Source organism: Salvia miltiorrhiza, chromosome 1, assembly GCF_028751815.1.
Source record: "Salvia miltiorrhiza cultivar Shanhuang (shh) chromosome 1, IMPLAD_Smil_shh, whole genome shotgun sequence".
NCBI classification, from domain to species: domain Eukaryota; kingdom Viridiplantae; phylum Streptophyta; class Magnoliopsida; order Lamiales; family Lamiaceae; genus Salvia; species Salvia miltiorrhiza.
The window spans coordinates 48,158,007-48,230,095 of record NC_080387.1 but is presented as its reverse complement, the minus strand read 5'-3'; the positions used below and the strand labels follow the sequence as shown (position 1 = coordinate 48,230,095).

The 72,089-nt window shown below is 34.2% G+C and overlaps 6 protein-coding genes and 1 long non-coding RNA gene across 7 annotated transcripts; 3 read left to right on the top strand and 4 right to left on the bottom strand.

The window, feature by feature from the left end:
* The first annotated feature begins 9,479 nt into the window (after nt 1-9,479).
* On the top strand, nt 9,480-11,157 carry LOC130988372 (beta-amyrin 28-monooxygenase-like). The gene has a single exon (XM_057912194.1). It carries the CDS (start codon nt 9,503-9,505, stop codon nt 10,925-10,927), a length of 1,425 nt encoding a protein of 474 aa, XP_057768177.1. The 5' UTR covers nt 9,480-9,502; the 3' UTR covers nt 10,928-11,157.
* A 571-nt stretch (nt 11,158-11,728) lies between these two features.
* LOC130988365 (uncharacterized) lies at nt 11,729-12,887 on the bottom strand. Its single transcript, XR_009090071.1, has 2 exons — nt 12,526-12,887; nt 11,729-11,956 (listed from the first exon to the last, which is right to left on the bottom strand). It is a non-coding gene; the product is annotated as an uncharacterized LOC130988365 (long non-coding RNA).
* Nucleotides 12,888-27,870: 14,983 nt separating this feature from the next.
* Nucleotides 27,871-30,388, top strand: LOC130988356 (beta-amyrin 28-monooxygenase-like). The gene is made up of 3 exons (XM_057912184.1): nt 27,871-29,017; nt 29,666-29,853; nt 29,940-30,388. Exons 1-3 carry the CDS (start codon nt 28,066-28,068, stop codon nt 30,237-30,239), a joined length of 1,440 nt encoding a protein of 479 aa, XP_057768167.1. The 5' UTR covers nt 27,871-28,065; the 3' UTR covers nt 30,240-30,388.
* Nucleotides 30,389-36,239: 5,851 nt separating this feature from the next.
* Nucleotides 36,240-40,260, bottom strand: LOC130988353 (serine/threonine-protein kinase STY13-like). The gene is made up of 3 exons (XM_057912169.1): nt 39,775-40,260; nt 38,210-39,199; nt 36,240-36,800 (listed from the first exon to the last, which is right to left on the bottom strand). The coding sequence occupies exons 2-3, from the start codon at nt 39,097-39,099 to the stop codon at nt 36,461-36,463; spliced, it is 1,230 nt and encodes a 409-aa protein (XP_057768152.1). The 5' UTR covers nt 39,100-39,199; nt 39,775-40,260; the 3' UTR covers nt 36,240-36,460.
* Nucleotides 40,261-44,172: 3,912 nt separating this feature from the next.
* On the bottom strand, nt 44,173-48,344 carry LOC130988342 (serine/threonine-protein kinase STY13-like). The gene is made up of 3 exons (XM_057912159.1): nt 48,023-48,344; nt 46,417-47,403; nt 44,173-44,788 (listed from the first exon to the last, which is right to left on the bottom strand). Exons 2-3 carry the CDS (start codon nt 47,307-47,309, stop codon nt 44,449-44,451), a joined length of 1,233 nt encoding a protein of 410 aa, XP_057768142.1. The 5' UTR covers nt 47,310-47,403; nt 48,023-48,344; the 3' UTR covers nt 44,173-44,448.
* Nucleotides 48,345-57,095: 8,751 nt separating this feature from the next.
* LOC130988333 (uncharacterized) lies at nt 57,096-64,668 on the top strand. Its single transcript, XM_057912151.1, has 15 exons — nt 57,096-57,489; nt 58,103-58,627; nt 58,767-58,865; nt 58,971-59,023; nt 60,192-60,249; nt 60,431-60,513; nt 60,748-60,825; nt 61,130-61,209; nt 61,671-61,843; nt 62,734-62,808; nt 63,541-63,581; nt 63,681-63,786; nt 63,917-63,999; nt 64,154-64,227; nt 64,466-64,668. The coding sequence occupies exons 1-15, from the start codon at nt 57,292-57,294 to the stop codon at nt 64,579-64,581; spliced, it is 1,842 nt and encodes a 613-aa protein (XP_057768134.1). The 5' UTR covers nt 57,096-57,291; the 3' UTR covers nt 64,582-64,668.
* A 645-nt stretch (nt 64,669-65,313) lies between these two features.
* Nucleotides 65,314-71,726, bottom strand: LOC130988321 (YTH domain-containing protein ECT1). Its single transcript, XM_057912141.1, has 8 exons — nt 71,336-71,726; nt 70,346-70,383; nt 70,051-70,228; nt 69,303-69,379; nt 68,710-69,219; nt 67,558-68,055; nt 66,786-66,998; nt 65,314-66,126 (listed from the first exon to the last, which is right to left on the bottom strand). Exons 1-8 carry the CDS (start codon nt 71,388-71,390, stop codon nt 65,869-65,871), a joined length of 1,827 nt encoding a protein of 608 aa, XP_057768124.1. The 5' UTR covers nt 71,391-71,726; the 3' UTR covers nt 65,314-65,868.
* Between the last annotated feature and the right edge of the window lie 363 nt (nt 71,727-72,089).

Sequence of the window (72,089 nt, the reverse complement as noted above, 5' to 3'; positions counted from 1 at the left end):
TCGTATTGTGTCAACACGATTCAAATCGTGTTGTTATCGTTTCGTGTCGTGTTCGGGTTTGAAATCGTGTCGGGTTCGTGTTCGTGTCGAACACTTCCTTAACAAATCGTGTCGATATCAGATCGACCCGATAACGATCCAACACGCACGATTTGCCCCCCTAAAAAAAGTTGCCAATTCTGGCAATTCAGCCAAACTCACCCAATTAACTGTTCAATCCTTAAATGACATGTACCTTAAGCGAAAGTCAGAAAATGGAGGACGTTTGACTTAACCGAGATATAAATTCGGTGACTTGCAAAATTTGTAACTTCGTAAGAGTGTTTGCTTTGAGATATAAGTATAACTTATAAAATAGGTATAAGTTTTATTTATCACCTTAATTATATCTTATTTATTTTAACATAATAAAAAATTTAGATAGTTGGTATAAATTTTCAGACATCTTTTTTTCTTGAAAATTGAATAATTTTATATTTAAAGGAGGATGATATAATTTTATACCTAAAAGAGGGTGATACTCTCTCAGCCCACAAAAAATAGTTCATTTTTGTTATTTTGGGATGTCCACAAAAATTAGTCATTTTTCATTTTTGAAAACTTTCTATCACATGGTGGATCCTATTATTCACTTGGTAAAGCATAAATGAACGATGATCGTTTGTTTGGTGAATTATCGGTGAATTATGGATTTTACCTAGAGATTGATCGAAAAAAGTGAAAGGAGATTGCTAAATTGCTGAGAGCACGAGAGAATATTGTTGCAGTAGTGAAAGTATTGAAAGCGTAAGTTTACAAGGTGCGTACATGCAGCTATTTATAGATTACATGCTAGGGGTAAAATAATAATTTCACCTTCGAAGCATGCTTCCCGCGTGGTCAAGGGCATAGTGGTAATTTTGCCCCCCAGGCGGGCGGTTCCTCTGCTCTTCAATGACTTCTCTGGCATATGTGACTTCTATGGCATATGTGACTTCTCTGGTGTAAATGACTTCTTTGACAAGGGCCATTTCTCTGATCGGGAGTGATTTCCCTAACATATCCGCTTCTCTGGTGAGGTCCGTTCCTCTGACAAAGACGGTTCTTCTACTCTGTATATAGTACTCCTCATCATCACTCATAATACAATTAATTATCATTATAAGCAATACTTTTAAGTGAGCCCTTTTCTTCACAAACAATACAATAACTATTTTTATTAAAACTCATGCCGTCCACCTTCAGAATTATTTTTGGTGGACGGAGGGAGTATAATTTTATAACACGTTATGAGGAATGAATGAATGAATATATATATATATATATATATATATATATATATATATATATATATGGGCGCGCTCCAGTGAGACCCCCTATTTTTCGTGTAACATGAGTACAATGAATAAGACATATAATACTAATGAACAAAACGTATATCTAATGAACAAGATGTATATACTGATGAAAAATAAAATTTAAAAAATTTGTAATGAATAAGATATATATACTGATGAACAGGGCCGTATATACTGATGAACAATGCAGTATATACTGATGAATAACAAAATTTAAAATATTCTGCTCCCTCCAGGATTCGAACCCTGCGAAAAAAAATCACCCTCCAGATACAATCTCAGTCATAGGATTGATAAAATAAACACACCAGATCGTGCCCTAGATCTCACTAAAATTAGAGGGTCTCATTGGAGCGGCCCCCTATATATATATATATATATATGAAAATGTTCAATGGAGAAATGTAATGTTGTTAGAATGGAGAAACAATCTCATCCACTCAATTAACATAATATAACGGTATATGATCAATCCTAAATTTAGTGTTCAAATTTTGATGAACAGACATACACTACAAGAAAACACGCGTTTAACGACCGAAATTAACGACCGAAAATTTCGGTCGTTAATTTTGCGGCCCTTACCGACCGATTTACGACTGTTTAACAACCGATTTTATTTTTTATTTATTTTTATTTTTTAACGACCGTAACTTCGGTCGCTAATAATTTTTTTAATATTTTAATATTTAATTTTTTTTAACGACCGAATTTTCGATCGTAAAAATTATTTTTTTAATTTTAACGACCGAAAATTCGGTCGTTAATATATATTTTTTTATTTTTTTATTAAAAATTATTTTTTTTAAAAAAATATTTTTTTAAAAAAAAATTAATTTTTTTAACGACCGAATTATTCGGTCGTTAATATTATTTTTTAATTTTTTTTAATTTTTTTTAATTTTTTTAATATTTTTTAAATAAAAAAAATATTTTTTTAATTATTTTTTTTAAAGACCGAATTTTTCGGTCGTTAAAATTATTTTTATTTATTTTTTATTTTTTTATTTTTATTTATTTATTTATTTATTTTTTTATTAACGACCGAATAATCGGTCGTTAATTTTATTTTTTCAATTTTAAAAATTTAAATTTCGTTTTTATTTTTATTTTTTGATTATATATAAATATATATATATAAATATTTAATTATTATTTATTAATTTTCTATTTAATTATTTTTTTCAAATTATAGAGAATATTTTGAAAATGATTGTTATTTTCATAATATTATTCTATAAAAATAGATAATACTCCCTCCGTCCGCCAAAAGTATTCCACTTTGGCCGGGCACGGAGTTTAATAAAATGTGTGATGATGTTGATGTAGTGGAGAAAGGGCCCCACCACTTTATGAGATGTGTGGTTGAGATTGAATTTGGGGTGGGTTTTTTGTAAATAAAGAGTGTTTGTAAGGATAAAATATAAAGGTAGATGGTGGGACCATGGCTTAAAAAGGAAAGTGGAATATTTTTTGCGGACGCCAAATATAGTAATTGTGGAATACTTTTGGCGGACGGAGGGAGTATTGATTATTAATAAAAATGTGATATTATTTGCAAATAATAATAAATTATTAGATTTATTATAATAAATTATTAGACTTATTATAATAAATTATTAGACTTATTAGATTTTCTAAATTATTAGATTCATTATTTTCACAATATTAATAATTTTATTATTTTAAAATAATAAAATTATTTTTCAAATAATAATTTTATTAATATTGATTATTTGATTTAATATTGATTTTGTTGTATATTTGATTGTTATTTTTCGTACTCATATTTTCTTTTCTTTTTTTAATTACGATAATATTATTTTTTTATTATTTTAAATTCGATCGTATATTTATCGTCAATGTTTCGCCGACACCACAAATCTTAGTTATTATCTCGACATATTATAAGGTTATGAATGATTAATGATATTTTATATTGAATTAGAGTTTAAATGAATTAATAGGTACTATATATATCAATAATACGAGTGTTCTTTATTGGTGACTACTCGAAAGGAACTTCAAGGTTAAGCTTGCTTGACTAAGAGCACAAGTAAGATGGGTGACCTACTGGGAAGTTCGTCAAATGGTATGCAATTAAGGTCAAAATACATTAGAAATACACTAAAAATACTTGTGGGATACAAAGATTAAAAAAAAAAATCGCAAAAAAAATATTTTTTTTATTAATTTTTAACGACCGAATTTTCGGTCGTTAAAAATAAAATTTCGGTCGTTATTTAAAAAAAATAAAAAAAATAATTTTTTTATTTATATTTTTTATTTTTTTTTCTCTTTTTAACGACCGAAATTTCGGTCGTTAAAAATAAAAAATCGGTCGTTAAATTTAACGACCGAAAAAACGGTCGTTAAAACTCGGGCGACGATGCAAACAACGACCGAAAAAAACGGTCGTTAAAACTCGGGCGACGATGCAAACAACGACCGAAAAAAACGGTCGTTAAATCGGTCGTTAAAAATATTAACGACCGATTTTTGGGTTTTAACGACCGAAATTTCGGCCGTTAGAGCCGCATTTTCTTGTAGTGATATTTGTTGAAAATCTCGCACTTCAGGATTCGAACCCCAAGCATTTTGGTATGTTCAATAATTTTAAATTTCGCAAAATATTTAATTTCTCTACGAAACCTAACCCTGTATATATTCTCTCTCTCTATATATATATATATGTATATATGATGAGGAGTAATATGTGCAGAGCAGAGAAATGATATAAGCCAGAAGAGCGGGCTTCATCAGAGAAATGGGCTTCCGCAGAGAAGTCAGAGGGATGGGCCTTAACAGAGGAACGGTCTGCACCAAAGAAGTCATTCTCGCCAGAGAAGTGGCTTTCGCCAGAGAAATCACCGAAAGAGCGGGAAAATCTCCCGTTTGATGGCAAAGTTACTATGATGCCCCCGACCACGCAAGGCGCATGTTCCGGCAATGAAATTACATTTTCACCCTTAACGTGTAATCTATAAATAGCCATGAGCACGTACCTTGTAAACTTACGCTATCTTCACTTGCAATACAATAGCAATCGGATTTTTGTGCTTTCAACCTAACTTTTCTCTCTCGTTTCCCAAGCAACACTAGGTATAATTCGAAATCCAATGATAATATACCGATTAAATCTATACCCGTTCAATCATACTTCACCAATATATATTATCATTCAAATTAAATATAATATAAAAAATATGATCCTGTTTTAAAAGATAAATTTATGGAGTATTTTATTATGTTATTCTTCTATTTAGGGGATAAAAGTCAAACACAGTTAATAGTACTATGTTATTTACGATTATTTGTATATCTAATTTCTGCATATGTATTTGATTGTCCCTTTTGGTCTTCTGGTTTTTTGTCTGTCTTTTGGGAGGATTCAAATACTTATTTCACGAGCATAATAGACTAATAGTAATAGAAAGAGAGAGACTGCAAAACCATCGATATTACATAACTGGAAATATTGAGCCTCGGTTTTTGAAAAAAAAATTACCCATCATAACTGTAAGTTTCGAATAATGGAGGAGTACACCACGACAAAATAAAATAAAATAAAATAAAATAAAATAAAATAAAATAAAATAAAATAAAAACCTTGAAACAAGTGGCTTGACTTGAAGTCAACTTGTCATCTAATATCCACATATGGCAGTGGCACATAGTATAATCATGAAAGAGTGATGCTAATTAGTATAATCATGAAAGGATGATGCTAATTGGATTAATATGATTTGGATAAAATGAAATAAATATTTAATTTTTAACATAAAAAATATTTGTATCTTTTATATATTTTTATTTCATAATTTTAATATATATATATATATATATATATATATATATATATATATTGGAAACAAAAAAATTAATTAAATGTTTGTATTTTCAATAAGAATTTTGACTAGTGTTATTTATATTTATATATTTTTATTAATTAAATAATATTCATAATTAAATTTGCTTTAAAAATCATCATTAAGTGGAGTATTTTATTTTTTTAAATGGTAATTTGTTTTAATTAAAATATATATTTTCATTGCATTTTTAAAAATATGTTAAAATATTTAAATAACATAATTCAAATTTTGAATTTAATTTAATATATATACCAAAAATTTGTAAACTTTTACTAGTGGTGTTTAAGGTAAAAAATAGTTTCATTTTAAATATTGTGACTATTTTGTTCTCATTGGTCTGTATCAATGTGATCCAAATAAATTTACCCATCATGAAATATATACAATACATGTATTGATAATTAATGTTATGATGTTGAAAATATAGTAATTATAGAGTATTACTTCTCCCATCTACCAAAAGAATGACATTGTTGGTAGGCACATGTTTTAATAAAATAGATGGTGATTTTTATGTAATGGAGAAATTAAGGGTCCAATCATTATATGATATGAGTTGTTGAAATGAAATTAAGGAGGGTTTTCTTGTAAATAAGGTATATTTGTAAGAATAAAAGATAAGAAAAAGATGTGCGAACATGTTATAAAAAGGAAATTAAGTGTCATATTTTTTGTGGACACAAAAAATGGCAAAAGTGTCATATTTTTTGTTGGGAAAATATTCTAATCCTAATTTTGATTATACCAAAATCAATAGATTTCATTTGTAATAGACTAGAATTGCTCGAACTCAAGTGTCAGAGTTCTTTTTCTAGTTTAGTTGTTGTTCTGAAGACTGAAGCCGGAGGACTGAAGACTGATGTGACGATTAAGGCAAAGTCAAATACTGATATTTGACTAACCGGTCCAAGAATCAGTTACGACTGATTATTTAATGCGAGCCACGTAGATTCAGTGGACTGATACTAAAGTCAAGTATCAATTAAACATTCCTCCTCGGACTGAACCTCTAAAGTTTAAAGGATGTCACGCACTCCAGAAGTACAACCGCATTAAATGCAGATATCTCAGGATCGTCCTTTCTCTGCAGAGGCCATTCCTTTTGGTGATTACCATTTCAGAGATGTCCTATCTTCTGCTCCTCAAAGTAGCCGTTCTCACCAAACAAGGAACCTCGAAGATTGAAGCCTCAGCCCAAGTTCAAATTACTCTCTAACGGAAGAAATCTTGAAGACCAACTCCGCCAACGGATATTCAAGACGTCTCCTATAAATTGCGCTTGAGGATCACTTCAATCTTCACCGACTCAACAACATAAGCTGAAACGCTGCCGAATTCGTTACTCAGCAAACCAAGCCTCCCCAAAGCTTGAATCGAAGAAGAAAATCACAAAGCCAAAAATCAGTCACTGCTGATTACATATATTCTCTTAGAACTTAGGCAGATATTGTATATCCAAAGCCTATGTAAAACTGACTACAGAGAACTTGTTCTTTGTAGTTTAGTTGGCAAGTGTTCAAACCTCCTTTCAACTGACCGAATTGAGAGTTTGTGTCGAAAAGGAGTTCAGGCCAATGTTTTGTCTCCGTGAGATCTTAGTGTCCAGTGTACGCTAGGAGTGAGAAATCCAACCCAGTGTGTTGGTACTGAAGATAGGCTCTTCAGTTGTTTCGGTTTGCTGTGCACCCGTAAGCACATGCCCAGTGAAGTTTGTCAGTCTGATCAACTAACCGTGGATGTAGGAAGTGTTTCCGAACCACATAAAAATCTCTGTGTTGTTTACAGCTTTCAGTATTTACCTTCTTACTTGCTCAATCCTATGTAAACTGAAATTTGATTAACTGCGAAGAGAAAAATTAACTTTGACAAACGTGATTAATCACACAGGCTATTTCTCAAAGAAAAGTTTTCCGCTGCATATGATATTGGTCTGACTGATAAATCTTAGGATAGTCAGCTAGACTGCTAACATCACTCTATTCATACAAACTTGACTGAAGCCTTTCGTGTATCAGTTAAAATCTCAAGACTTAATTGATAACTCCTTACAGAAGAGTTTTCAGTATTAGTCAACAACTGCTGCCTTAACAAAGTCTTTTAATCTAAAAGGTTGTGTTAGTTTGTGTAAAAGTTATTTTCAACAAAAATAGCCTATAGGTGTATTCCCCTCCCCATACACCTATTCGAGACCCTACGGACCCATCATTTTTTATAGATGGAGTGAGTATGATTTAAAATGTTAACTAATATTCCTTTAATCTACGAAAAAAATTGACACAATTTCTTTTTCTATTCGTCATAAAAAATTTATCACTTTCATTTATAATAATAGGGTCCACACAAATTCATTCACATTTTATTAAATATTTACTTCATCCGCCTCATTATTGTTGATCTATTTCTTTTGAGCATGATTATTCAAGAAAATAAAATTGTAGTGTAAAAGTGTTGTGACACTCAAATCTAATTAAAGTTTAAATGTATACTTGTGCAAAAAAATCATGAATATAAATAAATATTTAATGAGAAAATCATGAAATAAATTTTTATATAAAATACTTCGTACAAAATAACATCTTTAAGTAAAGTTAAATTCAAAATATTTGATTCGTCATTCGACCTTCCACGCGCTTCTGACCTTGTTAAAAAACCTGAAAATGTTAAATGTGGGATGAGCATACAAAGTACACTCAGTGTGAGAACATGCAATAATTGTCCACATTAATAAAATGGTCAACACATTACACATACGTACTGCACTGTAACTGAAATTCGCACGGTGGCATACCAAGGACTTTAATGTCATGGGCCCATTAAGCAGGCTCCTGGCGAATAGGTTGCAACCTTAACTGTAAGGTGAAATCGCATTGTGGCATACCAAGAACGGTGAAATCCTGGACCCATTGAGCGGGCCTCTAGCGATATAATTTAATTCACATATGATATACACATAATATTAAAATTGACAATAATTAACCATGTATTTAAATAAATCATACACCTGAAACTTAAACTTGAAAAGTAACTCAAATTAAAATCAAGATCTTAATTGCACCGCACCTAATTAATTTCATAAAATTGAGGAATAATTTACAAAGATTCAAATTTAAATATAATTATTATACATAATATATAATTATATAAATCTATATATATATATATATTTTGCATGTAATTCGTGTGTGCATGTGCTGCCTCTATATGTATAAATGTAATTTATTGGTTTACCTTCACAGTGCTCGAAAACATTCTTGAAAAATTGAATTGGTATGATACGGTTTATTTCATATCCTATCTTATTTATACATGAAAATCCATATATAGCTTTGATTAGTCATTGAATAGGCTTACTTTTATATATTTATAGGTCTGCTTATAACTTTTAAATGTTTACACGTGTCATCCTATGTATTTTCATGCTATAAAATAGTAATATGTATTTATTTTATTACTATATATATACACGTGTATTACGTACATATTGCATGTAAATTTTTATTACATGCTAAAGTAATATTTTAAGTGTTTATTAGTTTTAGTTTGTGTTTTATGCGCGTATGTGTATATATATATATATATATATTATTCAAATTAAGTTATTTATTATTTTTCTTCCATAGATAAATATTTATAATTGTAAATATTATATTTAAAGGTTTATATATATATTTAAAAAAAATTAAAGTCATTTTATCAATTAGGAGTGCCACTAAACAAATCACATGTCCAATAAATAATTACGTAATAATATTTTTTTCCAGAACTAAAAGTGTAATAATTTTCAAATAAAATTGTAAAGATAATAAATGGTTTTGGGTTGTGAAATGTGTAAAGACATGTGTGATCATATATTCATAGTGTAAAATTATTATCATAAATAAAAATAAGTTAATGTTAATTAAGCACTTTAATAAAAAAAAAAATAGGTGAAGAATAATAGAACGGAGTGGTATTTTGAAGACATTTGAGCTGTGCAAATGCGACCTATACCTCGTGCGGGATGAAGTTTATTTAAGAGGCACGGCACCGAAACCAGCTAAAAGATGGCATCATTTGATTTCAGCGCACCACATATACTCCCAACAAATTTAATACGCTAAATGGAAAAGGGCAAAATATGAGCAGACTCTTTGGACTAAAATAAATGCTTCTATTCCAAAATTCCCATTCCTAACTCCTTCCTTCCATCATTGCCATCGAAAACCACTACTATACCCTTTTTTGACTCTTCCTACCTCACTCCCCCTATATAACATTGATCAATCAAACAAGCAAAGTACTACTACGCACAACATGGAAGTCTTGTACATGTCTCTCTTCTGCCTCTTTGTGCTCTCATCCCTCTACTTCCTCTTCTACAAGACGAAAGCGGGGGCCCGGCTGCCCCCGGGCAGGACGGGCTGGCCCGTGATCGGGGAGAGCCTCGAGTTCCTCTCCACCGGCTGGAAGGGCCACCCGGAGAAGTTCATCTTCGACCGGATGGCCAAGTACTCCCCCACCGTGTTCCGCACCCACCTCCTGGGCGAGCGCGCCGCCGTCTTCTGCGGCGCCGCCGGCAACAAGTTCCTCTTCTCCAATGAAAACAAGCTCGTGCAGGCGTGGTGGCCGGCCTCCGTGGACAAGATCTTCCCCTCCTCCACCCAAACCTCCTCCAAAGAAGAGGCCATCAAGATGAGGAAAATGCTCCCCAACATCCTCAAACCCGAAGCCCTCCACCGCTACGTCGAGATCATGGACCACATCGCGCGCCGCCACTTCGCCGACGGCTGGGATAACAAGAAGGAGGTGGTCGTCTTCCCCCTCGCCAAGAACTACACCTTCTGGCTTGCCTGCCGCCTCTTCGTCAGCATTGAGGATCCGGCTCAAGTCCAAAAATTTGCCGAGCCATTCAATCTGTTAGCGTCTGGTTTGATCTCCATCCCCATCGATCTGCCCGGCACTCCCTTCAACAAGGGCATCAAGGCCTCCAACTTCGTGAGGAAGGAGCTCGTCGCCATCATCAAGCAGCGCAAACTCGACCTCGCCGACGGCAAGGCCTCCCCCACGCAGGATATCCTCTCCCACATGCTGCTCGCCACCGACGACAGCGGCAAGTCCATGCACGAGCTCGACATCGCCGACAAGATTCTAGGGCTGCTCATCGGGGGCCACGACACCGCTAGCTCCGCCTGTGCCTTCATCGTCAAGTACCTCGCGGAGCTCCCGCATATCTACGACCGCGTCTACCACGAGCAAATGGAGATCGCGAGATGTAAAGCGGCGGGGGAGTTGCTCAAGTGGGAGGATGTGCAGAAGATGAAGTACTCGTGGAACGTGGCGTGCGAGGTGATGCGAATGGCGCCGCCGCTGCAGGGGGCGTTCAGGGAAGCCCTGACGGACTTCACGTACAACGGGTTCTCCATCCCGAAAGGGTGGAAGCTGTACTGGAGCGCCAACTCGACGCACAAGAATCCTGAGTACTTCGCGGAGCCGATGAAGTTCGAGCCGGCGCGGTTCGAGGGGTCGGGGCCGGCGCCGTACACGTTCGTGCCGTTCGGAGGGGGGCCGAGGATGTGCCCCGGGAAGGAATACGCGAGGCTGGAGATACTGGTGTTCATGCACCATCTGGTCACCAGATTTAAATGGGAGATGCTGATTCCCAACGAGACCATTGTGGTGGACCCCATGCCTATTCCTGCTAAGGGTCTCCCTGTTCGTCTCTTCCCTCACCGATCTTGAATCCAATTGGCAATTGCTAATATTCTTGTAGATAACATGCATGCTTAATGCCATCACACTCCATAATCGACTTTCTACGTCTTTTGCTTTTCTTACGTTTTTGTATTCTTCTATTAATGCTTTAATTAGAGGTAAGTACTCCCTCCTCCGTCCACGAAATGAGTACCCATATATAGACGATACGAATTTTAAGAAATGTATGAAGTGTAGTGTGAATAGTTTAAGGGTCTCATTTTTTTATTAAAGAGATTGTGGGGTATACTTGCCAAAAAAGGAAATTAGTACTCATTTCGTGAACGAACCAAAAAGAAAATATGAGTACTCATTTTGTGGACGGAGGGAGTATTAAACATAAGAGTTAATGGGCTCAATTACCCCTTCTTGGATAAGAAAAGGAAAAAATGACCACCCAAATAAAAATATGGAAAAACTAGCATTTTTTAATGTAAATGTACAATTATACCCTTAATACTGTTACACACTTTTTTGCAAAAGTGTGTAATGACGTAAAAGTGTGTATAGGGATGTCAATCGGGCCAGCCCATCGGGTTTTCGGGTTAGCCCTATCGGGTTCCGGGTTAATCGGGTGCGGGCTAATCGGGTTGGAGGTTTTTTCGGGTTGTAAATCTTCAACCCTAACCCTAAACATTCGGGTTTCGGGCTAGCCCATCGGGTTGGAGGTTTTAAAGGTGTAAAAATAAAATTATCATTTGTATTTTATTATTTTTAATGATCTAATGTATAATGTATAAAATATAGTACATAGATATAAATTATATAACAAAGCATGAAATACAAAAATATAAAATATTCAAGATCGCATAACATATAAAACAAGTTAATAACAATAAATGTTCAACTTGTTAAAAAAATAAAAACAAAATATTCAACAATAATTTGAAATTAAGGAAACAAAGCATCTCAAAAATTAATATAAAGTCTAAACATTTGAGTAACACTCTTCTTCAACATTGATAATATTTGGTGCTTCAACTTGATCTATGTCTTCTTGCTCATCATCTTCACCATCTATTAAAAGAAAATAATATAATTAAAGCATAATATAGTTCGATAATTTGAAACACAATAACAAAAAGGGAATCTTACATAAGTGTGTCCACAATGTTTATTTGAAACAATGAAGCAATGAAACAAGCCATTAATCAACAGCAAGCTAAATCCTTATATGCAGAACATAGTTTAACCATACGAAAAAACTACCTTGTTTCACAGTAGAGCCTACCTCAAAATTTTCAACATTAACTAAACTTGCGAATTGAAACTTTTGCAAAGGGTAATTACAACAGAACATCCGAACTTCATGAGACTATATGATCTTTTCCAAATATCAGTAGGCTAGTTATCTTAACTTTACAAAACTCGCACTTTGCCACTTTGAGGTCTATATTTTTCAAGATTTCAAACAGCATTCGCTCAAAAACTATATGAACAAAAACTTAAAAATTTAAATTTAAAATAAATAAAATGAAGCAACCAACATTCAACAAGTTCAGGTGAGCGGCAGACGGCAGTTGCAGAAAAAAATTAGTAAATTACTATATTAAAATGAAACTAAAAATGCTTGAAAAATTACTCACCGGAGTAGATGGAGTGAGCGGAAATTGCGGCGGACTAGAAGCAGCAGACGACGACGATAGCTGCTCAGTTCAGGTGGGAAGAGGCGCGGCGGTGGGAGATGGAGAGGAGTCGAGGCGCGATGGCGCTGGCCCGCTGGGCTCAGGTGGGAAGCGGCGTGGTTCGGTGGTTGCCTGGTGGGAGACAGATTGGGTTGGATGCGCCGGAGAGGGGAGGCGCGGCGCGGCGAGGCGGCGTGGCTAGAGGTGGTGAGTCTGGTGACTGGTGCGGGGTCGGAGGTAGAAGAATGGAAGAGTGGAGGCGCGGCTGAACTGATGTATGAAGCAATTCAATTTCAACCCCTAAAATTTTAGTATTTTTAATTTTTTTTTTAAATCGAGTAACCCGACGGGCTGGCCCGACAACCCGACGGGCTGGCCCGCTTCAACCCGCCAGCCCGAACGGGCTAGCCCGATTTGTTATCGGGTTGTGATTTTTCAGCCCTAACCCTCTAATTTTGTCGGGTTATTCGGGTCGGCCCACAGGTTTCGGGTTGGATTGACATCCCTAAGTGTGTAACTGTGAAAAAATGTGTAACAATGTAAAATACATTGTTACACACTTTTTCAAAAATCGTGTAATAGTGTATTTTACACTGTTACACAATTTTTTACAAAGTGTGTAGTAACGTAAAAATGTGTGATTGCGAAAAGTGTGTAACAATGTAAAATACACTGTTACACACTTTTTCGCTTCTAAAATGTGTGTAATAGAGTATTTTACACTGTTACACACTAAAAGGGTATTTTAGTCAAAAATATTATTATTTCCATATTTTTATTTATATGGCTAGAATTTCCTATGACTAAAAAGTTTTGGCTATGCATCATTTTATTCCCCTTGTTTTACTTTCACCCCAACAATATCTTTCAAATTTAAATTTTTTTGCTGATAGCATTATTATGGCTTCACTTTCCATCCACTTTCAATTCACTCAATATTTATTTATATTTAATTTAAGTTTCACATTTATTCTTTATAACTTAATATAAATTATTTTAATAATTATATTTAAGTAAAATAAAAATAAATTAATTATTTTGTAAAAGATAATATAACAAAAAGTAAATCAAAAAAATGAAAAGGAACGAAAACTGTTGGCAAAAAAATATCATTATTAAAATGCATTTTATAGATAAAAAAGAAAAGGAACCTAAAAAACCCTTGAAGGCACAAGAAAAGCAGACTAAGGGCCGAGCCTCATTAAAACCTTTTTACGGAAAACTCAGTGGGAAAAACCGTAAAAAGGAAAAAGAGTACCCGTCTAACAGAGAAAAGAACAGAGAGAGAAGAGCGGAAGAGAAAGTTTCGGGAACTCCGGCCTAACCATCGTCCCCAAACAAACTCGGCTCTATCCCCACCAAAAAACGAGACAAAAGAATGGTAGGCCGAGGGCCGGTGAGACGCCGTCGCCAACAGCCAACCAAGAAAAGAAAACGCAAAGAAAAAGGAAAAGCAACACGGCCGGTTAGACGCCGTCGCCGTAAGCATGCAAAAAGAAAAGAAAAGTAGAATGAAAATGTAAAATAAATAACAAAAAGAAAAGAAAAAAAAAAATCTATTTCGCCCAATGTCAGATGAGGTAAAATCACATCCCCTCGCAACTCTCTCTTTAAGTACCTCTCCATTGTTGCACCACGGGTTACTGATACATCTCTAATGCATTAGTACTTTAAACAAAATAAAAAATAATAACAACACTACAATAAAATGTTCGAGTAGCAAATATTGTGTGATAATAACAACCTAATGTGTAATAAAAATATTGTGTGATAACTTTAATTAGATGTAGCAAATTTAGTTACATGTCACAAAAAAAAAATTATTACTACATTTTTAAATGTAAAAAAAATTATTTTGTAGCAAAAGTAAATAGAAATATGTGTGGGTGTAGCTAAACTTTTATACATATATACAATATAAATATTTTGAATTTATGGATACTAAAAATATATAGAATAATTAAACTTTACATTTGCATAAGATTTTTTTTTTAATTTTTTTTCTTTTTTTAAAAAAAATTATGAATATAAAATGATTCTCGTGCATTGCACGGGAGAGACAATTTTTTATTACTTGAAATAGGTTTGTCGAAATTACGGAAAAATCTTAAAAAATCTTTTTTATTAAAGTTTATTTTTTTAATTAAAGGTTATAGCTCCCACACATAAAATAATTCCGAACCTATTGCTTAGAGCTTGAAGGGGGAGTGTCTTACCAACTAAGTTGATTCCATCATCTTTTAGCTCAAGTTTTAAAGACCAAATGTATTGTACGGTTTGTACCTCATTTTCTTTTTTGTCCATTTTAAACAATTATGAGAGTAACATCAATTTAATTACCGATAAAAACCAGCTCGTAGTCTCGTACTGTGCAAACTTGTACATCAATCCTCAAAATTGTATTGTAGGACAAAAGTAATTGTTTATAGAAGAAACTCTCAAACAATTGGGTGAAAACTAATTAATTAAGTACTAATTACAAAATTCGGTATCGGAATTATCACTGTACATGTTGTGCTTGTAGATGCTACTTTGTGTATGCATTAGATAATTATAGTCAATCTTTTATCTATTGTGACTTGTGAGTGTGACTATGGCTTTTTACGATGGATAAAATTCTCTAGAAAGGATACAAAATTATTATACGAATATAGAAATATTAGTGCATATAGATGTCCAATTCTGTAGTATGTATGGGTTTTCTTTGGGTAGTATGTAGACAAACAGGGACGGAGCCAGGAATTAAGTTGGGGGGAGGGGGGGTGAACTTGTGCGGGGATTCGGGGGCGGCAACCCCCGAGAATTTTTTTTTGGGCATTCTGTATATTTAAGGTATTTTTTTTATTAAAATACGAGCATAATACTAATAATAACGAACAATATTTTCATAGATTATATAGTTTCAGTATATCACAAAACTTTTTTTGGACATTCCGTATATTTAAGACATTTTTTATTAAAAGACAAGCATAATAATAATAATAACAAACAACATGTTCATAGATTATATATTTTCTATATATTACAAATTAGTTTCAATACATTATAATTTTTTTTAGCATTTCATACATATTAGGCCTTTTTTTTATTAAAAGACAAGTATAATAGTAATAATAACAAACAATATTTCATAGATTATATAGTTTTAAATAACAGAATTATTCTTAAATTAAGTATATATGAGAGAATATAATAACCAAATACTCTTTTACAAAACAAAATTATTTTATAATAGGTATAAACATATATTTATATATATTAAAAAAAAAAAAAAACCTCAGAATTTGGGATGGGGCTCTAGCCCCCCTGCCTCCGTCCCTATAGGCAAATGACTTTCATAATTCTGATTAGTTGAGTATTTTTTTTCAGAGCCAATGTGCAACGCTTGTGATGGATAATCATAATACTCTCTTCGTTTCCATCTTCATAGAATCATAGTCCTCTACTCCTTTTCGGAATGTCTCAATATATTGTTCACTTTTTAAGGGGGGTGTATTCGTTGTGGATTTCCACAGACTTTAAAAAGTCCATGGAATTTAAATTCCATGGAATTCACATAGATTCCAGACGACTTTCAAAGAATTCGTGGTTGGATTTCACCCCGATTTTCACTGATTTTCGAAGAATTTAGGGGATAATTCTGGAATTGAAATCCATGATGCCAACGCCCGCTGAGTCCCAGCACCGCTGGAAACCCAGCGACCGCTGGGAATCCAGCGAGCGCTGGAAACCAAAAAGGCATCATGGAAACCCAGTGTTGAGCAATGCATTGGGCACCAAAACGGCACAGCAGCGGAGAAGTGAGGGGTGTGCCGGGGCGGTCCCGGAGGAGTCGGGGAGAGGAGAGATGGTGCGGCGCTCACACTGCGCTGGGGGACTGTGGGCCTGCGGCAACGGCGTGGCGAGAGACACGGAGCGCGTAGAGAGAGAGAGGCAGAGAATTCAGACTCGCTCGAATCCAGCATATGCTGGAATCCAGCATATGCTGGACTCTCTCAACGGTGGCTGAGTTCCAGCGCTCACTGGCTTCTTGGCCGCGGGCGCTGGAACTCAGCGCTCGCTTAAAATTTCATGGATTTCAATTCTCGTGGTTCTTGGCCGGATTTCGTCGTGTGTATTTTTTGGATGAAATCCATGAAAGTCATTCCAGATTTTAAGTCAATGGAATAACGAATACACCTAGATTTGTATGGATTTTAAAAAGTCTGAAACGAATACACCCAGATTTATATGGACTTTTAAAAGTCTTAAACGAATACACCCAGATTTCTGCAGACTTTTAAAAGTCTGGAACGAATACACCCAGACTTTTGAAATCCATAGAAATCTATTAAAATTCACAACGAATACACCCCCCTAAATTAAATTTGCATTAATTTCTTCTTTTACAAAATTTACATTTTTTGTCTTTCAATTAATATAGTCAATCATAAAATAAATAAGGGTAAAATTAAATAATTGCACATATAATTTATATTTTTCAAACAATATTAATTGCACTTTTTTTAATATGTGCAAAAAGTAAAATGGACTATGAAGGTGAGATGGATGGAGTATTATATACTCAAATCATGATTATCATGACTGGTGATTCCCCCTAATTGATTAATGATGTGATGATTAACTTAAGAATCTTGAATTTAATCAATTAGAATTTAGAGGGAATTATCACTCGTGATAATTATGATTTGTTAACTTTACTTATAATATTTGTTCAAACATTGAGTGCTCATTTGATTCAAGTAGAGGAATGGAAATGGAATGAATTCAAATAAAGGGAAAGAATGGTAAGAATAATTATTCTCTCTGTTCATATAATAAATTTGTCACAATTTCCTTTTTGATCCGTCCACAATAATTTTATCACTTCCATTTAATTATAGCAGTATGGTCCACACATCTCCACTCACATTTAAAGTGGAACCCTCACTACACTAATAACTTTCCTAACATTTTATTAAAATATGTGTCATCCAAAATGTGATAAATATTTTGTGGATGGAGGGAATATTACTTTAATTGAATGTATAGTTAACAATGAAAAGAAATCACTAATAAATGATTCACTTTCTTTTGTTTATCCTCTATTTTGAGGTGTAACAAATTGATTGATTAGGTTACCCTCAAGTAAGAGCAATGATTAAATCATTGTTCAAATCAAATAATAAATAATAAATTTAATTAATTAAATTTATTTTCAACCTCAAAAAACGTTCAATTAAACATGGTTTTAATATGCCTTGAAAATTGGTCTTTTAATGTAAAGAACTCAAGAAAGAAAATCCGGTTCCGGTCACAATATTAAGCAGTAACATAATACGTGTATTTCCTGATAATTGAACGAACAAAATACTGCAATATTCCCACCCCTAAAAAACTATTGTGTACAATTTCATAACATGATGACCTTTAGATATTATTACAGCACGTAATATTTAACTATATAATAATATTACCTAATGACTATTTATATTGGGAAGTCGAACGATGATTGTTGAACTCTGAAACTCCGTTTTAAATGCATAGCAACACGTTCATATATATAAATTCATTGTCATTAATTAATGTTGTCAGTGTCATTATAAACATGCAGCTCTCACTGAACATTTAAATATACAATAATAATATTTTTACATTCTTAATTTTTTATTTTTAAATAGATAATCGAATAATAGTTTCTCATTTTCTATCATGATAATTCGAACACCCAATATATTAATTAGAGGAGAATCGTGCTAATTGTATTTAATTTGTTGTCAATTGTCATAACATTTTACCTCTTTCTTGCTTGCAAGTGAGAAATACTAGATATTCGTAATTAATTATATTTCAACGATATACGCAACATATTGTAATTAATTAATCATGAGAGAGAAAGAAGAATTGAACAGGATGGCTTGGTCCCTAGTTTTGTTTCTATTCGATAGGGGGCGACATCTCCAGTACTGGAATTACATGGAAAAATATATCCAAAAAAATTCTTCCGTTATTATTATTATTATTATTATTATTATTATTATTATTATTATTATTACAACAGGAGCATCCAATAATCCATTGCAACTCTTTGTATTTAGTTATCCGCCTAATTATGGCGTCATTTTCGTATTCTAAATTGAAGATTCTTGAAACAAGAAAAACCAATTAAAGTAAAGAAAAGTCAAAAAATTGAAGATTCATGAAACTAATTTATTCGGTTTTTTTAGTTTCCATTTACTGTCACAGCCCCATGCTAATATAAGCTAACCGCGTGCGGGGTTAATTAAACTTTTAATTTGGAATGGATTCGATCGATCGACAATTTTGTACATTAATTTACGGGTAAATATCATGAAAACCCCTGAACTATACCCATTTTATCAAAAATACCCCGAAACTTTCGAAATGTTCTCTAAACCCTCAAACTATCAGGTTTTTATCAAATATATCATGCATTTATTTTTCGGTTACCAAAAACGTGATGTGGCTCGCCGGATGCCACAATGTAATTTATATTATATTTTGTTTAAATGACATGAAAAAAACGACTTCGTTTCATACCATATTATACCGCGTTTATCCCTAATTCTAGGTTATTAGCATTAATTTCAAACACGATATGAGTCAAATTTAAATTTCAGAGTGAATTTTTTTAAAATAATATGGTACGAAATGACGTCGTTTTTGTCATTGCATTTTAAAAAAACTAAATATAAATTACATTGTGGTATCCGGCGAGCCACATCACGTTTTTGGTGATCGGAAAATAAATGCGGGATATATTTGATAAAAATCTGATAGTTTGAGGGTTTAGAGAACATTTTGAAAGTTTCAGGGTATTTTTGATAAAGTTGGTATACTTCAGGGGTTTTTATGATATTTACCCTTAATTTACTTGAATGAATATTACTCCAATTTAGTCAAATTGAATGTGCAATATATATAGAGTTCACTTGGTCAGCGGCGCTGAAAATTAAGCTTCTCGACCTACGTTTAAAAAAATTACTATAAATATAAGCATATTATAAATAGAAAATACAGTTTAAAAAAATTACAACATAATTATATAAGTCTATTACAATTGAAATCTACGAGTTTTCATTAACTGAAACATTCTTTATGAAATTCATTGCAATAACACCCTTTCAAACTAAGTATATATATTTATTGGGGATTGAAGGTTTAAAGGTTTGTTATTATATACATTAATTAAATATATATAGGGTTAGGTTCTATGGAGAACAACAAATATTCAAATAACAAAAAACATTGAACATGTCAGTAATTCCCTTTGAACGTTAAACGTTCGTAACAGTCATTTCGTTGAACATATAGGGGGTCGAATCTCATAACCCCCAAAAATTCAATGTTTATTCACGCCCATGTTCAACGAAATAACTGTTACGAACGTTTTAACATTCAAAGAGAATTATTGACATGTTCAACGTTTTCTGAATATTTAGTTTTCTCCATTGAACTCTTTCCAATATATCTATCTATATATATATATATATATATATATATATATATATATGTAAAAAGATTTGTGGGGGCACGTGCCCCCATAGCAGGTAGTGTGTGTCCGTCTCTGATGGTGATAATACAGTATTAGGTATTTGGATAATTCATAATCAACCCGGATAATTTGTATTTGTTAACAATATTGATCTTAATGGACATAAGTTTAATAAACTTTAAGTATCAGATTAGTGAAGATGGTTTAAATCGGATCAAATACTTTCACATAAAAAGGAGAAAAACGTGACCTGTTAAGTATTGGATCGTCGATCTTGCTATAATCACAAACAGAAAAGTATTGGATCTTGGCGGAGATTAACTTAGCTAGATCTTCGTAGGCGTGAAACTTGAACTTCTTCTTGAATGGTGAGAACACGAACAAGTTTTGAACAATTTTTAACATTCAAAGAGTGATTATTTTTTATTCTTTTTATATTAAAACTAATTTTTATATTTAGCATCTTAAAAACAAATAGTATTTTATTAGTTCTTAAAATATTAAGTCTCAAATTTGATCATCTGAATGTACTTATATATATATAATCCCAAACCAAAAATAGAAATTTATATTTCCCGCTAGAATGAGCTCCACCATAAGCGTTTGATCTTTGTTTGCGCGCGTGCACCACATTGATACTGCTCTAATACTATCACTATATATTATATCACGTGCCACATTTTGAAGATATTTATTGTCATATGCTCACTTTTATACTTTTTTTTTAGCTTTTTTTTTTCAGGTTTTTATAGGGTTTGAGGTTTTCCCCGTGTTTTTATAATTTGCCCGTGATTTTGTAGTTTTTTCTTTGTATTATATTTTAATTTGTAGTTAAACAATTGAAAAAAAATGAAAGGATAGGGAAAAAAAAGTGTTTTGCTACACGTAAAATATGTATGTTTGACTCTGGTTTCGTAGCCACCGTATTGGAAAAAAGTGTAAGCCCACAATATTCGTAGACATTTTTCTTGAAATTAATGCTTCAAATTTAAAGTATTTTTTGTCCTTTATCACCAAATTTCAATAACATACTGTTTTGATTTCTTTAGTGAAGGTCAGTTTTTGATATTACATATATCGCTCGGTTTTAGAATTGTAAGGATGAATCTTGTGAGGAATAATTAATTAACGTAAACGTGAGAGTTAATATTTATTTTCGAATTTGTGAGAGCTTGTATACGTTAAATGCCAAATAAATTTTGAAAAACTATTTTAAGAATGATATTTTGAATTAGGATTAATTAATATTTAAAATAGGATTTGATAATATATTTTTTTTCCATGGATGTCGAATAAATCAAAGGTGATGAATAATATATTTGGGAAAAAATATTTTTGGAACTGTAAAATTAACAAACATAAAATTGGACACCTGACGAGTATATATAGCTTGCAATTGGAAATTTTAAATGAATTTACATGTTAATCGAGATAATTAATTTGATCCATAATTTATATATGTATATATAAAGTTGATTGAGATTGATTTAATGAATATGGCAAAGCTTAACCAGTAATATATTTCTAACAATAAATGATGGTTGACTTAAGCTACTAGCCACATTTTTATTTATTTTTATATGGAAACTTGTGCTAGCTTAATGAAGCAAGTTAAGCTTAATCATAAAATAAAAACAAATCAGTTCATTATTATAAGAATTGAAATACAATTAATTGAACAAGAAAATGTAATTTTTTTTGAACAGTCAAATTTGATAATAATTAATATATATGTCAGTTACTTAATTTATTTTAGAACTCTACATTTCGATAGTGTAAGTTGAATATAACATAGTATAACATTTTTCGTTTAGCTTCATGAACTATAGCTTGTTTCAGTAAAGCCGAACAATATTTGTATATATATCGATAGATTCGACGTAAATAAATCTGTCTTGTATATACACAGACACAGCTAGCCAATTAATTTTGTTCATACACTTTTCGAAATTATATGTAGCAAATGTTAGGTAATGAGGTACTATATATTAAATGCACTCAAATGAGCTGATTAGTTTGTTATGAACTATTGGGAAATGTCACATTCACGTACGTGTTTATGGTCCAGCAATTATCAATTTCTTGAACCGTAGAGCTTTATTTTTAATCAATAACCCTAACATTGTTTAAGTATGACTTTGGTCTCCTTTTGTTTGTGAGTTTGTCCATCCGAAAGCAATTACGTTTCGTACGTATCCGATCAGATATAGATCCATTTTTTTTTAATTGTGGAGTATAAATAATTATAAATATACGTTAAAAAAAATTCTACATAATAATCCAAGTTTATTGGGAGATTGGGGATTTAAAAGTTTGTTCCCTCTGTCCCAACTTTTAGATTTCATTTAAGAGTGACACAAGTTTTAATAAAATGATTGAGAGTGTTGTGAGTGGAATAAGGGCATCACCTTTCATGTGAGTGTTAAAATAATTAAAGTGGAGTAAGAGAGGGGGCATAAATAAAACATATGTAAATTCTCATTTTAATTAAGAAAATATGGGAAGGAGCAATAAGTGTGAGAAAGAACATAAATATGAAGCAAGGAATGAAGACGAACACCCAATTTCTGTAGAAAGTCTCTCTCTTTTATAAATCTTATCAACATGCCTCTCTATGGATGGAAGGAAACTATTTATAGGGGACTTCACAAGGGGTAAAAGGGTAAATGGACTTGAGTCTATCTCTAACAGACCGGTGAAGTCGATCACGGAAGATGACAGTGACGATTTTATAAATCTCGAGGCGATTGACAGAGCATAGAAAACCCTGCGCGCGATGAGGGAATTGAGGTTGAAGAGAAGCGACGGCGGCGACGGTTTGACGGCGTGTGACAGCGAGATGGTGGCGTGGGCGGTGCCGGAGGAGTTTAATTTTCCGGTGGGCAAAAGAAATGGTGGAAGTAGGGATGATTATTTATCCACGGGTAACGGATATCCGTGACTACCCGACCATAATAGGTATGGGTTTGAGAGGCATTTGATATCCATGGATAGTTCCATGGTTATAATTCACTATCCATTTAGTTCGCGGGTATAGATTTGGATACTTACTATCTATACCCGCGAAAGATACTTTTGAAAATACCCACGAAATACCCACGAAATACCCTTAAAATATGGGCTTAAAATTGGATATTAACTTTGGATTTAAAGTTTGTCATTTGTAAATTTGAACATCGATGCAAGATGTGTATTTGAACTATGTGATTTGTGGTGAATTTCTTTTTTCATGTTAAATTTGTTATTAATTTATATTTAAATTCTATTTTGCAGGTATCCAGTGGATAGCGGGTGGCGGGTATTCGATGGGTAGCGAGTATCCGCAGGTGGCGAGTTTGGATAGCATTTGATATCCATGGATCGTTTCATGGTTAAAATTCATTATCCATTTAGTTCACCAGTATAGGTATGGATAGTCATTATTCGTGCCTATCGTACCCGATTGTCATCCCTAGGTGGAAGGGCTTAATTGCACCCAAATTGATGGTGGGTTCCACCACCAATGAAAAAAAAAAATAAAACACTTAATGGAAACGGCCGTTAAGGGAAAGGGCTTAATTGCACCGAAATTTGAACATCAAAAGTTTGATTGGACTAATATCTAGTATAGACATGTGAATGTGATAGAGGTGTTTATGTTAAGAGTGTATTTGATACTTAATTATTTTTTAAAAATAACTATAATATATTTTCGTGAACAAATGAAAATGACAAATAATGATACTCCCTCCGTCCCGCCCAAGATGCTACATATTCTTTTTCGGACCGTCCCAACGAAGATGCTACATTTCTATATTTGGCAAAAATAAGGAATTTTAAACACTTAAATATTAACACTAATTAAGTATTTCTTTATTACCATCTCTCTCCTACTTTAGCACTTTATTACATTCTCTTTCTTACTTTATCACTTTATTACTTTCTCTCTCTTACTTTATCACTTTATTATTAAACACTTAAAACATTAATCTACAACTCTTTAAATTCCGTGCCAAAAAGTAAATGTAGCGTCTGTAGGGGGTGAATCCAACAATTACGGAAGTGACGTCAGTCACGTCTGAATCGACGGGCACTAGCAACCTAAATCCACAAGCAACATTAGAGCCCTCCGAAGAGCACCGGTGGGGGTGTCGATGGAAGGGCCTCCGACGCTCAAGTCAGTAAACAGATAGAAATATTAAGCGTAAGTAACGTAACGAAATAAATAAATGGTAAAGAGAAGACAATAATAAGTGATGTATCCGGAAGATCGGGGTGTCCCGAAAGTTGGATGAAAGCCAATGAGCGATGTGGAATAAGGGACGAAGGACGTCCGTGCTAGCGGGGCTAGTCGAGCGATCGGAACCTTTAAGAGTTGTGAGCGTGGAGGTGGAACGGAAGAACGGAGAGAGCAGGAGATAACGGGAGTTAGTGATCGTGAGTGCAAGAATGAATGTCAGTGACGGCGGATTAAGGGGCGACGGGCGTTCGGGCTGGCGGGGCTAGTCGGATGATCGGAACCCTAGAAAGTTGTAAGCGGGGAGATCGGGAATGAGAGATCGTGTGCGAGTGCAAGAGTGGATATGAGTGATTGTCCATGCCCTGATTGTGTTAGTGAATTAGTATATATAGGTTACGGGCCTGCAGGGAGGCGGCTAGGGTTAGGGTTTACTGGAATGCTCCTTGAAACCCTAGCGGTTCCGATTTCTTAGGGAACGATCTTCCGTGACTCTCATATGACCTAGTCACCGATTAACTGTTGAGTTTAGGTTTTTCCTAGTGGGTTCGCGTATTTCCCGCATATGGGCCTACTTTGAACCTTATGCCACAAATGTGGTATGGATCGCTTTACCGGGCTGGCCCGTTGGGCTGTATAGTTTCGGCTTATACGGATATTTCCCATTACAGCGTCTTGGCCAGAATGGAGGGAGTATATTGTTGCGGAAGGGTGGGAATATATTTTTATAATTCCCCTACGGCCTAGCTAGCTTGTTAATGCCTAGCGTGCTTGTGGTTTCATTTGCTTAATTAAATGCAATTTCATACTACTATATATAAAGTCAATAGGTAGTCAACCACTGAATTACATAGCGTGTAATAGTATCAACAAAGTCATAGTCTCACATTGAAGTAATTGGTCGATCTTGACTTTCAAACATGAACAAAAGATTGTAAAGCTTTTCACATTGATTAAAGTGGTGCAATGGACGTTCACACCTTGACCACTTCCAAAATGCAGCTCCTGAGAAATGTGCTGCTCACAGCTCACATAAATATACCTATAATAGCCACCCAATTTTAAGCCAACCATGGACGGACTTTCAGTACCCCGCAATTCATTTTAATTTAATTAAAAACATATAGCTAGCCCATTTTGACCTCTTAATATTCGCATACCTCAACTGTCAGTCTGTCACAATCCCCACCCAATTTTTTTAAATTAATAATCTAAACATGGTTACCTTCTCCCACCTTAATTTCTTAATTTCTCTTATTCATGCGTATGGGTGAAATATCAGGTGATAACTACATCTTTTTATGTGAAAGTTGAGAATTATAAATAGATACATCAAATATATGAATAAAAGAATTTTTTTTTGAAGCCATGAATAAAAGAAAGTTAAATAGTGAACAATTAAATATAACACGTAAATAAGATCTGGTCATCCTTAGTTCATATATTTTATGTATTATAATTATTCATGACCTGACTCTGTCTTGTTCACGTATTTTATGTGTTTATCCATGATTCTCAATTCTCACGAAAAAATATGGTTCTCACCTGATCCTAATCCTATATATATAGGGGAGCGTTTCAATGAGATCCCTTATAATATATTCTAAGATCTTAGATTGATTTGTAAGTGTTGATTTAATGTATCCTATGACTAATATTTATCTAGAGAGGAATTTTTTTTACCTCAGTTCAAATTCTGGAGGGAGCGAAAATTTTACTAATTTTTTGAATATCGTAATTCAACACTATATATTGTCTTATTAAACACTATATACTGTCTTATTCAATACTATATATTATTGTATTCATTAGTCTCACGATCTCAACAAAAATAGCAATCTCAGTGAAACCTATATATATATGTTTATTAATTTTTTATAAATGCATATATATATATATATATATATATATATATATATATATATATATGGACGATATAAAAAATCAAGGGAGGTAAAATCGGCAAATGGGATCCTCTGTCCCAAAATATAATGTGTACCACGTGTACCACTCTTCATTTCTTTATATTTATAAATTATTTTTTATTCCATTTTAATTTATTATGCTTTTATATAATATAAAGATAATTAACAAGGGTTCACTCATCCATTTAGGGTTTATAATTATTTTTTTATATTTATTTGAATTAATAATAGATTATTTGGGTTCATTAATTCAAAGTTAGGGTATATAATTTTTTAAATTTTAATTTTTCAATGATAAATACTAATTAGAGTTTATAATAATATAATAATTTTTATTTTTATAAAAAATAATTTATAAAACAAAGAAATGAAAAATGGTACACGTGGTACACACAATATTGTGGGACAGAGAATCCCATCTGGTAAAATCGGTAGCTAGTTGGAGTTTAGATCAGTCATTGTTGGGATAGGATAAGATGCGGTGTCCCGTAATTTATATATGTTATCGTATTTTATTATTATATTTATTATTTTTAATATTTTTTATAAAAATAAAATTTATTAAAATATTATAAATTTTATTTCAAAAAATTAGACTTCTTTTAAATAATTATATACCATACATTTGAATTTATCAATATATTATTAGCTAATTATGGTGAAATTAAATAATAAAAAATAATTATATTCTCTAATATGATAGAATAAATCATAGTTAATAATTACAAAATGAAACTGAAACATAAAAAACTGAAATTGAAGAAAAATAAGTAGAAAAATAAAAATAATTAAAAATAGAACCCAAACTGAGATATCAACTATGACATTCATAGTTACTTAAAAAGGTAAAGGGATTTAATAAAAATGATTTATTAAGCATTAATTACTTAAAAAATAAAAATATCATGTACTCTAAGTATATAGCATGTTTAATAAAATGGATAATTTTAGGAATTGAGTATTCTTTCATATGAATAGGATCATGTAGTACCATGTCCTTAGCTAGTACGTAGTATCTAATCTTGACCACATATTTTGTACATGTGGCACACCAAGATTTTGCACGTGGCAATGAACTTTCAAGGCAAAATCTGCAGAGAGGTAAAATCGAAATATATTTTTCGGATATTAAAAAAAATAGATTATCTCAAAACAGACATGTTTTACATGCATATAATTTCACACAAAAATGCATAACTTTGAACTGAAAAATCCAGATTTCTGAAAAAGTACAATGCATTTTTTGTACAATTTAATGCATTTGTGTGTGTTCTATTATGCATTTTTGTGTGAAACTTTATGCATGAAAAACATGTTTTCCCAGAAAATCTAATATATATATATATATATATATATATATGTATGTATATTCACTTTTTTTTTAATATCCGAAAATGATTTTTTGAGTGTCACAATCTTGATGCGCCACGTGTCCAAAGTGCATGGTCAAGATTGGATACTACGTACTATCTAAGGACATGGTACTACGGGAACCCAACCCTTCTTTCATAAGTTATATATATAGGAGAATTTTTTTTTTGTCGAACCATTAATTAATTTCATATTTTTCAGAAACTCCGGACTTAAGCTGATTAATCTATTCGAGTGTGATCAACACGTTGATTAATTAAAATAAATTTTGATATGCAAATAATTGAGGCGATCGAGATGGGGTTAGATAAAAGTAATAGAATGTACTATTTATGAAAACTAAAAAATGGAACAGTGGAGATCTTGGCATTTCTATGAAACCCTCTCTGACTCTCTCTCACTAGCCTTCATGCATGTGTGCCTATAAATAAGCTCAAATCCTATACCAAACTTCACACAAACAGCATTTCCTCAACTTTTTCTCCGGCGATCAAATGGAGCTCTTCTACGTCTCCCTCCTCTCCGCCTTCGTGGTGGGCGTCTCCCTCTCCCTCCACTTCCTCTTCTTCAAGGACAAACCTGCAGCCGCCGGGCTCCCCCCCGGCCGCACCGGGTGGCCCGTGGTGGGCGAGAGCCTCGAGTTCCTCTCCACGGGCTGGAAGGGCCACCCGGAGAAGTTCATCTTCGACCGCATCGCCCGCTACTCCTCCTCCGTCTTCCGCACCCACCTCCTGGGCGAACGCGCCGCCGTCTTCTGCGGCGCCGCGGGCAACAAGTTCCTCTTCTCGAACGAGAACAAGCTGGTGCGCGCGTGGTGGCCGGCCTCGGTCGACAAGGTGTTCCCCTCCTCGTCGGCGTCGTCGTCCTCGCAGGAGGAGGCCATCAAGATGCGGCGGATGCTCCCCAACTTCTTCAAGCCGGAGGCCCTGCAGCGCTACGTGGGGATCATGGACCACATCGCGCAGCGCCACTTCGCCGACAGCTGGGACGGCAACAAGGAAGTCGTCGTCTTCCCGCTCACCAAGAACTACACCTTCTGGCTGGCCTGCAGGCTGTTCGTGAGCGTCGAGGATCCCGCCCACGTCGAGAAGTTCTCCGAGCCCTTCAGCCAGCTGGCGTCGGGGCTCATCTCCATCCCCGTCGATCTGCCCGGCACGCCCTTCAACAAGGCCATCAAGGCCTCCAACTTTATCAGGAAGGAGCTCGTCGCCATCATCAAGCAGCGCAAACTCGACCTCGCCGACGGCACCGCCTCCCCCACGCAGGATATCCTCTCCCACATGCTGCTCACCAGCGACGAGACTGGCAAATTCATGCACGAGCTCGACATCGCCGATAAGATTCTAGGGTTGCTCATTGGGGGCCACGACACAGCTAGCTCTGCATGCGCCTTCGTTGTTAAGTATCTCGCTGAGCTGCCTCACATTTATCAAGGAGTCTACAAGGGTATGATCATTCATTTCCTCTCTCGATCAACATTAGTTAAATTCCGACATTTAGGTTTAATATTTTGAATCTCATAACTAAATATATATGTATATAAAAATTAACTTTTTAATTACAAATTTTTATTCCATTAGTATTTTCTAGTAATAATCATTTAGATCGATAATATAAATGACGTGAGCAAGACTTATATAATAAATATAGTTGGTGGGGATATGAACCAAGAAATGTGAATAATTTGTCAACAGAACATGAGTTATGTCTAAGGCAGTATATAAATATGTATTTCTTCGTGTCAAAAGTGGGCAGCTGTGGTATTATTTGGAGTTTTGTGTAAATTTTTCTAATCAAGGCAGCGGCCTGCTTCTAGGTATTAGTCAACCAACCCTTTTTTTTAATATATAATTCATTTTTATGATGTTGAAATACATCAAAAAAAAAAAATATCTGGAGGCAACCAATTAACTTAATTTAGTTACCCGTGTTTGTATTAAAAATTTAAAATAAAAATTTGTAACATCCGGTGATGCAAGAAACAATCCGATCGTATGCCTAATTAATTTGAGAGCTATTAATGCTATATAATTTATTTTAGTTAATTATCCAATTGATCAATTAATTAACGTATTTATATATTTATGATTTCAGAACAAACGGAAATTGCGAATTCGAAGAAGGAAGGAGAATTGCTGAATTGGGAAGATATCCAAAAAATGAAATATTCATGGAATGTAGCATGTGAGGTTTTAAGACTTGCGCCGCCTCTTCAGGGCGCTTTCAGAGAAGCCCTATCAGATTTCATGTATAACGGCTTCACTATCCCCAAGGGCTGGAAGGTAATTACACATATACATATCTCCACAAATTAAATAATTGGTCATAGTAGTACTATAATTTATATTAACTATACTATATGTTACAGATCTATTGGAGCGCAAACTCAACCCACATAAATCCGGACGTCTTCCCGGACCCTAAGAAGTTCGACCCGTCAAGATTCGAGGGAACGGGCCCCGCCCCGTACACGTTCGTCCCGTTCGGGGGCGGGCCGAGGATGTGCCCCGGCAAAGAGTACGCCCGATTGGAGATCTTGGTGTTCATGCACCACCTAGTGAGGAGATTCCGGTGGGAGAAAATCATTCCCGATGAGAAAATCGTTGTAAATCCGATGCCCATTCCGGCCAAGGGATTGCCTGTTCGTCTTTACCCTCACAAAGATTGAATCTTCACCTATTAATTAGCTTGTATGATCTCTTGTATTAATTTGTTAATGTTTTGTTCTAAGAATGATCACATCAGGGCATGTGCTTTCTTTTATATGTTTTCTTCAAATGTCTAATAAACCAATTTAAGAAAGTGATTTATACTCTATCTCTCCTAGATTTTTGTGGGTATACATGTAAATTTAATTTGGTGCGCTTAATTAATTCCTTATTTACCAGTTCTGGACATTTCGTTATATTATTTTATCATCACAAAAAAATATACATAAAAAAACAACCGTACGTAAATAAGTAATAATTATAGTATTTTTTTTTAATAAATATTGATTAATTTATCGAATTTATGATTTAGTTAAAAACATATTTAGATCAATTGGGAAGTTCAAAGCTTGATTGGGGAGATTAAAGTTAGACTATGGAGTTGGAACAAGATTTTTAAATTGAATGATAAGGAGATGTGTTTCTCCTCATGGATGTCTAGATCAATTTCTCATGTAATTGTGTAACTCCTTCGGTACCTCTGGTGCCAAATGTTTAATTCATCCTCTTTTTCTGATCAAAAAAAAAAAAGTTAAAAACATATTTAGATTTGACACCTAAAATTTGAGCCCGCCAGCCAATAGTATAATAGGCTCAAATTTTCTAATATTTAACTTTTGATTGGATTGAATAGTATACTCCAAGAAAAGGAATAAAGACGTGCAAAACTAGGCCTATCATCAAGCCATGATAGAGTTGTTTTAACTAAAATAATGTAAAGTTCACATAGTTGAGAGTTTTAAATATGTGGAATTAATTTAATATCGTACTAATAAATTAAGACTTTGTGCTTTGGACTCTCGAATTCAACATCAACTTAGCCCTCCATGTTTGAAACTACATGTCATAAATCAAAACGAAATATTTTAATATTTCTCTCTCTCAAACTTCGTCCGACCTTCTTCGTTATATATGATCTTTTATTTTAATTGATGTATCTTATTTTATGTATATTATATCTTTCACTGTTTTCTAGTGGTTGGTTTAGTCCACTCATTCAATTTAGTAATGAAAGGAAAAAGATAAAGGGAAATTTAAGGATTTAATTAAATTGATGTGCAACTCAGCCAACCATATCCATGTGCAATTCACCCCACCAAACATTTTGTCCATTAATTTAGATATTGTTTCTTGACCATTTTGGTCATATTCTTACATAATTGAGATCTTTATTCAATAACAGTGTCTTGGACAGTGGGGGAAACGCGATAACAATTTGAAAATATTAATAAATAAAAAACATTACGGTTTGTAATCTTTGATGGATATGCTTATGTTTGCTTGTTGGAAAGAAAGATTCCAAGAAATTCCATCTCAACTCTCCAACTCAACATCTCAATTAATATTGGTTGTTTGAAGTGATCAAATTAATTAGGAATTTTAGGTTTTTTCTTAACTATCCCTATTGTTGTAATATTTTTCGATGTTTGTATTAATTTCCTTCTATTATTGCTTACAATATAATGTTTTATATTGCACACGTGGTGTGTATTACAGGAAAATAAACATGCGGGTGAAAACTTATGAATCATCTATATATTACTCCCTCCGTCCCGCGAGTCTTGACACGTTTTCCTTTTTGGGCCGTCCCACGAATCTTGACACGTTTCCTTTTTGGGCAATAATTATTACATTCTCTCTCCTACTTTATCACCTTTATTATATTATCTCTCATACTTTATCACTTTTATTACCTTCTCTCTCATACTTTATCAATTTTATACTTTATTAATTGCACATTTAAAACACTAATCTACAACTCCTTAATTTCCGTGCCGAACCCAAACGTGTCAAGACTCGCGGGACGGAGGGAGTAATTTAAGCTCGTGTACATTTTCGCATTGAATATCTCTTGAATAAAAGGCTAATATAGAATAATATCATATGTATAGAAACATAACATGGGAAACTTTCCCAAATAGCAATTGTGTCTCATCTGCGTTAATTTGGATGCGTTTCCAGATTTGATTGCACCATTTGGATATTTACTAAGACTTTTGGTTTTGTAACTGTTTCTTCCTCTTTCCACATATAAAAATTGCCATTTATGGAATATTTCAAGTATCAATTTTATTTCATTGTGGCCACTTTTATTTGATTCTTAATAGACGCGCGCCCTTTACATAGTTCTATTGACCATTATGTGAGATCCAAACAATGTTAATTAATTAAGTTATTAGAGCCTTTTTATTTTTTGTAATATTGCCAACGAGAAATATTGATGTTAGATGCACATGCACATGCACATGATGTGATCTTCATTGATAATTTTGTAGTTTATAATATCAAGGTTCATTTTTTATTTGAAGTATAAAACTAATAATAAGGTCAATTTTGAGATCCGTAATCATCTCGGACGTCTTCCATAGAAGTTATTAATAATTAGGTTATGCTAAAAAAATTAATTAGTTATGAGTATTACTCCTCTTTTTGCATGAAAAAGAAAATTAGTTACTATGGTAAACCTATGGCCTAGGGGTAATTTAAAGAAAATTCAGTCGTTCAATAATTAAAAAGGGTGAGACCCATAACGACAACTTAACTCATATGTCATGTTTACTTGACTCTTACAAAACTTGGATTAACGTTTCCCAACAACAACAATAACGTTGACCCAACAACATTATTTGTGAGAACGGGAGAACCATCAAATCTAATGCATCTACTGTAAAAATTAATGCATTTGCTGTTAAAATTAATGCACTAAAAAATTTTAAAAAAAATGCTCCATTCAGGATTCGAACCCAGGATCTGCATTCATCCAACAAGATGATGCATCCACCGTAGATCTTGATGATCGAATGGCTGAAAATGGTTCTCCGGTCTTCTTTTATTTATGGTTCTTTCTTGAACCTCTCCCTATATATATATATATATATATATATATATATATATATATATATATATATATATGTGTGTGTGTGTGTGTGTATTAAATGCATCAATGTGTATCTTTCACGATTTAAAAGCAATTTAATGCCGAAGCTATTTCATCCATATTAATTGGCCCGAAATTAATAAACGGACACGCGCATGATAGAAAATGCAACAAATGTTGAGGGGTTAAGAGGTAATGAAATAGATTGAGATAACATCATCGCCAATATTGCACCGATTACACCGGTGAGAGCGTTACCTGTCAGCGATCACCCTTTAATTTAAATAAATTAATTAATTCTTAAAAAAAAAAAAAAAAAACAACAACAACAACAATCATACACCAGTTCTCGATATCACTTAATTAGTCTTTTCAATTGATCAAGTTTTTGTTAGCTCAGCTACGTATATATTACTTAGGAAACCAGGGGCGTAGCCGGGGGGCTAGGGGGGGCTGAACCCCCCTCCCAAATTTTGAGTTTTTTTAAAAATATATATATATAGATATATGTTTATATTATAAAAAAATTATTTTACAAAAGTTGATTAGCTTGTTATATTCTTCCATTTATAATTAATTTAAGGATAATTGTATTATTTAAAACTATATAATCTATAAAAATATTATGGAGTACATTATTACCACTATTATGCTTGCCTTTTAATAGAAAATGCCTAAAATGGATGGAATGTCCAAAAAAAATTTGTTTGCTATTATTACTATGCTTGTATTTTATTATTATTGATTCTAACTTGTAATTTATTGAAAATATATAATTTATGAAAATATTGTTCGTTATTATTGTTATTATGCTTGTATATTAATAAAAAAATGTCTAAAATGTACGAAATGACAAAAAAAAAAGTTTGTAATATATTGAAACTATATAGTATATGAAAATGATGTTCTTTATAATTACTATTATGCTCGTCTTTTAATAAAAAATGCTTTAAAAATACAGAATGTCGTAAAAAAATTTGTAATGTATAGAAAATAATTTGTTATATATTTAAATTATATAATCTATAAAAAATGTTGTTCTTTATTATTATTATTATGCTTGTCTTTTAATAAAATAATGTCTTAAATACACGGAATGTCCAAAAAAAAATTCTCGAGGACTGTCACCTCCGAACCCCGTGTAAGTTCAGCCCCCTCCCAAATTAATTCCTGGCTCCGCCACTGTAGGAAACTGAAATTAATTTCGTATTCGTATAGTAATGCAAAAATTGCGTGATGATGCATGATAGATGAAACTGATTGGCTACATTTAGTTTCTCAAGATGTATAACCTTACCAAAACGAGCCCTAAATATATATACCTTATTTCTGCAACAGCCCATCATTAAATTTTTAGGGCCTACAATCTCGTACGAGGGCAAAGTCTCTTTGATCGATAAATTTATGGAGGGAAATGGAGGGATAATAAAAAATTTCTCCATTTAAATGCCTTATTTGTTTTCATTAATTTTCTACAAAATAAACTTTCACCATTTCTCATACCTTGTTTTCATTTCAAGAAGTGATAATATTATTCCTTCATTTTTTATGTGATAATATTTATTTCTCCCTGAAGTGAAAATGAGAAATGAAAAATTGTGAAATTCTTTTTTCTTTTTTTTTTCATAGAAAATGAGGAAAAATAAAATAAAATTTAAAATGATAAACTTTTTTTGCTATATACCCCTTTTTTGTTATCGCACCCTAAACCCATGTTTGGTTGCGCGTTTTTGGAGGTTGGAAATGAATTCAATTAATTGAATCCATTAGTTGTTGTTTGATTTGGGTAATGTGTTAACAATTATCCTTACTTGAGAGTTGAGGGTATAATTAATCCAAGCACCCAATTTGTTATCCTTCAACTCTTACTAGCTAGTGATTCCTTTTTATTGTTAAACCAAACACTCAGAGTGTGTTTACTTTGGTTGTAAAATTTTTATTGGAAAATGATGGATAAGAAAATATTATATTTTTCTTCTTTTTTTATTATATGTTTACAAAAGATGAGAGAATGTTGAAAAATATTTTCACACCCCTTACTTAGGATAATATCCAATATTGGAGAGAAAATGAGTGAAAAGTAGTTGTCCAAGAAAATATTCAACCATGCCCGGAGAAAATTTTCCATCAAAGTAATTATGTGAAAATGGTGAAAAATAGGTGAAAATATATTTTTTCTCTCATTTTCCATCAAAGTAAATGCACCCTAAAAAAATAATAGTTATTATTACTATTCCTCTCCTTTATTTTATTCCATTTCATTTCCAATTAAACTTACACGAACAAATTAATTAAATTAAAATATATTTGGCTTTCACACCAAAAAATGGCATCCCTGGTTACTCACCAAAAAGAATATGCTCTTAAATTAATATACCGTCACAAATCGTACATATAAACGCCAACACTTTAATGCCAAATCTAAGTAATACTCATAATAAATAAATTGACATAAAGAAAAAAAGATTATCATCTCTTAAGGAATATTTATTTTTCATGATTGACAAGATGCATGATAGAATATATATTTTTATCCTCAAGAGAAAGATCATTCTCACCATTTTAATAGAACAAAAATTAAGCAAAATTAACTCAAATGATTGAAATAGTCGAGAGTTTTGAGATATTCCAAAATTTCAATCCATCTAAATAAAAAGAAACTAACCTTACTATTTTTATCTATCAAGCTCAAGCCTACTTCTTCCAAATAAACGCCCCCTTAAAGATTATAAACAACAGATCGTTGCATGAGAACATATGTTCACAACCACCACACCACGAGAATGCTGCACAATTTGGAAAAATTAGTTAATAACTTTTCTATGTAACAACAATATACTGCACAAGTAAAGACATACAAAATTTTAGAAAATTAATCATGCAACCCTCCATTTCCGTTGTTTGTAACAAAAACAAAATAAACAGATACCAACTCCACCTACAAATTCTTCACACAACTAATACATGTAAGTATATTATGCATTGGACGTCTCAGATTCTTTCGCCGGCATCGCCGTTGATCGACATCGTCAGATTCTGCAGCTCAAGGGAGAATTCTATTCTTTGTCAAGTGGGCTTCAAATGCATAAATACACATCAGATCTCTATTACCACTAAAAACAGTATCTTAAATCCACAAAGTTAAAAATCAAAACAAGCAGTTATTATCATAAACTTTCTCTCCTTATCTCTAACCCAGGAAAGAAATTTAGCCTGATGATCATACATACATAAACCTGACAAATCAGTCGCCTTTCCGATTCTTATACATTGTTTTTTAACACTTCTAGTTTCTTCTTTGCATCAATCTGTAGTCATCGGTTGACTCATACAGCACCTGAAACGAGCTTTTCTCACAGTAGTCATGATCTCCGTCTCTGCAGCCTCGAGCATTCTGACCACCTCGCTGAAGGATGGCCTAACATCAGGATTCCCATCCCAGCAGAGCGTCATGATCTGACTCAGAGCAGGCAGGCACTCGTTAGGGATGGTTGGCCGAACACCTTTGTTCACAACAGCGAATGCTGCCTGAACGGCAGTCATATTCTGGAACGGGAGCATCCCTGTGATTAGCTCCCACAGGACAATCCCAAAGCTATATACATCAACTTTCTGGGTATAAGGCCGGTGTTGGATCATTTCTCTGCAATTTCATAGCACAAGGTACTAAGTGCAATGCGTATACAAACGAGTAAGAACCATGTTGAGAATTTTAAACGCAACGTCCCAGTTGATCTGAAGTGCGACAAGGAAACTTAACATTTTCTCTATCCTGAACTCGAGTAGTGCAAGTGCATTACCACAAACTTCATATTTATTTACTAATCTTCAAGAACTTAAGGCTATTTGTAGCAAAAAATTTAATGGTTCAGTAGGTTCAGTACAATCTAAAATCTATTCTGTACAGTGAAATTGCTGGCAACAAGATACCACTCTTCCCATTGCTTGTTGATAGGTTCCTGCAATGCATTACTGTTGTCCCACAAAAATCAAACATCTCCACCACTCCCAGCCAATCAGACACCAAAAATTCAATTTGGACTTCTGGTGACTAATTCACTAATCACTTCTTGAGGTCACTCTCGAGTCTACTAATTTTAGTAATCTAGAATTTGCATATGCAGCTTGGGAGCTCAAATGCACACATTTTCATCAAAATAGAACCACTTGTCCTGGTGGCCACTAACAATTTTGTCTGGGGGCACTACAAATATTCTTGAGAACTCCTCCAATAAACTACAAATATGCTTGAAAACTATCTCAGCTAATACAGTAACTTCTATTTAGCTTGAGATGACTAACAACTTCAATCAGCCGTATGTTGCTACCACCATATTCTGATTAACTGATTAAATCCAGAAGGGAAATTATTTATACAAAAAAGAGGTGGGGAGAGGGAGAAAGACAGAGTCGCGGGGGGGGGGGGGGGGGGGGGGATATAGCTAAAAGAGCAAAAAAAAAAAAATTGTTTTAAAAGGTGTAACAAAGAATAATAAGATGTAATAACATCTGTCTACCATGAACAATTACCAATTTTATCTCACGGTCAAATAACATGTCATTTATCCCTAGTTTACAATTGAAAATACGCAAGTTTAGACTTCAAAAAACACAGTGGTGGGAGAAATTATTCATTCCAACACTGGATACAAAATTTGAAGGAGGGTATCGATGCCACAAAAAGAAACTTTTCGGGGCTACGGCAAGATGTAGTTAAATAAATGAAACTCTTCCAACTCTGAATCCAAAACAATGATGGGCCATTAGCATGCAAAAAACACTCCGAATCCAAAAATGACGATATAGTTGCCTACCCAAAGGCATGCACAGGCACTTGCTAAGATAGTCTTCAAAAAGGATAAGTTCAAAAGGAGCAATTAGATGATTGAGCTCAGAAAACTAATCTACGGTTCCTAGGAGAAAAAGGGAGCATTTCTAGACGCCCAGGATGGTAGGGAAGAAAAAAGGATGTCGTCATCCCCAAGTGCACAAGTATAATATCAACCAGCTAAAAAAGCAAGGCACAAAAAGAAAGAGAAGAATAAAACTTACGGGGCCATCCAACGGTATGTGCCAGTTTCTGGTGTCATTCCTTCTGTCTGCACCTCTATACGAGCAACCCCAAAATCAGCAATCTTGATTGACTTGTCAGCAGAAATTAGTAAATTGTCAGACTTCAAGTCCCGGTGAATCAAATTTAATCCATGAACATATGCCATCCCCCTAGCCACATCTAAGGCCTGCTTGACAGCCAATTTCAAGGGCACTGAACGATTCTGACGTTTTGTCAAGAACTGGCGCACTGACCCTCCCTTGGCGTATTCTGTCACGATACACCACACCATGGGTTTTCGGCATGCGCCAATAAAGCGGACAATATTTGGGTGTTTAAGCGTAGCCAACATCATTACTTCTTGTTGAAACTGCTGCTCCATCAAGTGTGCCCTCTCTGCGTCATTCTCCGGCCTCTCCAAAAGCTTAATTGCAACATCCTCACCATTATATGTGCCTTTGTAGAGCTTCCCAAAAGCACCCTGAGCAAAAGCAGGTCCCATGTTCAGCTTTCTCAGGTCAATTGTCCACTCATCATAATTACCAAGTCCCTCAGTAGGATATCGAGGATCCAACAGAGCTTGAGCGAGTGCGTCATCACTCAGCCCTTGAGAAACTCTCCCATGATTGACACTGGCAGCGACAGAATAGTCTTTGACATGCCTGAGGCCGTTGTGACCCAAGATACGAGTGTGGGAATCGTTTGACCCCACACTGCTGTTGTCTACTGACATCGCAACAGAGCCTCCACCATTGCTCATCTGCAAGCTCCCATAACTTTCGGTCGACATATTTGATCCCTCATTGAGCTTGTGATAAAAATGCATGACATAATTATCATGATTATTGTTTAGGCCTACAATTCCAGTAAACTTGGGACCCTCCAACATTTTCTTATTAGAGTTTATATGCAGTCTGCAACACGGAACCTCGACAATCTTTTTATACCTTCTGCATTAGTATTTCCAGCCTCAAGCTCGAAGACCAAACCTTAAACCAAAAAATATATAAATTTAACAAATTTTAACATACACTCAATATATTCAGAACCTTCCGCAGTTAATCAGAAAAGCAACCAAATTAAAACCCACAAAACAAAATCAATTTTCACAGTTACCGCTGATCATTCATATAGAACTCCAGGACCTTCTCAAAGGACAGCTCCAATCTATTAATGAAGCTTCCTACATCTAAAACTACAGACGAAGATATACTCTTGAAGTTTACCACAATTTCCACCAGAACTCGCCAAAAATTTGATCATACTAGTATGAATTCAAACGATCAAGCCTAGATTCATTAGTAAACCCATTTTCTTTTTCAGTCAATTGAGCTAACCAGAATCACTTGCAAGAAAATCAAAGGAGTAAATACCCAAAATTGCCGAAAAAATCAGAACTTTCCATGGAAACAAAATCCCACCAACGAAAAGAAAGATTATTCTCCAAAAAATATATCTCCTTTTTAAAACCAAATACAGCAACGAAAAACGTAATAAACCCTAAAATTCGCAAAAACACACGGTGATCCGAGGGCAGAATCGAGAAACGAAGAGAAAAATGCACCTCGATCGAGAGCTGAGAGCCTTTACTTTCTCGCAGGCTACAAGTAAACCCAAAAGCACTCCAGCGGAGCTCGGTCAATTTACAGCTCTGCCCCTCGTCCAGCCCACTCCTCACAAGCCTGCTCACCTTTACACAAGAGACACGCTCCGATGGAGAGAAACGACGACGTCGAAGAAGGGCAGCTCTAGAGAGAGAAAGCAGCACCAGCAGATTATTCAGAGAGAGAAGATGTAAATGAATGGAAGTATGAGCAGAGTTTCTCTAGTCTTCGTCTCCTTTCTCTTTCCTTTTTTCCCATTTTTCTTTTTTTATTTAATTTACTATTGCGCTAATTAAATGAGTAGCTATCCAGTGCAACCGCTCGCACGGAGCGTTTGCGTAATACCGCTGCCGCGTGGCGGCTGGCCTCATCGTAGCCGCACATCTTAAGACAAAGTGGAATACATAGTTGCATACACGCGCCGGTCTAACGAGCGTGTGGCCCCGCTCCGACGGTCATATTTTGCTGTCCGTCACGGCTCACGGGGTTACAAGATACAGTCATACAACTAACGCAGCGTAATATACAACTCGTGTACAAGATAAAAAAACTCCTCGCATTTCGCTATGAGAAGCTGAAACTCAGTCTAGAAGATAAAAACTCCTCTAATTTTATACTAAAGTTTTTTTCTTAACAAAAATAAAAATAATTTTTTATGGGTATTACTTCCTCCATTCCATAAGCGTGTGCCCTTATTTTTATTTTGAGACGTCATATAGAGTGTGTATTTATCCTTTTTGCCTTTTTGGACACTACCTACTTTGTTTCTTACTTTTATTTTATAATAAAGTGAATCAATTTTTCAACTCTCAATCCGTTTATTTAATCTAATATTTTATTAAAACTCATATCATCAAAAGTGATGCACACACTTGTGGTTGTTGGATAGAAGGAGTATTTATTAACCATAAAAATGTAATTTTAGATATAGGATTAATTGCCTATAAAATACTGAATTTTCGTCCAATTCTGGTTTTGCACACAAACTTTGAACTGTAGCGTGAAAATTACTAAACTTTAGATTTTATCTGATTTTGCTACTAATCCAAATTCCAGTCTTATATCAGACTAATATGGCGTGCCAATATTTGACGTGACGTATTTATTGTTAATTTCTTATTAATAAAAAAAGAACACAAAACAAATAACTCAAATTGTCAATAACTTAATATATCAAATCAAATAATAGTATTTTTTTAATTCTCAAATTTAAATCAATTTTTTTCTAGTTCAGTATTTCACAACTGATTACTCCAATATATAAAATAGAGGTCGTTCAAATAGTATAAATATATATAGTTTATAAAAAAATTAAACTTTAGATAATGAAAATTTAATAAACTTTATTACTTAGCTAAATAAATTTTTTATATATTAAGTTATTGATAATTAAAATGTTCTTTGGCTGACACACCTAAATTCGAAGAATCCCCTTACTATTATTGAATTTATTCAATTAATTAATTCAACAAAAAAAATACTATTTTGATTTGATATATTAAATTATTGACAATTTGAGTTAAGTATTTGCTTTGTGTTCTTTTTTTTATTGATAAGAAATTAAATAAAAAATATTATTTTGCCAACTAATTGTCACGCAAGAATAAATACGCCACGTCAAAATTGCCGCACCATATTATATATTAGCTTGGTATTTGGCCGGAATTTGGATTAGTAGCAAAATCAGATAAAATCAAAAGTTTAGTAATTATCACGCCGCAATTCAAAGTTTGTGTGCAAAACCAGAATTGGATGAAAGTTCAGTGTTTTATGGACAATTAACCCTTAGATATATTATCCTTATGTATAATTCATGCTACTCTATATACACGCATTACATTTTTATATAGATTACATTAGCTAATTATTATATTAAATTAATACTTTATCCCCCCAATGTACTTCTTCCATCTCATTTCAAATGTTTTAAAATTATAAGATAATACTAGAGTTTTAAAACATTTGAAATAGGACGAAGGAAGTATCTTTTTTTTAGATTATCCCGTGTTATTTGATCTATTTTCATTTTAAATAATTACTTTTACTTGATTTTTGTAAAAAAAAAAAAAACTTATATATTTAGTGCATTTGACAACTATCAGTCAATAATATGTAAGAAAAATTTGATAAAAGAACAATTTGATAGCTATCAGTCAAGAGTTTATCTAGCCAGTGGCTAGATCATTTAACCGTCCAAGCGGTCAGATCATTATACCAGGCGGCTAGATGATCTGGATGGCTAGATGATCTAGTCGCTCGGGCTGTTAGATGAACTCTTGATTGATAGCTGTCAAATTGTTATGTTTATATATTTTTCTTACACATTTATGATTGATAGATGTTAAATCAGTCAAATTTGTAAGACACTCACAAAAAATCAAGCAAATGCATCAACATCAAGAGTATTTAAAGAGTAGAAAATATAATGTTTGTGTTTATAAAAGATGACATTTTTCATATATAATTTAAATAATAGAACATTTTAAATTTTCACTTTATTTATTTTACTACAATCGTATCCTTCTAAATAATCACGTCGATATTTATTTTCTTTTGAATAATCATGTTACACAATACTCCCTCCGTCCCAATAAAAGTGGCCACATTTCCTTTTTGGGTGTCCCATTAAAAGTGGCTACTTTCTAAAAATGGCAAAAATTTACTTTAATTAAGTCAACAATTACTCACTAATTTGGTCAACAATTGTAGGCCACTTTCTAAAAATGTCAAAATTACTCACTAATTTGGTCAACAATTGTAGGTCACTTTCTAAAAATTACTCACTAATTTTGGTGGGTCACACTCAATTAAAACATAACAATCCCCTTCTTAATCTCCGTGCCCAAAAAAAAGTGGCCACTTTTATTGGGACGGAGGGAGTATTTAATATAAACCCAGCACAATCTTTTATCCTTCAAAATAACCATGTTGATAAATCAAATGAAGTGAGGCAAATAGAGTATTTATAAGTATGGTAAATGTCACTTTTATGTTTCAATGTATTAGCGTTTTAACGAATATGTTCTATCGTTCGGATAAGTGTATAGAAGTACTCAATGTATCACTTTTTCTTATTCATGTCCCGAAAATAATAATAATAATAATAATAATAATAATAATAATAATAATAATAATAATAATAATAATAATAATAATAATAATAAGCATCAGAGTCGTGACATGAATCGTCGAAAATCCTAATAGGCGCCTTACGTGGCTACTTTAGGCCAAAAAATTAAAAATAAATAAATAAATGGAATTACACATATGTGTGAAACGTGGCCACACATTAAAATACATTTTCTTCCTCAAACCTACGGATTACACTTCTAAATTTTGGGAAAAATCAATGAACCCTAGCTTGTTGCGAGACTCAACTGAACCTTCACCCCAAAACATCGATTCACCCAGTTATTTGTTCGTATACAGTTGTTTAACTCCAGAAATACACACAAATCAATTAGCATAACTCCAGAAACCCTCAATTAGCTAAAATGGCAGTCGACCATGAATCAAAAAGATAGCATGAATCGACACTCTAAAAAAATACCTCTTTCAGAATCTCAGGCCTTCTTCTTTCACGTTGCGACAAAGTGCCTTCTTCTTCGTTGGTGATTATTTGCATCGCGACAGTGGGAGCCTCCGCGTCGTCACAGTCACGAATGAGTTTGAGGGCTGAAGTGTAATCCGTAGTTTCACACACGAGGAAACATCGTTTTGCACACATGTGTAATTACCTTATTTAAAATAAAGAAAAAAAAAATCAGCCCCAAAAGGCAACGTTGGGTGCCTATTAGAATTTCTATTGATCTATGTCACAGCTCCGATGCCGGAAAAAAAAAAAAACATTAAGACATAAATAAGAAAAAAATGATATTTTTAGTGCACTTATCCGACCAATATAATATATTCCTTAAAATGCTAATGAATTAATACATAAAGTGATATTTACCCTCGTAGGTATACCATAAATATTGGACGAGGTACCACTATGTCGATGCACAGATGATACACTTACTATCCATGGAAAGTAGAACATTTACATATTTTTATGGTATGCTTTTAAATCAAGCAATTCATATCCATACAATTAAAAAGTACAAAGAATTTAAAACCAATCAAGAGCTCATCCAAGAAAATCCAAATAAGTAGGTAACGCTTTTGCTCAGCCATCATATTTTTTTTTTTTTTTTTCTGTACAAGAAATTCCAATGGAACATCAAAACAGAGAAAGCAGCCCTGAGAGGAACACACAGCTCGTCGTAATCTCGTCAAATCAGAGCAAACTGCAGGGAGCAACAACAGCCAAGGATCAAATGAAACGAGGTCGCCTGCTGCAGTAAGAGATCAACAGAGACTGAACTAAAGAAGGCAACTTTTTATATAACACAAAGGAATGCATAAATACACATCAAATCTCTTCTATTACCACTAATTTGGTATCTCAAATCCATAAAGTTAAAAAAAGAGAAGGGGGAAAAAATCAAAACAAGCAGTTATTATCATAATCTTCCTCGCCTTTTCTCTATCGAGGAAAGAAATTAAGCCTGATACATACATAAAGCTGACGGGAAACCAGTTTCTCCTTTCCACTTTCTTTACTCTGTTTAACACTTCTAGATTTCTTCTCTGCATCAATCTGTTGTCATCGGTTGACTCATACAGCACCTGAAACGAGCTTTTCTCACATTAGTCATGATCTCTGTCTCGGCAGCCTCAAGCATTCTGACCACCTCGCTGAAGGAAGGCCTAACATCAGGATTACCATCCCAACAAAGCGTCATGATCTGACTCAAGGCGGGAAGACAGTCATTAGGGATGGTTGGGCGAACTCCTTTGTTCACAACAGCAAATGCTGCCTGCACAGCAGTCATATTCTGGAATGGGAGCATCCCTGTGATCAGCTCCCACAGTACGATCCCAAAGCTATATACATCAACTTTCTGGGTGTAAGGCCTATGCTGGATCATTTCCCTGAAATTTCATAGATCAACGTACTAAGAAACCCATGTACATAATTTGATGCTTCAAGACAAATGCAACAACTATAAAACCATGAAAAGATTGATAACCATGTCGAGACGTTTGAATGCAGTGATGTCTGAACTGCATATAGGTCTAGATGCATGAATGAAGAGCGCTCATCATGGAGAAGTATTATAGCCTCTATATTGAACTCAAGAGATGCAACAAATTTAACAGCCCAAACTCTTTTTCTTATTCTGGGCCGCAGCATAAAATTCAAGTCTAACTACCACCACCAACAGTGATGCATAAAATTCAATTCTACCTACCACCACCAACAGTGATATTTTAGTCTGTCAGCTAGGCATTGTTATTCGAGTCTCATCAGATCAGACACAATCATTTATTGATAATAAGACATGCAAAGGAATGATGCAAAAGGTAATGATAACTCCTCCAAAAAGGTGTAATGCAGTACTATAGTATTTCAGAAAATACAGCAACACTTAGGTTTAGTCTGAGGGCATCTAGAATGGTAGAAAATCAACCCTTAATTGGAATCTTCCTAGCAGCATACTGATGTTGATTACACCTTAGTATTCCCCATTGCTATTATTATGTGGTCCATTCCCATGGGGCCTGGAGTAGTCTAGGCATGACAGTTCCTATCCACTAGATTTCTCTTATATATTCAAAGATCTGCCCCCTAGCTCTGTGTTTTAACATCGAGAATTATTTCTATATAAATGGAACCTAACCATACTTGCCCTTTAATTATATCTTTTAAATTGTCCACACTAACAATCCACTCCCCCCCCCCCAAATTGGGGATTTTTGTTAGCCAAGTATCATAATTGGGCTAAGGGTCAAGTAGGTAATTTTTCTTTCATCTCCCCCTCCCGGAGCCCAACTATCATATACACCCCCAAACTAAAGAGCCTTGAAAACTAGAAGAAAAGCATGAATAAGCAAATACAAGAGAACAGCTCATTAAGTTTTTTCCAACTGCAGCAATTATCTATACATATAGTGAGAGTCAGAGGGATGATTACATCTATCAAAATGGACAAAATATCAACCGACTCATAGTCGACTACATGTTTCCCTAACCAATGTGCAGGTTTCATGGAACATACAAGTTTAAGAAAACTCATACAGTGCCCACTTCAAAGACACCATACGCTGGTGCCTGGTGGAGACAGAAGAAGACAGCACTAAACACATAATATATTTCTGATAGTGACAGCAAAAGATATCAACTACTCAAACACTGGATACTGCCATATAAGCAAACCACTTTTGGCTAGGGCAGGATGTACTACATAAAACTCTTGCAATATTATCATCATCGTGAAGCATGGACCATAGACATAAATGGTAGAAAACTCTGATTTTCCAATAATAAGGAATGGTAAGATAATATATTGGCTCTTGAAGCAATAAAGAAATAAAAACAATAAAAAAAGGGTGAATTATCAGGCTGAGAAAATAAACTTATAATTCCCAGAAAAACAGGAGTCACTGAATATATAGGAAGTTAATAAGTTAATGAACAAATAAATTCATAATATCTATGTAAAAAAGAGATAAATCGAACTGAGAAAATGCATCCCAAAAGGAAGAAGAATGTAACTTACGGGGCCATCCACCGATATGTGCCTGTTTCTGGTGTCATTCCTTCTGTCTGCACCTCTATACGAGCAACCCCAAAATCAGCAATCTTGATTGACTTGTCAGCAGAAATTAGTAAATTGTCAGACTTCAAGTCCCGGTGAATCAAATTTAATCCATGAACGTATTCCATCCCTCTGGCCACATCCAAGGCCTGTTTTACGGCCAACTTTAAGGGTACTGAACGGTTCTGACGTTTTGTCAAGAATTGGCGGACCGAACCCCCCTTGGCATACTCTGTCACAATACACCAGACTAGTGGTTTTCGGCATCCGCCAATAAAGCGAACAATATTCGGGTGTTTCAGTGTAGCCAACATCATTACTTCTTGTTGAAACTGCTGCTCCATCAAGTGGGCCCTCTCTGCATCATTCTCTGGCTTCTCCAAAAGCTTAATTGCAACGTCCTCGCCATTATATGTGCCTTTGTAGAGCTTTCCAAATGCACCTTGAGCAAAAGCAGGTCCCATGTTCAGCTTCCTCAAGTCAATTGTCCACTCATCATAATTACCGAGTCCCTCAGTAGGATATCTAGGATCCATCAAAGCTCGAGCTAGGGCGTCATCACTCAGCCCATGAGAAACTCTCACGTGATTAACACTGGCATCAACAGTATAGTCTTTGACATGCCTGAGGCCATTGTGGCCCAAGATACGAGTGTGGGAATCATTAGATCCAACACTGCTGTTGTCCACTGACATGGCAACAGAGCCTCCACCATTGCTCAACTGCAAGCTCCCATAACTTTCAGTTGACATATTTGATCCCTCATTGAGCTTGCGATAGAAATGCGAAAAATCATAATTGTCATGATTGTTGTTTAGGCCTATAATTCCAGTAAACTTCGGACCCTCCAACATTTTTCGGTGTTTGTATAGCAGCAGCACACAACCTTGAAAATCTTCTTATATCATTTGCATTAGTACTTCCAGCCTCAACCTTATAACCAAAATCCTAACAAGGAAAAACAAACAAAATATTATCAATTTAACACATACTCCATCCCAAAACCTTTCCTTGGCAAAGAAAGAAGCACCCAAACATAAAATAAAAGGAACTACCTTTCACAGTTTCAAGAGCATCTCAAATTAGGCCTCTGACATATAAATGAAGCTTTCAAATATAAAAACTTATGCTACATGTCTAGCACAGTATCCATCAGCAATGACGCACAAACTTATTTATACTCTTCGCACTTGATAAAATTCCCTTAAATAAACGGGGATTCCAAGCGAAGTCAAACAATTAAGCCCTAGTTCCTCCATCTATCCCCTTTCTTTTCAGCCTGTTGTGTTGACTAAATTTACAGCCGACAGAGGTCATTTTACCACCAAGTCTCGCTTCCCATAAATTGAAAAGAACAAGTATCCAAAATTCAGCTAAGAAACCAGAAACAATCAAACCTTGAACCAAAGGCCAAAATCCCCAAAAATAAAAATCACCAGCATGAAGTATTCCCCCAAAATTAAATCGCGTTAAAGTAAACACAAGAAGGAAACTTCATAAACCCTAAAATTCGTAAACATATTCAGTGATCCACGGGAAAAATTGAGAAATACGACTTAAAACAAACCTCGATCGAGCGGCGAGAGCCTCTACTTTCCTCGACGGCTTCAGATAATCCCGATAACACTCTAATGGAGCTCGAATTTACAGCACTGCCCCTCCTCCGCCCGCTCCTCACAAGGCCTCTCACCCGTACACAAGAAACACGCGAAGGCGGAGTGAAAATGACGACGACCGAAAGGGACAGTTGTAGAGAGAGAAAGTAGCAGCAAACGGAATTTAAGAGAGAGAAAGGAGATGGAAACGAATGGAAGTATAAGCAGGGGCTCATAGTCTTGGTCTCCTTTTCTTTCTTCTTTACCCATTTTCTTTCTTTATTTTTCTTTTTTTTCCTTCTAATTTTACTACTACTTCACTAACCAAAAAGGGAAGTAATCAGGTGTGCGCGGTGCACGGGAATGCATCGCGCACTAAACGCTGTTATCTGGGGCCCACCTAGGGGCAGATCACGTACGAACCGTTAGATCCTAAAACGACGAGGTAATCCGCGGGCAAAGTGGGACCCACGTGAACATCAACTGCATTGCACGCGCCAGTCAATATTCTACTCAGCGTGTGGGACCCACCCGGACGGTCATTTTGACTGCCCATTTTGGAGAAAACAAGTTACAACTGAGGTAGCGTAAAGTACACCGTCTAGAAGCGGAAGAATTGGACAACTAATTTTTAAATGATAAAGTCTAAACTACTTCCTTTATTTACTATGGAATTTTACTACATTATTCACTCACAAAATTATAAATGAACTTCCCAAAAAGAAAAGGAAATATTTAATTGAATTACAAAATACGCGCGCATACGCACGCACAAACACATAATAACGTCATTTTATACAATATATGTTAAAAAAGGATAATTCAAAATACATTATGACATTCGATGAAGCCACGTCAAATTTTTAGAGTTAAAAAAGATAGACGAATGATATAATTGATACAAAATTGATAGTTTAAAATTTTAAAAAATATTTTTAATAATTTAAGATATAATTGATAGTGCATAATAATTTAAAATTTAAAATAATATTTATCCTATACTTTTTTTTATTAAATTTTTCTTTGTGGCATCCTTGAAGGGAAATTCTAATGTATAAATGTGTAATATGAATACATTTCAATGACCAAAATTAAGGTTACATTTCAAAGATTAGTGTAGAAGTCCGATTACGTTAGTCTAGTTCAATTATAAACACGTTATATTCAAGCATTAATTTTCCCTCATAAGATAACTAATTAATTAATTATTCTTGAAAAGGTAACAAAAAAAAATCGTACTACTGCGTGCGTGTGTTGGCCTAGCGGTAGAATAATTAATACTTAAAATTAAAGATCTTGAATTCGAATACACCGTGACATGATCTTTATTTATTTTTTTATTATTATTATGAATTTATTAAGAAAATAACCATCTAAGACCAAAAGTATTAGAGTTTGTGTCTATTATGGCACACTCAATTTTTTTGTTTAATTTTTAATTTATCAAAAAAACATTACAATGATAGCGTAAGTTAGAAAGCGTGTGATAGCGGTGGGAAAATATTTTTTCCCCTTTAATGGGCGTTTAATTTTGAGAATTTGTCTTTATAAATAAAAATAGTGAGGTTAATATTTTATTTATTTATATGGGTTAAAACTTTAAGCTATCTCAAAATCCATTATACCATTTAAGTTAATTTAACTTGATTTTAATTCGATTAAAGGGTGATATTGGAGAAATCATTCTCTTCTACTTTTGGGATAAAAATATTCAATCATACATTTTATCAATTATACAAAATAAGTGTTACATTCGAATAGATAGCATATCATTTTTATTAAATAAAATACAACAAAAACATATAAAAAGTTTCTCATAAAAGTTATCCTTCATTGACAATAAAATTCGACAAAAAAAAAAACGTACAAAAAGTTTCTCACAAAAGTTATCTTTCTTAGACAAAAAGTATATAAGATAATTTTTTATTGTATTTTTATGTGAATCATTTTACATTTTTTATTTTCGATTTCCTAAAGGTTCTAAATTAGTTTAAAAATTAACAAATTGGGAGGTAATTTTTTATTTTAAACAAAACATGAAAATGTCCTCGTAATTAATAGTTTGTGCATAATAACTAAAATCACCTAAATCACAATTACTTTCTATATTCTTTTATTATTTAACTAATTCAATTTTTATACTATTTTTCTTTTAATAAATTCCCACATTATTTATAATTTTACTCCGATCCGTAACAAAATAAAACCAAAACGAGTGAGATTTCGACCCTCAAAATTTTATTTTTTTGCATGAAAAGTGAGCACACAACTAGCATTTGCTAAAATTACAACCATCGTTTCCACAATTTCGTTCGCTAGGCTTGGCTTAATCTCCATACGTGAGATCGATACTGTCCGAGTTAATGCTCGTTGCTTATGGTTTGACACATTATTACCATGAACTGAATTCGTCTTCTCGATTATAGCACTATAAATCAAGAAGCTGCAACGAATTAAATGATAGTATAATGAATAATTTTGATGGTACGTATGATATTGAATGTGCAAGTGTCTTAAACTATGTCCCCTTAACTTAAGTCATAACTATGGAAATGGACTTCTATTTATAGGGAAGACACACGTGTAATGGACATAAAGATGACCGTTTAACTCCCTCGATCAACAATTTCAACATTGAGGTTTATATAGTATAATCTCCCATTTTTTTTGAGGTATAGGAAATTACAAAAAGATATGATCACAAAAAAATGTTGTAATACTTATTACAGAATGTACACTAACCATTTAGTCTCAACCCTACGGCTCAATCTAAACGAGTAAATATGAAATACTATAAGAAATTGATAATTGAAAACCAAATTTCCAACAAAGTAAATATGAAATATTTTACTCAAGGAAAATACAATTTTGGGAATTAGGATTCGTGAGATAAACGCGTGCGTGTGCATATTTTATTGAAAATTCTCAACACTAAATTCGATTGGATAGAAAAGGAATCATATTATACCAAACCAGTTTAATAAATACTCCGTAAAAAATAAAAGTTGGCGAATGGAAATTGATGGAAATATGGATGATAGCATAGGGCCACGCACAAATACCAAAGAAAAATGAATCATCATTGGCATTGCAATAATGTCATTTTGTACTAAATTCTGTTTAAAGATGGGATGAGTATTGGTCCATGATTAATTGATTAAAGGTAGTTCTTATTCTTTTACCTCCATTTTTCTGTTGTGAGATAATATTAGCTGGGTTTTTTAAATTTTGATTTAACGTATTAGTAGTTTAGAGCATCTTCAATGTATTGGGTCTTAGAGGGGGTATTAGATGGTGGTCCCCATCTAAGATACACTCATCTCCAATGCATTGTATCTTAGAGGGGATCTTAAATCTTCATTTCCACAAAATTCACATTTCTACGCTTTTATTTTTAAAATTCAACATTACAATCATTAAAATAAAATTAAAGACATAATTAAAATACAATAAACAAATAAAATTATGATAAAAAAAATTAAAAATTAAAAATTATGAACTTCCTATAGATAAACACTCTCTCTACCCCTACCGTTAGATTCAAATAATTACGAACTTCTCTCTTACACTCTCATGTACTTGCAAACCTGGATTTGAATCTCAAAACGCCACCCTAAAGATGGCGTCTATAGCCCTCCCTCCCTCCTTAAACATCCGCATCTGCCTGCTATCCAATCTATGCTCCCGCTCCCCTAAATCTCTTCGCCTTAGATTTCCCATCAGAAGCACTAGTAGTAACCACAATTACACCAATCCTCAAATCTAATCATTCAATAAAAAATCGTCTCTCTTGCTTCAGGCCCCGAAATGCCCAGCGGTAACAATAGCCTTTTCTAGCTCCGCCTCAGAGGAAGGTGGAAGCGACAATGATAGTTTCGCCGAGATAATGAGAAGAAATGAGAGAAACACGAAATTTAATTAATTTTTCTGTAGAAATACATAGTTGAGATTTCAATTCGAAGGATTTGTTGAGGGGTAATTATGTAATCTTACATAAATTTTGATTATTTTTAAGTTTTTTTTATCATAGTGGTACTTTTCATTTTTTGTCATATGAGAATGAATTATTTATTTAACTCTAACATAAATTTGTGATGAATAATACCTCTGTTAAATTTAAAAACACAAAAAAAAATGGAATTTATATAAAATGCATATAAATCGTCCAAATCTATAAGGGTAGAAGAGGGTGAACTTATGGGCATAAAGGAAGCGCTCTCTTGGCTCAAGGAACTAGGGTATTCTCGAGGTTGGGTGGAGTCCGATTGCCTGCGTGCTTGCGAGGAGATTAGTTCAGGCGAGAGGAACATTTCGGAGTTGGGCGTATTGGCTGTCTTTTATCGTGAGGAACTGTCGTTGCTTCCTGATATCCACATTTGCCATGTTAGAAGAGAACGTAATATTATAGCTCATTGTTTAACTAAAGCTGCTAGAGATTTTTATATACACCATGTTTGAAATGAACCCCCGTCGTTTGTGGATGGTCATTTCCATTTACCATGCTCTTGTATTCAATAATAACTTCTCTCTTTCCCTAAAATAAAAATAAAATAAAATAAAAATTAAGAAGTGATCTTTAATACCAAATCTCATCCAGTCATCCTATTAATGGTCTGTTAAGAAGTAATCTTTATTTTCAATAATTAAGATTGAGTATTATAATTTAAAGTATTCATTATTCCCATCTCAGTTGGCCTAATTCTTTTTGGTATGGTTATTTAAAAGAATGAAATATAGTGTAAAGGAATGTGAACTCATATTTATTATAATAAAAATTATTTTTTTATAATGAGAATTAATTACCCAATAAATAAACTCATGTTTGAAATTGATTTTTACGTGGGCACAAGTTTTAATAAAAATGATGGTGATTTTTATGTAGTGGAGAAAAGGTCCTACATAGTTTTAAATGAGTAGTTGAGATTGAATTAAGGATGACTTTTTGTAAATTAGATGTGCTGTAAGGATAAAAGATAAGAAAAAGTGGTAGGGTCATGTCTTAAAATGGATAGTGTCATAGTTTTTGTGGACACCAAAAATGACAAAAATATCGTACTTTTCTTGGATGGAGGGAGTAAAAATTAGTAAAATTAATCCCTTGTTTATTTAGATTGATTGAAATTTTGAGATATCCAAGATCTTTGATTATTTATATTTAAACTAGTCGGTAACCCGTCGAAAATCGACGGGAATAAAAGAAAATATATAAATATTTGTAATTATTCAATATAGTTTTTATTTGATGATTTTTTTCACTAAAATAAAGCATTAAATAAATTTGTTTTAAAGTAAAAGATGTTAACTAAATATATTTTTACTAATATTTAGTCAAACAATTCTCTCAACTCAGAAGGTAATTGTAAGAAACTAATTTTAGACACTTCCACCAATCCAATCTGATTATGATGATTTTAGAAATTTTCGATGCTTAAAGGTCAACTTCTGTCTCCCCCTCCAAAAAAAGAAGAAGAAGCAAATTCCGAAGTCCCAAGCCGAAACATGATAGAGTAAAAGATGAAATATATTCATCCTCATATAACACATTATTATAATGCGATTATATAGAAAAGAAAAAAAAAACCTAAGAAACCCTTGAAAGCACAAAAGAAGCAGACTAAGGGCCGAGCCTCATTAAAACCTGATGAGGACTGAAATATGCACCAGTGCTGTGCTAAACATAACGAGAATATTTCTAGTTATGACTATTATTATTATTGTTATTGTGGTTATTTCTGATATTTGATACAGGATTGCCCTGACTTTCGGCTTGGCTCAGCTCAGCTCCGCTTTCCAGCTCTGATGGCTCAATTTCAAGATGTAGATTAGAATAACGGGGCTTGGGCTTAATTCATTGGGCTAATGGGCTTTAAGGGTCTAATGGGCCTAAGGGCCTTAAGTTTATGTTCATACTTATAAATAGGGCCTTGGGGCATAGATTAGAGGATCATCTCATTTTCTTCATTCATCTCTTGTAAAATGTAATTCTCTCGAAGTATAGTGAAAAAACCCCAAACACCCCGTGGACGTAGGTCTTCTCGATCGAACCACGTAAATTCGGTGTCGTTTACTGTTTTCTAGTTTAGGTGTTGGTTTCTCGTTTCACCAAAACCCTTTTACGAAAAACCCGGTAGGAAAAACCATAGAAGGAAAAAAGAGTACTCGTCTAAAACGAAAACAAAAAGTAAAGGAAAGAGGAACAGGAAGGTCAGTTTCAAGAACTCTGGCCTAACTATCGTCCTCAAACCGACCCGGCTCAACCATCCTCATATAACATATTTTACCTATGAACATAAAAAATATGATGGGATTTATTGCACCTTTCTTCCCTCCAAGCACAAGCAGCACACACATATCAAATCAACCTAGCAAAATATATGAAAAAAAATATTTTAAATAATATCGTTAATGACTTAAAATTTTTAAAGTTTGAATAAAATATTAAATTTACAATTACCTCATAATCTATCGAAAATTTCATCATACACAACATTAGTTGTTGTGTCTTGCGTATGACCACTCTCATCACATACTAAAATCTTTAGACCTCTTTTTCTAGTGACTCTTGAGGTTACCACGTAGAGTTGTCCATGACTAAAAATTGGTTTCGGTAGGTATAATCCTACATTTGAAAGAGATTGTCCCTAACTTTTATTTATTGTCATAGCAAAACAAACATTCACAGGAAATTGCCTTCTCTGAAATCGAATTGGAAATTTAACGAAATCTGATGGACTCATATTCATTCTAGCTATGGGAAACTTCTTGCCCGCATTTTTTCCTGAAATGAGTTTGCCTTCAATTACACGTTCCCCAAGTTGAGTTACTATCAGCCTAATGTCATTGCAAAGCTCATTAGGTGGATCAATATTTCTGAGAAGCATTATTATGCATCCTTCTTTCAATTTAATTTCATGACTCGGTAATCCTGAACACTTGATTGTGTTGAGATATTCAACCGTACCTGTTCATCAAGGTTCACTTGTCCATCTTCTTTGCAAATACTGTCTGAACTTAGGTAAACCCTTTCCTTACTAGACATCAGAGACATGATGTAATCATTGATTGTATCAACCATCTCATTGATGGGGTCAAGATAGCTCTATTCTTAAACATTTCTGGATCAAATGCATTATTCATGACGTCATTGTATGTGTTTTCCACTATAGCTGAAATAGGATTTGTTGCATCGCGTATAAGGATGTCTTCTGATAATGCTACAACATATTCTCCATCACCAAGACTATGTCCGGCTATACCGTCACCTCTTTTAAGTATCCACTCTGCAAATTCTTTGGTTTCTTCTGCATCCGAACCAGAAGCATTTGCCTGAAACAAAAATGTGTACCAATATGTCTTATTCGAATTATCACTAAATCAAACAAAAATATCTATTGTTTTTATCAGCCTTATTTCCTTCCCTATACGTTGTATTATAGTATTTTCATGAAAATATCCTAACTATACATAATTACATTTAAATGTTCACAAAATCAATCAAGATAAGCCATTTAACCTTACGTGTCGTCTTGTAAAGTATGTAATCCATAGAAAAACGATCTATTACTACATTAGTTTTAATTAGCCTAATATAATTGACAAAAAATTCCGTCGTATTCTATCAAGGTATTTGGATTTAGAATAAATTAATAAATTTTTGTTATTATCGCTGAACTTAATTTACTATAGTCGCCTTTATATAACATCTACTAAGGAATGATGACTAATTCGAACAATGCAAGATAAAATTATTAAGATAAATACATAGATACAAACATTTAGTAATTTTTATATTTTAATATTTTTTATTTGAATTAAAATAATATTAATAAATTATCATGGTAATATAATTTTTTAAAAATATATATTTAGATTAAGATTAAAATACATAAGAAATTAATTTATGTAGGAATTTTAGATTTATTTAAGAATTTGAGTCTATCTATAACAAAGATAATAAAATAAGAGCTCAAACGTGGCTGCATGAGGCCGAAATTAGATATATATGATTGGATATAATTAATGCATAAGAAATTAGATATAGAAATTTGTTGATGATAGGTTCGAAATTAGATATATAGAAATTTATTGATTAAAAATTTAGAAAAAATAAGAATAAATGAGAATTGAGGAAAATTTGAATAGAGTGATTCTATTACGCCACGTAGGATATAGGTTATTTTACTTATATATATATATATATATATATATATATATATAGATTAGTTTTACATAATTCAAATATTAATAAAAATAATAAATTAGAAAAATTATTCTTTTAAAAATAAAAATATTTAATATAAATTTGATTAATTACAAAATAAGCTTAGGTTAATAATTTGTCATATTTATTGTGGACGGGAGGCGAGAACAAAGTCCGTTAAGAAGTGACGTTAACATAGGACGGGAACAAATAAATTGAAATATGCGAAGCATATCCATCATGCCACGACTTAGATATTTATTTGTTGGTTGTGTGAAAACTGACAACGCTACAATCTTGTTCACAGATTTTAATTATTTTAGTTGTTGTTAATAAGTTTTTGTTTATAATTTTTAATTATTTTAGTTGTTGTTAATAAATTTTTGTTGAGAGATTTTAATTATTTTTGTTGTTGTTAGTAAATTTATAAATATGGGTTGTTAGTGCATTTTTAGATAATAACTTCCTTATAGATGGCTTAATAATATTGATTAGAATTTTGTATTTTCATTATTTTTTATTTTTTCCTGAATAATTATCACCACTAAAAACTAATCCAAGTTAACTTAAATAGTTAAACATTATTTCCCCAAAAATGTAAAAACTCCTATTATCAGGAGCAAAAATGGGTTATACCGCTACAATCATAATATTTGTTACAATCGTGATATCATCAATAGTTTTGAATATTTTTTAGACTAAACATATAGTTTCAGTCTTTAATTGATATTTCTCCTATAACAATTATGATATTCATTATCTTCCTCAAAAATATAAAAATAAAAAATTATCACGTACATTATTATATTTCTAAAAGAGCTGATTAAATTTTGGAAATTTATTTCCAAAGTGATATTAATTCTCGTTTGGTGTCTCTCAAAAACAAAAAAACAAAAAAAAAATCATCTGGTTTGTTGTGCTGCCGCAGACACTCACTAGAAAAGAAGAAGAGAAAAATTCACTGAGATTTATTAAAATATACGTACAATTCTCTGACGTTGTCAGTTCTCAGATTCTCCTCAAACAAGCTGCATTGATACGATGATCATCCAAGGTTGTTCGTCACAGCCCATTTCAGCAAGAAACTGCTTCTCCAACTTGTTTTTGTTGCCAAATCCGAACAAATATAGTTTCAAGAAGAGGATTACAACATCGAAGCATGAATTGGATGTCAACTATCGTTTGAAGCCACCGTCGACAAATTTCAGGATTCAAGCATTAGAAACAGAAGCCAACAAGGTAAGGTTTTTTCAAGATTTCCAGACCCATTATGTCAATTAGCTGTGGCGTTACCAATTCTTGAAGATTTTAGCGTTGTTTGGCCTTTTTATGTTTTGCCAAATTGTTTGAAAGGTGATATGGTGAATTATGTGGTTTTCACTGAGCTTCGGGTTATTTTTACTGATAGTTCGATTTTTTTTTTTTTTTTTTTTGAGGTAACTGATAGTTCGAAATTGAGAAGCATAATATGAGAATATGGAACGTATTAAACCAAGTGTTGAAGAGAAGATAACAAATTTGTACAACTAAAAAAAGTGTTGGCTGTGAAGAAATCTGAGATAAAGCAATTCTGAGATGCCTATATGATGAATGTATAGGTAATTGGAAAACATCTATAATTTTGTTGAGAGAGCACGGTGTAACTACTTTTCTTCGAAATCATTCACTGATTGTCATTCTTTGATTTATGTAACCATTTTAGTGTTCTTTGAAAGAGAAATGGCATGAAAGCACGAATACGAGAGCATGTTCTTATCTTCTTTCAGCCTCATATTGTATGTTCCAAATGTGTTGAGGGTGCCTCCATTGTTAGTTTTTATCTTATTGCCTGTCCTGATATCAAGTTCTGCAGCTGGATGGTGCAATAGCAGAAGGTTTGAGAACAAAGTCGCAGTATGATCATCTTATATGGCCTTCTCCGAATGATGAAGTTCCATTCTGGAAGAGAGAGTTTCCGTCTTGGGACATCAGCAACAGCGACCATGTTGACATCCAGAAGGATTCCGACCCTATGCATATTATTCATGTCACAGCTGAAATGGCACCCATTGCTAAGGTAGGAGGTCTTGGCGATGTTGTGACTGGGCTAGCCCGTGCATGTTTGATGCGTGGCCATACAGTGGAAGTCTTTCTACCATTCTATGAATGTATCAACAAACAGCATATCAAAGAACTAACATTGACCAGTACGTATGACTCGTATCATGATGGGAGCTGGATCCCCACTAACGTCTATCGTGGAGTAGTTTTTGACATTCCAGTGGTATTTATCGAACCATCCAACCACTTCTTCAAGGGACAAAGCGTGTATGGAGGTTCATACAATGAACTGGAAGCATATTTATTCTTTAGCCGTGCCTGCCTCGAATGGCTGCAGGTATTTTGACCATGTATTTCTGATCTTAATATGCTCAGGAGACTTAGTTATTATGACTTTTCTTCGTCCATTCTCAAATTAATTTTTCATTTTAAAACCAGATTTTGGATATGTTTGGCTAAATCGAACCTGTTTGTAGGTCTCTGCAACTCAGCCTGACATTGTTCATGTCCATGAATGGCAGACTGCTGGTTTGCCATTGCTCTACTGGGATATGTATCAGTATCTTTCCCTTCAGGTGGTTGACATATAATAGTTGTTTCTTTAAGCAGCACGTGGTGAAAGTAATTTATTGCGAGAGTTTAATTTGCTGATTATGATCCTGTCATCTTGTCTCTTGTAGAATCCGCGAATTGTGTTGACAATCCATAATATGGAGCACTATGGAGAATGCAGGTGTGATACCAAATTATTGCTTTTTCCCTTCAGTTGAATCTGCATTTTTACTATAAATTGGCTCTGGCAATCCCTCGCGTGCTCTCATTCTTTTTCATCCAAAACAACATTTACTAAGCGTTGATGCACTTGCTTCATCATTTTGCCAATTATATCGAAACCGAGACGCTCACTTTTGAGTTAAGCTGGTGGCATGATTCCTTAGCATCCATATGGCATTGAATTAACTAGATTGGAGAAGTCTCATATATTTTGAGGTTAAGGACTTGGGACTGGAGTACTGGATATTTTAGCTCCACTAAAGTAAGATATATGCAGGATCCTTTCCATTGACTAGTTTTAGGCATCTGATATTTGGTATATGTTAAGCAGTAAACTAGATGTCAAGCTAATTCGGGACACACAGCCCATTATGTCATGAGCAAGGAAGTCCTACTCGATTTGCATGAAATTCTATGCATGACCACTTCGTCCAGTAACCCCCCCCCCCCTCCACCCTGTATCAACACGTCTACTAATAGGCATTCTTTGGGGTTACCAGATTAAATGTATCTCAGCTGTGGAGAAAGTGTTAAATGAACTGTGCATCTTTTGTGTTCTACTAGAATCAAGCTTAAGCCTATTGTTATTGGATTTGGGCTATTGGATCAGCAATAGAAGGAGGATTTGCGGAGAATCATTATTTGGACTTTTGGCTAGAAAGAAACGAGAGAACATTTGATGATAAGGAGGAATCTCTTGATTATGTATATGATATATCAGTACATGAGAGATTTCCGATCAAGATCACGACATGGGTGTTAAAAACAGAAGAATTTAAAGTTTATTACTTACGTAACGATATCTTTAGAGACTGGAGCGTAATGCTTGTAGAATAGGTTCTGTGAGATGAAAATGGGAGAGGACATTTAGTCCCCTTGATGTAACTTTGCTTATCCTGATCTCCTTACCAATAAAATTACATTTCATGTAGAAAAACAGTATGTGTAATTCCAGAAGATGAGAAAAGTGGATAAGTAGTATCTTCTGCAGCCTCTATATTGTTTTGCCTTTTTGCTAAGTGGTACAACTATGTACGCTATCTGAGTAGATATAGAGCTACTCTTTGTTGATAACATTGGAAAAATACTTCTTTTCTACCTTGACTTGTCGATGTGGTTTTTTGAAGGCAAGAGCAATTGAGCAAGTGCGGTCTTGATGGATCTATATATGCGACTGTAGAGAAGGTTAGTCTTCAATATGTCTTGCATGTTATGGATGTGTGGGATTTTATTAGCCTTATGATAGCTTACTTTTATATAGCAGATACAATTAGCATCAATTAACACACCATTATCATATAGCATCTTTGGTCAATTAGTTTTGAACTGTCTATGAACATTTACTCTTCAATTTGAAAATTGGCAGGCTATGGATGATAGAACTATTGGGCACAACCCTGAGAGATTAAGTTTGCTGAAAGGAGGCATTGTCTACAGCAATGCTGTAGTGTAAGTTAATCTGCATCAAATGTTCTTACTTTTTATCCCCTTGATTTCTTCCATATGGATGCATATATGCCTATTCGACCATTGTTACCTTTATCTTGATTCATACTAATGAAACTCTAAGTTCGTGAGGCAAATTTACTCCAAAGTTCTGTCGTCATTAAGCCATCAGGCTGTTGCAGAATATATTAATGGCAAGTGATTGATGCAGCTTCTAAGTGTTCTTGTAATCTCCAGTACAGTATCTCCAACATATCTCAATGAAACACTTTGCTCGGGATGGCTTGCTGCAACACTGATACGACATCGTGACAAGTGAGCCCATCTAGTTACACCTATCAGTTGCTTTTCACTCTGAACGATAATCCTTGAAATCTCTGTTTGATTAATTTCTACTCTTTTCATGTGCCTGTTTTATTTATAGTGCTACTATTTGTTGCTTTGCCTTTTTACTGATGCGACCGGTTTAAGTCTGTCCGGAGGTCTTCTAGAACTGTCCCAGGAAATATGTACACATAACTGACTCTGGATAAACTAGCTTTATCTTTCTTCCCACCTTCAAATGAGAAATTATATGCTCCTTACCAATAATCAGGTTACCATGTTAACGTTTTGTTAGGTACTTCGGTATTTTGAACGGAATAGATACTGCAATTTGGAACCCTGCAACAGATGCATTCTTGCCTGCTAAGTTTGATGGTAATAATTTTTTTTCCCCATAAATTTCTTGACATTCCATAGTGTACCATCATGTATCTATGCTTTTCTACTTTTTTACTAGAGTAAGATGTCAGTTTTCAGTTAAGAAACTCATCAAAAATGCATTTTGGAGCTTCCTCTCTGGTTTCTGGCCTGCAGTTTTGTGATTGTCGATTAATATTTATGATAGACTATCAGCAGGCAGTGGTTTTCTTTTCCAGCTGTATGTACATTATACAATATTCATATGCAAAAACCTGAAGTTAACAGAGATAGATAAAAGGTCGACTCGATTTCCATCATTCGTTTTGCATCAGATGTTAGACTTCGTCAATCCAGACCTATTGCCTTCAGGGAATTAATTTCATGTTGCATATATATACCAATTTTATACTACAGAAAGTAAATACATTTTGATACTTTTTTGGGAGTTAATGTTGTTGCTTCCTTTATTTTGGCAGCTAACAAAATGGAAGGGAAAAAGATCTGCAAGCTTTTTGTGCAAAGAGGGCTTGGTTTGCCTCCAGAAGCACGGGACTCTGCTAAGGTGCCCCTGGTGGTCTGCATCACTAGATTAGTTGCTCAGAAAGGTCTTCATTTGATTACTAATGCAATCAGACATGTAGAAGCCCTCGTAAGTCTCTCTCTCTCTCTCTCTCTCTCTCTCTCTCTCTGGTATGGTTTTCCTTCAATGTTTTTTGACATGCCAAGAAAAAAGAATCATTTGTCATGATCTTTCGGCATCCATACCTTATCACTGCTGCTGAATATGCAATCTTGTGGATTTTTTTTTGTGTTTAATGGAAAGGGAACCTCTCTTTCTATGACCGAGAGTAGATTGAAATAAATTCTAAGGACTATGGGAAGTACTAATTAATGGGTGCTATGCATGACTTCCAGTATAAATTTTTGTTACATGATCTCCTGGAATATTTGGGTTACAACACTTTGAGTATTGACTTTCATGAATTTTTGAAGGAAAACACAATTTTTATTTAGGCTATAAGTCGATGATCTCAGATTCTAGAATTTACCATCCATTCATTCTTGGGGTATGACCATTTGGTGTAACTTAAGTCTAAATATATGAGGACTTAATCACCCATCCAAGTCTTCTTGCCACGGATCGGGATGCATTTAATTATATCTTTTCTCATTCCTTTTCTTTGATATGAAGGTGTATAATCATACCTGACTTGTAAACGAACTCTTCGTAGTTATCAGCTCTAGTATCATGAATCATTATATGCTGCTATTTTCCTTTATTTTGTGAGCAACGTAAGACATATTTTCATTGCCTGGAAATGACCTTTTGGATAATAAGAGACCTTCTGAAAGTTTCAATTCCTGCGATTCTAACACGTCATAGAAATTGCAGAAGTGTCTTTAGGAATCTTCTTTCAGATTGCAACAGTTGTTCTAAAAAGTAATATGCCCCCTATTTATGTATAATAGATTTCCGTTCTCATGTTGGAAATGAGATTTAACATCAGTTGGAGACATGTTGATTGGTGTCTGTTTTAGGGTGGACAAATGGTTATTTTGGGGACTGCTCCAGATGCTCGAGTTGGAAGCGAATTTGAAGGTCTTGCCCAGCTGGTAATGCGAAATTCCTTCTCTATCCAAGTATCTTATTTTGATTTCTAAAATATTTGATTAAGTTCTCCTACGAAAATGTCGAACACCATCTACGTTGGATTGATCAAGTTAAAAGATTTCTTTGACCGAGGCACATCCAGTTCACCTCGATTCCCTGTCGATGCTATAATTTTTTCTTTGTCTAGGTTTGCACTTTTTTGCTTTATCTAATAAGTCCAACATGTGCCAAAATGAATCATTTGAGCATAACATAGGAAAAATAAAAGACTGGATTGAAGTGGGTCTTTGTCCTTAAAATGAAGCCACAAGAAAACTATGTTTGCCTAGACCTACTGTTGGTTTTCCTGTTTATAAGAGTTAAATATGGAAAGTAAAGAAAAAACGGATAGTACGAAATGCTTATTCTCTACTCATTTGTAACTAATAATTCCAATTCCTTTAGTGTTCAGCTCTACGTCTTCTTTCATTGTATCACATCTTGAGCAAATTTTTGTTGAGCAACATCTGATCCTGTATATTCCACACAAATTTAGTCCGTGCCAAATCAAAATAAGGTGCCTTGGAAGATGTTTTTAATGCCTTTTACTAGAATTGGAATGAACACGTTCAATCTGCAAAATGCACTCATTAGTCGGCATATCATCCTTTGTGGGGAAAACAAACTTGTTGAAATTTATATATAGTAGTCGACTTATGTGTAGTGTACCAGGCTGACTTCATTTCTTCTTCTAGCATAACGAAGGTCCCAGCATTCGGATTCTTCTGATGTATAGGTGATTGCTTTTTAGCATCTTGAAATTATTTAGCATCACAGAGATACCCTGCAAAATAACCAATGTCACCTCCGTTTTTTTTTCGTGTGAATTATGCAGCGAGGAGCTGTCCCACATGCTCTATGCAGCTGCGGACATTGTGTTGGTTCCATCTATATATGAGCCATGTGGACTTTCTCAGATGATTGGGATGCGCTACGGAGCGGTATGTGCATCCGCTACAACAGAGCTATCACAATATGCAAACACTTAAAATGGTTTCCTCTTATTTAGATTAGTTGAACATATTCGAACAAGTGTAGCTTAATTGCGAGCTGTTGTTTCTTTAATATCAGGTTCCCCTGGTCAGAAAGACTGGTGGTCTTGCAGACACAGTTTTCGACATGGATAATCAGTCTCATTTTGAGATTGCAAATGGGTGGGTATTTGCTACATGACATATCTCCAACAAATTTGATGCTCAAATACCATATATATAATTGCTTCTAAGTATTGTTTATGTTTCAGTAATCTTGTTTGCTCGAGTGGAAGCATAATCTGACTTGTATAGTTTCTCAATATCCCCTTTGCAGCTTTGTCTTCGAAGGGATCGATGAAGGATCCTTGAACTGTGCTCTGGATCGTGCATTTTCTTTTTACCGAGAGAGTAAGTAGATAGCTTTTTTTCTCACTTGTTTCTTTCTTCTAGTGTCTCTGGGTCGACTAATTTGTGTAAAAAATATACTGGCTTGAATTACAAATCTAAGAGGAGCTTGCTTTGTTTTTTTGGTATGATCACACTTGGAAGTCGATGATCAATATTTCTTACCTATTGTAATGTGTAGGAGGTAAGTGATTAATGAAGTGTAGTATCATAATAATAAATGTGGTTACTTTTGGTGCAGAGCCTGATGAATGGAGGGCCACAGTGAAGAAGGTTTTGCAGATGGATAATAGCTGGAACAATGCAGCAGGGAAGTATATTGACGTCTATAACAGTGTGAGAGTCAGACATAATTGAAAATATTTCGAGTCCATGTACACCTTCTGCACTCGTCAATAAAACAACCAATCTTTATACTATAAATAAATTGTGCATGTGTGTTAAGATGTGTTCTTTGTAGCTGCAAATATATCACAAGACTACGAGGGATAACAAAATAAAAAATATTAGCCCATAATAATATTATCATGCATAAAAGTAAATTATCCACCATCTATAAAACATATGAAAAGAGCAAAAAATTAGTGAAAATATATACACCCTCCGTCCCATAAGAATTTATAACTTCTCTCATTTTCATCCGTCCCATAAAAATATTACTTCCATTTTCTCCACTTTACACATTATCTATCAAACATTTCTTAAAACTCGTAACATCCTCCAAGTGATACATTACTGATACATTACTGATTATTATGGCACAGGAGTAGTATATTTTTCATCAAAGAGGGCGCACCCTCATATTTCATGCAGTTTCCAAATTTTAGACAAGAAAAACTATGCTAAAGAAAAGCGACGCACAAATATCAGAGAACACATCGCATTGTGTTATCAAGGTTTGAGTCAAAAAAGGAAGCACCTCCAAATTTATCCATATTATACAAGAAATATTAAGCTGCTACATCGAACAACTTGCACAATATAAATTTTATGTAGAACAATTTTGAGGTAGTCGCACAACTTTCAATATGAAGGCATATAACACAACATTACAGATAAATTTCAAGCTGTCATGTGAAATCTTGGTTATTTAACAAAGGACAACTATTCATTCCATTGATGTAATAATCTAGCTGCATTCCTTTCATAAACTGCCACCTATTTTGAGGCTTATACAAATTGCTACTGCCTAGCAGCTTAAATAATTGCCCCGCACTTGAACCAAGAAAATGTAAAATAGAAGAAAAAGAAAGAAAAAAAGAAAAGAAAAGAAAAGAGGCAGTAAATACCAGGCATGTGAGGCCTCTAACCCTCCCATGCCTAGAACTACAATCTTAACAAGAAACAATTATGCAACAAATGAACAAGACCGACGGAGGAGGAGACGGAGAAAGACATAAAGAAGTATGAGGACTATCTCGGATTTCGGCCTCCTTTCTTACCTGAGGGAAATAAATAACAACCAAGTACTCACACACACAGAAAATGAGATAATACTAAGGGGCAGAGATTATGCAGCGCAAGCGGTGACGGCAAGCATGGGACAAATTAAATGTCACCTCAATGATCCCAGTCAGCAACCTCCAATGCCAATTCTCAACTAATACAAGCAGTTGCGGTCTGCTGGCGTCTCAAGATTGGGACCTAATCCACGTCTTTGTTCGAGAGACTTTTAACACCATCTAACTGGAGAGTGTCCGCCAAATTATCTGACAATTGATTTATTGAATCCGTAGCAAGACTAGCAGTCGTATTTCCAGTTGGAGTAGTTCGCTGTTTTGCCTTCCTCTCCAGCAAGGCTTTCTCTCGCTCATCATAGAAGTTGAAATCATCAAGAAGAGAGGTCTCAGCATCATGGTTCTTGAAGATCATTAACATTTCAATTCCCTGTTCTAGTTTCACCTAAAACATGGAAATACCATCAAGTTAGGCATGCATCAACGCACAGAAAACAAGACGAATTATATGGTTAAAAAAATTGCAATCATGAGCCTCTGACAGATGAGGGGATCTACATGTATAGTATACCAAAGTAAACTCAAAATATTTTGACAAGCTTAATTTTGACCATAAACCCCAACTTCCTGCAGTTTGACACTTAAACCCCAAACAGTTTTGAAGAAGTGGAGATAATCCAAAAGGCGGAAAAAGAAAAAGAATAAGGAAGAGGAGAAAAAAGATCCGGAACTGTATTCTTTGGAAAGAAAAAGGTTCCTCCTCTGATATGGAGTCAGTTTAGGGTACCAAACAAAAACAAAATGCCCAAAAACTAATGGACAAAGAAATCCAACACTTAGCTAAAAATTCTTCTGATTAATATCCCTTTATTTCATGAACTAATAAATAGATTACCTTACGTTTTTAGAGACTGCAGTTTTTATGTTTTGTCAAGTAGAGAGCAACTTTATAAGGTCAAGTATACTAATTCACTTGATACAGGTAAATTCTGCTCTCTAATGTCTTCAGACAAATTGCAGTAGAATACTCTGACTATATCAACCTTTAGTGTTCACAGTATAACACTTTCAAAAGGAACAAAATATTTCAGAAGATATCAAAACCTCTTGTGAGTCTCGACTGTGAGTAACAGGCTTGTTGTCATTATTTTCAAGAAGTATGTGACGGAAGCGACTGTTGGGTACATCTTTGATAATATGCCATTTAACCGGAAACTGACCACTCCACCGATCCTGCTGCCAGTAATCAGCATCAGTCTCAAAGTCAACAGGTCCAACCATCTCAGCTACTCCACAAAACTGTCCACTAGCATTGACCTGCAAGTAATAACACTTGTTACTAGAGCTAACATACAGAAATGGATATAGCAGTCAGCAATAAAAGAAACATTATGCGACAACAGAGATGTAACTCCATGCAATTATTACTGGTTAAGTGATACGGAATAACAACAATCAATGTAATTACAGAAACATTGTGGTTAAATGAGATGGAATAAACAACCAGTGTAATTACAGAAACTTTATTACAAGAGTTAAAGACCACAAAGTCATATTCCACTACACTAAATGGGATATACGACTGTGAAACGGTATATTAGTGGTATCCAATCAATCAGAAATGAATGTCCACATCACCAAAAAGTTTGTTCACAGTAATGCACGTATGTTTACTAATTACTAACAGTGCCATATAATCATTTAGTAAAATATGCGGCTTATAGTTCTTTTGATTGTTCAAGTTTCTTTTTGAGGAGATTGCAGGCAACAAATCTCCAATACAATTGTTATCAATTAAGAAGTCTTAGAAACTAAGAACAAGCAGATCAGCTTCCTATAGGCATAAATAAATCGAGAGTAAGTACAAGAATCTTACAGAGAAAAAGAGGAAGACTGGACAAATGCCCTCCATTTCTTTTGCTTCATTATACGCAGCATCCAATTTTCGGTTTCCAAGTGGTGTGCTGGCCCAAACATTGTATTTAATGCTTTTATGGATATTGTCTTCACTGAATGACTTGATGACAAAGAATTTTGCACGCTCATAATCGGTTATGAAATCCGGGGAGTTAAAATGTTGGACATGAAACCTAGAGGTAGATTCAACATCTTTAATGCTAGCAGATGATCCCTCTTCAGGGGAATTCTTGCTTGTAGGCTTTGAGGCCCTAGGTCCTCGGTTCCGATCACCAGAACTACCAAGCGTGTCTGTAGAAATATTGACAGTGTCCCTATCCCTATCACGTCTTCCACCTCTGTCGCCAGTAAATCGATTCCGGTTGGAATTTGGCCCAAGAGTATTCTGGTAAGAACCACTATGGGCAAAATGCCTAGCCGAGGAGTTCATCGTTAAACCATAACCCTGATATGGTGCCTGCCATTACAATATCAGCAATCCAGAAAAGGGTGAGGATTTAATACACTTGGAGACTTCAAAGTGTTTTACAGGCAAGTTTCCATTGACCAACGATCACTACAATGTTTACATTTTGCACAAGAGGTACTAGCATTAGATATTCAAGAAACAAGATATAAGAGGAAAAATAATGACAAATGCCTCCACATACAGAGCTCAACAGAAGAGAATCAGTAAAACATAAATGGCTTTTAGAAGTATTGTGTGAATTGTAGGTGAGCCAATGAGCTGACAACAGATGAACTGAAAGCATAGGGGCAAAACAATAGAAACAGAGTGCCTATCTGCTTTTGGATAATCAACTGCTTGACTATGACAATGCCAAACATGATATGGAAGGAAGAGAATGAGATATTTTCATGCACTGCATATATGTACACCAAGCTCATGACTCAGTTTTTCTCCCTAAAAGTGACTTACCATCCATCTTATTAACAGACCCATCAAAGTTTCAAAACTTTCTAGGCAGATATGATCTTTCAATGCTCAAGCATATTTAAACATAATGTGAAATAAAAAAACATCCAGTTTTCTCTACTCCGTGGGTGGCTATGCAAGAGCATATCCTTTTTCTGCACAATGTGTATATTTTGTCAAAAACGTTTAACAAACCTGTCCAACATTTTGCTCATACGATCCAAGTATGCCAATAGGTTGAGGATACACATTTCCAGAATTTAATGGAGACATGAACCTGCTAGAATCTAAGGAACTCGAGCGGCTTGGCATTGGTTCGTTGGATGCAAACTCGCCAGGGAAATTATAAAGACCATGACCACTATTCCCAGAAATATCTCCACCACCAAAAGAACCAAATGGTAGATAATAAGATCCTGGGCCAAAAAATGCATTGTCAATAAGATTTTCTTGGCTGCTATTTCCGGATGGCATTAATTCAGTCTGTGAAGCTGGAAGTCCCGAAGTAGCATGGGGTGGGCCAGGTGAAACTGCTGGCGGATAGTAAGGGGGAGTCACAGGCATTTGGTGTGGAGAAAACAGCTGACCATCAATCATTATTGAAGACATGGGGCTAGCCAGCGGGGAGAACTGTCCATATGCCATCTGGGAGTCGAAGCCATAGCTTGGTGGAAAGAAGAGTGAAGAATTATCATTGTACATTCCCTTTCACAAGGTTAAAACTATATTAGTGACTATGGCTTCAATCCATTAGAAAATATAAAAATGACAAAAAATATTGTACTCACTGGAGGTATGACATGTAAGTTGTTTGCATTAACATAGTTAGAATGTTCGTCCCAGTTACCACTGCCATTTTCATAACCTACAGGAATGCAAGGTCAGAGGAAAGCCCAAATCATGGAAGGTATAACACAGACATGACATGCATGACATTCATTGGTAGCATAGCACCTGACCGACATTCAAATTTCTTTACATATTTCTTTTTGCTAGGGGGATACGAAAGCCAATAGAGTGCACTAAAAGGACATGTAAACCAATTCTAACAATACAACACCCATGGGCACTTTTCTAGTTTTTTTGTATAAGGTTTAGATATGCTTGCAGAAACTGTGCTGAAGAAATAATAATAATTTGACACAACTGTCAAGCCTAAAGTCTATGATTGTTACATTTGAAATATGAGCTGCTAACCTAGAAGTTAACATTCGAATAGTTAAAATGCACAAATGATCAGGCAACTGCCAATTTTACATATATTAAATGGATTTCTATGTTTTCTTGCATAATTGTCCTGCTATAATCATGGAATCTTATCAGTAACCATGGAGCACAAAAGAAAGATGTAAGCTCCACATCAGGACATAAAATTCTATGCAGGAACAACAACATAATGAGATCCAGAGACTGAAATCACATTTGAAGGAAAGACTCGACTGTCTATGAAAACAATTAATTATGCGACTTTTATACCACACATACACATACAAACCAAAAAAAAAAGTTCATCAACAGGTTTGTCAAATTAACTACCTCCGAAATAGTAACCCTGTTCTTGAGGGGTATATGCATTATATGGATGCACTGCAGAAAGAGTTCCACTTGGTTCTGAAGTTGCTGGCTGATCTTTGGTGGTTCTTGAGGCACCCGAAATGGCAGTATCTGGAGAAGGATTTGTAGAAACAATCCTTTCACCTTTTGGTGAGGGATGCTGGTAACAGGTTGAAAAAAGAAGTAGAAATGGAGCACATCAGATATGCTAATTAAAACATATGGATTACAAGCACATAACCTAGTAAAGTAAAGGATCAGACTACTGAAAAGAGACCTGTTCAGGCAAAGTATGTATCTCAACAGCTCGGTCACCTGTATCCAACAGCAATTGTCATAGGAAAACAAAAACTTACCATCAATATCATATGGAGATTACTCAGGTAACAAACTATAAATAGTGAACTAAAGCAGTCAAACATTTATTTTTATGCCCAACTATATATCATAAGATTCATAACCTGGTTATTAATAGAAAAATATCCCAGAAGAGTGGGGATAATAAAACGAGTGGAAAAAAAAAGTATGGGTTTCTCAGCCCACCCTTTTTGCTCCACTTAGCCTTATCCCCCTCTTAAAGAAATAAATTTGACGAGTGCATCATGCATTAAGGGAGTTGTAAATGATCCTATTTCAGGAGTTAAAAGTTCTACAGCATAAGCAAGTCATGGTTTTCTTTCAAACTCACCGCTAGACCACCTAAGGCCAAAAACATATTTGCAATAAACTATGAAATAAACAAGTTAACGAGTCTTCAACATTAAGAAAATAAAAATTGAGGCTACAATAGTTCTTCATTCTTAATTAATAATTGGCACCAAAATCAGTTCCTACAAAGTAAAATACATACTTCCCCAATCAACCATGTTTTCAGTTCCTAGAGGATTAATAGATTCTTGCAGAAACAAGACAAACTCGTATGGTTTATCATGACTTTTCTTCACTCGAAAATAGAGAACATATTTGTTATAGCTCAGCTAAGATTTCCACCTAAACCATTCTAACAAAACACAAATCAGTACAATATGATATATAAATGGCTCCAATACCCTAAACGTAAACCCTAAAAACTAAATCTGAGAAATGCAAATCAAAAGGAATTCCAAAATTTCAATACCGAACCACCAATTCTCGATGATTAAATGTTTCGGAGTGAATGTACGGCCTAAATTCGAGGGCATGACGTAAGGTGACCAAAAAAAAATTGCAATCACGAGCAAGTAAACTCAAAGGAATGAGCACAGTCAATAATAAGCTGAGAACAAACCAGGGGACTGAATGGGGGCGAAGCGATCGAGGCTCGGCTGATTACCGTCTTCCATTGAACTCAACCAAATTAACTCAAAAACTAATCAAATAAAAAAACAGCCACTAAAAAACCAGATCTGCCGGGAACTGAATCACTCAGTTGAAGATCCAATTAAACCAATCGAATTACTTGAATCGAGTATATAAGTGTGTATGCGAGAAAAGCCCTCTCCTTTCACAAACAATTGGAATTCGCTCTCAATTTTACGAGGGCATCTAGAAAATGCGAAAAATTGCTTCGCGGGAGGGTTTGAAAACAAACAGACACGAAAGGGTTTTAGAGAGACATATATACTTACAAAATATGCATGCATACATAAATAAATTTGGCTTCATTTTCGGTACCGCTTAATATTAATGTGCTGGAGTATATAATATTTAATCTAAAAAAAGTATTACTATTAACTTGCTATTTTGTGTATTTCCCTTATTACCCCTTTATTCTCCGCACGTTCACAGCTTGACAACGGGGGTAGAAACGACATTGTGCCATCCTTGCTGCCATCTTAATCGCTACATAAGTTAACCGACGAGTCCTGATTAAATTTAGAGATTGCAATTTAAATTTCAAAATTTTGGACTTTGTTCAAATTAACTTCAATTTTTAAGGCATGTTAATAAAGTTTCAGTTTTTTGATTTATTATTCCGTTCTAACTATTGCACGAACTATGAATTAAGATTTATACAACATGAAGCTCAAAATTGATTAAGA

What these genes read in the sequence shown, in the direction of transcription:
- LOC130988372 (XM_057912194.1), top strand. Translation starts at nt 9,503, where the DNA reads ATGGAAGTCTTGTACATGTCTCTCTTCTGCCTCTTTGTGCTCTCATCC.
- LOC130988353 (XM_057912169.1), bottom strand. Translation starts at nt 39,099, where the DNA reads ATGTTGGAGGGTCCCAAGTTTACTGGAATTGTAGGCCTAAACAATAAT. An exon ending in ACATACCGTTGGATGGCCCC is followed by an intron (nt 36,801 to 38,209) that starts GTAAGTTTTATT and finishes ATGAAATTGCAG; the next exon opens with AGAAATGATCCAACACCGGC.
- LOC130988356 (XM_057912184.1), top strand. Translation starts at nt 28,066, where the DNA reads ATGGAGCTCTTCTACGTCTCCCTCCTCTCCGCCTTCGTGGTGGGCGTC. An exon ending in TTATCAAGGAGTCTACAAGG is followed by an intron (nt 29,018 to 29,665) that starts GTATGATCATTC and finishes TTATGATTTCAG; the next exon opens with AACAAACGGAAATTGCGAAT. An exon ending in CTATCCCCAAGGGCTGGAAG is followed by an intron (nt 29,854 to 29,939) that starts GTAATTACACAT and finishes TATATGTTACAG; the next exon opens with ATCTATTGGAGCGCAAACTC.
- LOC130988321 (XM_057912141.1), bottom strand. Translation starts at nt 71,390, where the DNA reads ATGGAAGACGGTAATCAGCCGAGCCTCGATCGCTTCGCCCCCATTCAG. An exon ending in ACAGGGTTACTATTTCGGAG is followed by an intron (nt 69,380 to 70,050) that starts GTAGTTAATTTG and finishes GCATTCCTGTAG; the next exon opens with GTTATGAAAATGGCAGTGGT. An exon ending in ACTTACATGTCATACCTCCA is followed by an intron (nt 69,220 to 69,302) that starts GTGAGTACAATA and finishes ACCTTGTGAAAG; the next exon opens with GGAATGTACAATGATAATTC.
- LOC130988342 (XM_057912159.1), bottom strand. Translation starts at nt 47,309, where the DNA reads ATGTTGGAGGGTCCGAAGTTTACTGGAATTATAGGCCTAAACAACAAT. An exon ending in ACATATCGGTGGATGGCCCC is followed by an intron (nt 44,789 to 46,416) that starts GTAAGTTACATT and finishes ATGAAATTTCAG; the next exon opens with GGAAATGATCCAGCATAGGC.
- LOC130988333 (XM_057912151.1), top strand. Translation starts at nt 57,292, where the DNA reads ATGATCATCCAAGGTTGTTCGTCACAGCCCATTTCAGCAAGAAACTGC. An exon ending in TAGAAACAGAAGCCAACAAG is followed by an intron (nt 57,490 to 58,102) that starts GTAAGGTTTTTT and finishes CAAGTTCTGCAG; the next exon opens with CTGGATGGTGCAATAGCAGA. An exon ending in CCTGCCTCGAATGGCTGCAG is followed by an intron (nt 58,628 to 58,766) that starts GTATTTTGACCA and finishes ACCTGTTTGTAG; the next exon opens with GTCTCTGCAACTCAGCCTGA.